Source organism: Gavia stellata, chromosome 19, assembly GCF_030936135.1.
Source record: "Gavia stellata isolate bGavSte3 chromosome 19, bGavSte3.hap2, whole genome shotgun sequence".
Classification (NCBI taxonomy): domain Eukaryota; kingdom Metazoa; phylum Chordata; class Aves; order Gaviiformes; family Gaviidae; genus Gavia; species Gavia stellata.
The window spans coordinates 1,130,475-1,201,687 of NC_082612.1; the positions used below are offsets into that span (position 1 = coordinate 1,130,475).

General features: G+C 47.9%; 2 protein-coding genes across 2 annotated transcripts; both read right to left on the reverse strand.

The window, feature by feature from the left end:
- Positions 1-24,827: 24,827 nt before the first annotated feature.
- AREG (amphiregulin) lies at positions 24,828-30,487 on the reverse strand. The gene is made up of 5 exons (XM_059826987.1): positions 30,445-30,487; positions 30,093-30,275; positions 27,269-27,452; positions 26,659-26,817; positions 24,828-24,915 (listed from the first exon to the last, which is right to left on the reverse strand). Exons 1-5 carry the CDS (start codon positions 30,485-30,487, stop codon positions 24,828-24,830), a joined length of 657 nt encoding a protein of 218 aa, XP_059682970.1.
- An 18,003-nt stretch (positions 30,488-48,490) lies between these two features.
- Positions 48,491-57,401, reverse strand: EREG (epiregulin). The gene is made up of 5 exons (XM_059826974.1): positions 57,356-57,401; positions 50,728-50,811; positions 50,281-50,404; positions 49,552-49,698; positions 48,491-48,566 (listed from the first exon to the last, which is right to left on the reverse strand). The coding sequence occupies exons 1-5, from the start codon at positions 57,399-57,401 to the stop codon at positions 48,506-48,508; spliced, it is 462 nt and encodes a 153-aa protein (XP_059682957.1). The 3' UTR covers positions 48,491-48,505.
- Positions 57,402-71,213: the final 13,812 nt, after the last annotated feature.

Sequence of the window (71,213 nt, forward strand, 5' to 3'; positions counted from 1 at the left end):
TTACTGTTTTCCCCTCTTTTGCTTTCCCCCCTTATGTAATTTGGCCTTGTTTTTAATCTTTTCTGGTCTACTATTTCCATCTAGGAACACTTCTGGTTATACTGGAAATGCAGACAAAGACATTCAGCAATCCAGAAAAAGCGTCAAGGGAGTTTATGTTTTGAATCTGGAAGAACAAAAGCAACTTTGAACTATTCAGTGGAACTACAATGAGTCTTCTAACAAACTCATTCAGCCCTATGTCAGGTGAATGTGTAGAAGTTTTCTTGAAAAAAGTATTTTTTTGTTACAGGTGTTACCTTTTTTACTGAAGTTATTGTGGACAAAACTGTATCTCATTTATCTGACTTATCCACAGACACAGAGAGATAAAGAAAGGATCCTACAGCAGAATGACAGTTTCCACAACTAATGGAGGAAAAGAGACTACAGTGACTTACCGGAGAAATTAAAGGCTACAAGCTTGCAAGCAATGACCACCTAGATCCCTCCTAATCCATGCTGGGATCACAAGTAAAGTCTTACTTCACTCTGGCCTTGGGACAGGGCAGAGGAGTGGTTGTGCACAAGCAGCATCTGAGTATAAATAAGTCTGTTCTTACAGAAGGATGCGGCAAACTTTCACTTTGCGAGCAGCGCTCTTTCCAGAGTGGACTGCTCCTGCCATTTGAAGTTAAATCTTTGCTTTATTCCCTGCAGATAGAGACCTGATGTTTGTGCAATGACAATGAGTAATTGGGCTTCACATAAAAACTTCATGAAATTACTCCAAACATGTGACGCTGGCATTCAAAAGCAACTACTTCACATTACTTCTCTTTAGTTTCTACTTCGTGACTGTAACTGTGTTGCATATTTACTTGGGAACCTGTAGTGTTGCAGAAAGGGAAAAAGCGTAAAGACCTGATTGCCTGCTGCCATGGTAACAGTCCTGAACGACTTCACGGTCTTGAGATGAGAAACTGGTCTGCAATGTGATCTGAACCTCCTTGGAGGAGCTGCAAACTATTTGCAAGCCTTACCCGATGAAAATAGTCTCTTATTCTACATGAAATGCCATATTCTGGCTATTCTACTCACATTCAAAGGCATCTCACTTCAGCTGATCTGTCCATGAAGTGGTCAGAGCTACTCAGCGCAGGCGTGGACCTTACTAAAGGCACGGTTACACACAGTCTCCTCAGCTGGGAAGGCAGATTGCAGATGTTACCATCCCGTAACTCAACCACTCCATCCCCTCTTTCTCAGTCGTGACAGCCATTTCAGGAAACAGGTTTGCAGCATGGCTTTGTGAATACTTGCATCTTCCAAACTGAAAAAGAGGAATATCTGATTTAATCTTGAGGGGCAGGGCCTATACAAGTTCTGTCTAACTACTAACAGCACTTAGGATTAGCAGCTTCTAAAGACAAAATTCTGTTTATGTACAGCTGCACTATTCTAAAGAACAGACTAGTAGTTCTTCCTGATCTCCCCCCTCTAATCCCTCTGAGCGTGACACTTGTAAGAAAGTGCCTCCTTTCCGAAACAGCTCAGGAAGTTTGATCTGATTTGTTTTTTCAAAACTTAGCAAACATGTAAGCGAAAACCTGTTTTGGAAGGTAAATGCAAACATCCCTGTCCAGCAAGCTGAAATAGAATGATTCTCATGATTTAAGTAAAACATGGTCACAATCACCATATAATTGCAGGAAGGTTTGGGCCCAGTGAAAGAGCATTTCCTGACGTTAATTCCAAACAAGCTGTTCTTTGAGTAGTGGAAGTAATGAGTCCTAGTTCACTGGGTACCTCTGTCCTTTGTCCCTTAACCTCCCCACCACAGAAACCTCTACCCCTGTGTCAAATGTAGATGAAATTAGTCAATGCCTTCAAAAGTTATTAAGAGGAGACTGACAAATGATGAGACAGATAATGTACTCGTGCAGGCTCACCTCCTCCAGAATCCAAGCTGAGAATGACCCATACAGCTTCTGCCCAGCCCAGCAATTATCATTGCTCACAGTAAATAGCAACACAATATAAACAACGTAAATTCATTTGTATGCAAATATTACATTGGTGTTCCATGCACAAGTATAATTCATGTTGTTGGGGCTATAATAATTCCATGATTGATTTTAATAACTGTTCCTCTCAGTGATACAGGATCTATTAATACCTGCATTGTTAAGCTTAATAAAGGAGATTATGGGCAAAGAGGAAACAGTGACAGAAGTTTTAGAATTAAAAAAACAGAAGAGTTCCTGTGTCTGGCCATCTGTAATAACACAATGAAACTCTTGTCACAAGCAGCAAGTGGGTCTTCCCTTGTCTCATACCTAGGCGTTGTACGAACAGCTAAGTGAAAACGAGTCCCATGGCAGTCTCACCCAGAAATTGTTCCCTCAGTGAAACTCTAACTCAAAAAAACCCACCTAAAATGAGATTTTTCCCGAAGAATTTGCCCAAATCATGTGCAGGAAATATCTAGATCATAAGCACTGCAATACAAGTACGTTGGTAGGGAGTAACTTTAATGATCTGGCTTGGCAGACCCACAAAAGCCTGAATATATCTGAAAAAGTTTGCTCCTAAGCTACGATTCCACCTCCTGAATGGGAAACCACCCTTCTGCGTTTCTTTTCTACTGGTGTTTGCTCAGAGGGCTTGTTTCACAGGATTTGTTTTTAAAAAACCGTGTGTTCATACTCTTTCCTTTTAACATGATTCTGTTAACTCTCATTTATGCATTGCTATGGAAATGGTTGTGACAAACAGAGAATCGTGACTTCAAGGAGAGAATAGGTATGAACAGATGGCCATCAGTCTGTCAATTCCTGCAATCATTACACAAGCAAATTTCTAAGATTTTTGCCACTGTTTCAGAGTTCTGGACCAAGTTTATACAGCTGAAGTTGCTGAATGGTCCTTTTATCAAGAGGTTGATTTAAAAGTGCATTCCTAGCGCTGAGCTCCTGAGCTAAGGAAAATGTCTCCTTCTGGGTATATTCCATATGAAGACCCTGGGTTTTCGTTCTACTTGACTCTATCCACAAAACCTGGTATTGCTAATCACCTCACTGCTGCTCGCGTTAGCAGAAACTTCTGCCCAGGTACAAGTACAGGCAAATCTTGGGGCCGTGCACGGTGCAGTTGGCCGTGGCCTTTCCTGCTCTAAGCCCCTGCCACATGCTGCAATCAGGCCTGAGCCAAAGTCGTTTGATTAAAATAGGGCTTTCCGAGGCTTGGCTTAGGTGTGTGTCCCCTCCACCTGCCAAAGAAAATGCAAACGGAATTCAATTCCCAGCACCAGGTAACGCTGCCCTAAGACAGATCAGCCTGTATGCATTCAGAATTAAAGCAAGTTGGGCCATTTGTCCTCTTCCAAGCCTCCTTTGTTGGCTTAGGTGTTTTATTTCCCTTTTCATGTCACCCATACAAGTTTTCATTCCAATGGCTTAAGTAAAAGCATGCCAGAATAAAGGGACTGTTTACATGAACAGCTCACAGTGTCCAGATGGGAAGAGCCCTGAATGCTCGAGAGGATGAAGGTAAAGAAATATTAAGGTTTATCAAAAGAAAGAGCACAAAGTGAGGAATGCTGTTGTGGACCATCTTCCCCTGTGCAAGCACTTAACATGTGTTTACAGAGGGGGAGACAGTCTTTCCAGTGCAAGTGAGCAAAAAGGGCAGCTCTAAGGGTAGGAAATTCAGCTACGGATCAGAAACGAACACTTGGAAGCACAGGTAATCTGCTCCTGTTTCTCAGTACAGCCTCTGTGAGTAACAGCCTCCTTGGCACAAAGGCATTAGGAATGCCAGGTGTGTTGCTCTGGCACCTACGCCTCTCTCCACTCTCATCCTTTTCCTCTTCCAGGAAAGAGCTTACAGGACAAAGATTATTCATCTTATTTTACAGACGGGGAAACTGACGCAGCAGACAAGGAAGCTGAAAGGAAACCTGCTGCCCTGAGTAGCAATCCCTATGCCAGACACTGAGCCTGGCAGTCTCATTTCCTCTCCTCCAGAAGGGTTTTGTGCATGGAAAACTACGAGCACGAACAAGAAGCACTCCTTGCGAGTCCCAGGAGAAAGGATGCTTGGATTTTTCACTCCCAGACGATGGTGCAGCCCAAAAGCACACAGCCAAAGAGACCCAGCAGTCTTTGGAAGAAGCCTAACGAAGTTAATGAGGCCAGCTACATCTGTGATCTTTATCTGAGTCCCTCTGATCTCGCCACACAGCTCCCCACACAGACAGCACTGTCTGCAGGGATGCTGTGCGCCTCTGCCATGTCCTCTGCGGGTGAGCCCCTGCCTGCCAGCCAGCGGAGGGCAAGGAGCAGGAAAGCGGGCAGGTGTGTATCGTGCCCTGCCACGGCAGCCTTGGTGCAGCTGGCCTCGCTCCCCACTTCTGAATCGAGAGAGCCCAAATCAAAAACCAAAGCACGCTGGACTTGTGGTCATTACAGATGGAAACATTAGCATCGCTAGGTCAGACTGCAGACTGACACCAAGGCAAGAGGTCTGTAAATTTCGGCTTCTCTCCATTTCCCTTATTACCCTCTGTTCAAAAATTCTTAGCAGGTATACATTTAAAATCCCAAACTTCTTGCAGTCGCTACTGCAAATGCAGTTTCTGCAGATTCACAAGTTTCCATTTGTCCAAGGAAAACAGGAGCCATTTAGTTCAGGAAAAGCAAACAGATTTTTTTCCCTTCTGAACTTTTACCCAACAGAGCAAAATACGCCACTGGATTTCCCTGCTAGACTTTTTTTTAACTGAGTAACAGATCAGGTTCTCCTCCTCTTCGAACTCCATCAGCCGTAATACACCCTTGAGGGCAACGTCCCCCACCGACGTGCACTGCCGACTGCCTCTGCAAGGTACAGCACGGAACACATGGCTCTGGGTACCTTATGACTAACGTGGTCAGGTGGCTCGGTTCAGAGAGGATAACAAGGAGGGCAGCAACGCTCATAAAGCAATGTACTGCTGTGGGAAAATCTGGCTTAATATCAACCTGACTTGCACTGAAGTATTTCAGGTTGGTGTAAGCAAGATGGAGTAGTCTGAGTCGCATCCCCGCATCCTTCTCATGCTATAGTTTGTTGGAAATTTACGTTAAATAAATAAATAGCAGCTGTCGGACTTGATTTCGGAGAAGAAAAGTGCAAACATTTTTGGAGGGAGAAAGACTTGCTTATCAAAGTGCCCTCCCCAAGTCACATGTCCACACAGGCCCAAGCAGACCAGGACAACTGCACCAGTTTGCTTCAACTCCGGATGGTGTGTTAAGTCTCCGGAAGCCTGAACAGGGCTGGACTGATATAGGTGTTGACAAAAATTGCTGCACCAATTTTTCCCTTAAGGAGTCGGATACCCTTGTTTATCCTGACCTCTGATGTTAAGGCAGCTGGCCTGCAGAGTCCTTTGAGGGTACAGATGCAGATTGTATCTTTCTAGCATCGTTTTGATCGTCTCTCTGATTTCTGAGTCTCCAGCTCAGGTTACACCCACAGGTATGACATCTGACCCTACAATAATGTCCCTGCGGACAGACACTCTGAGCTTTCACAGTATCACAGGGCTCCAATTTGCCAGAGACCCCAGAGCAGGACTGTGAATACGTGCCAGACAGGCCATGCAGCCGAGAAGGAACAACCTGCCTCCAAAAGCTGCATCTGAAGGAAACAAGTGGGTTCGTACAACAGGCTCCCTGATCCCAAATGGGGCTGCAAGAGATGATCATAATAAAAATGTAAGATAGCAGCTAATAGCTAGAAATACAAACATGCATGCAAGCACTTATGAAGGGATGCAAGAACTGATGGAAAAAATAAAAATGGAAAAATGCGGTTTCTTCAGGCTGAAGTGAGAGAGAAGCAGCTCTTGTCTTTCCTGTGCTAACAGTGCTGAGCTGTGCCTTACAGCATGTCCCAGCTGAGAATCCACAGAGCAGCTCAGCCAGCATGCTTAACCAGATTTTCCACCACACCTTTGGGCTGCAGCACACTGTCATTATATCATGCATGCCTGAAATATCTCACTAAAGCCGGGATAAAGGAACCAAGGGACCCGTTTCTGACTTTGCTTGCTCTAGCTAGCAACAGCTCTGTGTGGCTTCTGGGGGGGCTGTTCTGGAGGGGTGAGGCCAGCCAGTCCCAAGCACGCAGGAAGACTGGCATCCTAGCGGGAGTAGCACCTTCCTGCTGTCTCTCTCTGGAAGCAAGCCCGAGCACCTCTGCAGAAGAACTGAACCACTACAGGGCAAGAAAGTGTCCAGGTCATTATGGTGCACACAGGGCCTTTCCTTAACTGGGTTCAGCCTGCAACACAGATGAGTCATGTCTGCATACATGTGTGGGAGAGTGCATGCATGCATACTGAGATACACATGTACTGCTGCCTAATTCCCTTGCAGACAGATTTCAGGTTCAGAAGAAAAAAACCCAAAACCTGGACAAATGCAGAGTCCTTGGCCAGTGCAGAATCTCCTGGGCCTGGGGCAGTAAAACCGCAACAAAAAATACACGGTGACTTGCGTGCAACTTGAGAGTTAGCCTTCAGAAGCGATGGGTACTGTGCACACCTTGGATAAGTTCCAGTGAGGCCAAGCCCACCTCCTGTACACATGTCTGCATTAAAACAAGAATACATGGCCTGCCCACTCCATCACCCATGTTCTGACTGGCCCCTCACTCCACGACACTTTTCAATCATTTCTGAAAAATTTCAGCTTCTTCCCATTCATGGAGAAGGGGGCTGGGGATTTCAGAGCTCATTCTTTGCCCAGCCAAAGCCATGATTATTAACATGCCTTATTCTCCCAAGACCCACACAACCACCTTGACGGAAGAGCATGAGTCTTTCTATAGGATGGGCCCTGTCATTTATATCAGGAGATAATGTCTTGCGCTTTCCTCATTCCTTTCTCCTGAGTAATACCTTCTCCTGTAAATAGACAAGGGAGGGAGGGAAAAAAGGAAGCCAAGCAATTTCTTCACTGCCTTACAACATGTTAATATTCCCAGAATATTTGTTTGGGGCTAGTTTGAGCCAAATCAAATGGTTCGCTCCACCATGACCAAAGCCTTATTACAACCTGCAGCTGGGCTGTCACAGTGCCTTTTGATCTCCTTTTTGCAAGACATTCAGACCACTTGTAGCTGCCTGGCTGCAGCACTGGAAGAAACATGGCCTGGCTGCATAGCTCACCCCTTAGAGCAGAGGAAGATCAGGCAGCACTGCAGCAACACTGCCACATCCAAATTAGTCCAGCAGTAACTGCACGTTTTGGTATATCCAAGTGGATCTTGCTGGTGCACAAAGCACCATTCTCCTCCCGTTTCCCCAAGTTTAAGCCAGCACAAAAGCACAACTTATGGGAGTGCAATCATCTGCCCTCAACACTAAAGCAGCCTTGTGCTGACATGCAGAGGCATCATTCCCGACTCTGCCCACCTCTTTAGTCTCTACCTCTCCACTATCATATTCCTTTTCTGTGGGCTGGCTGTACAGAGCTTGTTATAGCTCCACCTCAAATATACTTGTCAGGTGGCTTCACCAAGACCCTACCAACTCTATTCCTGCTTTCCCTGCTTTTCAGTGCCATCCAGCCCCAGCTCTGAGTCTTGACATATTTCCTCCACACCCAGACTCACAGCTGTTCTTCACTGTCTCCTACTGAAATCAAGAGACCATTTGTATCCTGCTTCTGTCCTCCCAGCAGGGCTTGCACCTCTCACTCACCTCATTCCTGGAGTACACCTTAGGAAAACCCTAGGGATTTGCACACAGACACAATCATCGGGGAAACAAATGTACGTCAGGACTCGGTACACTGCAAACTGCCCAGCTAAACCCAAACTGCTCCAACATGAGTGCAGTTATCTACCTGTACTTTCCTGCCCCAACATAGAAAAAGAACTGCAAAAATCTTCGACAGTACTTGTCATTAAGAGCTTTGGCCTTTGCAGCAATTATACTGTGTATTTAGTTACTAAGCAGTACCTGTTAAGCACTTACGCTGGAGACGAGTAGAGCTGCCAGGCCTTGCTGTCTCTTACAGTGGTGAAATGCTACTGAGTTCGCAAGAGGTGACGGGACCAGATCCACAGTCGCAGAGCAGCATTTTCAAAACTCTTCAGCATGGGCCCAACTCTGCCCTGTTGAGATCAGTGGGAAAACACCACGGTTAGTGACTTCAGGGTGTGCTCCAGGCTTTTGAAAATTAACCACAGATTTCAGTAGGACTTCTTCTGTCATCTGTGAAACTTGGACCAAATGATGTGGTTACACTGCACCTGTATTTTGTCTTAAAGGATCCCAAACTATTTATAGTCACTTGCGTTTTACTTTTAGGCGTGTTTGGGTGGATAAGCAGCGAGGACAAAGCCATACAGCTAGGTCACCTTACTGTAAACAAAGATATCTCCAAATCATATGCAGCACCGAGTGAATTAGCAGCTAGGTACCTGCGCATACGTATTTTGTGTTCTGTCCCCACTGGGCAGCCTGGAGAATACCACAGTGGATGTTCCCCTGCGTTCTCATGCAAATGAAAACACACCCCAAGACAAAACTCCAGGTCAAACAAAATGTCTTCTTCTACTCAGAACAAAACATTCTGTTTCTTTGAGTGATTTCTTCATTTTACAAGAAATGGAAAAAAAAAAATTTTGGTGAAAAGTAAATGATAATTTTTAGAATAAATAAGAGATTTTTGGATTGAAATGGGTGAAATTAGACCTTTCTGCAACATTTCTTTCTTCCTGGACTAATTTCACGGATCTGCTAGACAGCCATTCTGATCAGAAGAAAGCAAAGCAGTGCGCTCCCTGAAACACCTTCTACCTGTAATCATGGTCAGTGATTAGCAGCTAGGCACTTTACCAATAACCCTGTTTGTTTGTTGATCCTAGGGCAGAATTTCCCCTGCAGAGCCTCCCCATGTGAGATTATATGTTAATCAAAGGAGAGCACTTGAAGTATTAAACTGCGTTTCTTTACCTCTAAAACAAACACACAAGCTTTCAGATCACACCCATTGTTTCGCATACCTGAACCTTCTCACGTGAACTTTAGTATCTCCTGCAAGCTGCATGTGTTAGCAGCACGGAGGTCACTCAGGGTCCTCGCTGCTAACCCGTGTGCTCCACACCACATTGGGTGTACATGGCTCACGGCAGGCAGGTAAGGAAGACCAGCAAAGACCAGAGCAAAGCATCCCTTTGTCACAGTGACAGTTGCCGTTTTGCAAACTCCTAAAGAGAGCCCTCACTCTGCGAATTTACCTCCATCTAAGAGCAGAGGTCAATGAAAAAGCAATGGCAATAACCACATACAGTTTATGCATGTAAGAACAAGTTCCTGATCACATGGTTTCAGTCAGGCTACAGTTTCTCACTTGCCCAGGCAGAAGTTGGTAAGTGCCACATCAGACTAAACTTCCTAATTTTTCTCCATGTCCCACCAATCAGAAAAGGAGAGAAATCCCAAATGATACCTCTAATATTGTTCAACAAAGGAAAAAACCAAACAAGAAGCCCCCAAGCCATTCCTTCTCCACCACAGGCTTTCCAAAGCAGTTCTCAACCACCTCTTAGATCCCTCTACTTTCAACATCCAAACAGCTGCTCTTAAAGCAAAATCCATTCCAAAAGGTGCCCTGGATCTTAGGCATGAGACTGTCTCATGACAGTGCAGAGAGAGTGTTTGTTTTGTTATTTACAATAAAAGACTATGAAGAACCAGAAGAGCAAAGTCACCTCTATGTCTGTTAACTGCATCAACGTGACAGCCAGAGCAGGGGGCAGGTCAGATCTGCATGCAGGACACAGTAGGTCCCACAAATTACCAGCATTTCCCTAGTTTGTTCCTCCTTTTCTGCTGGGAAATGGCGTTCAGGTAAAATGTGAGGCCTCTGGACATATGCCCAGGATTTCTAGATGTCCTACAGATGACTCAGGGCATTAGATCTCCAGAAATCACAGCCATGTCTGCAACACATGTACAGACCGCCAGCCAGACTATCCATTTCTGAGTCACGGTGAGAGACAGTGTCTGTTTTATTTATTTGGCTCTCATCTGGGTGCTATGCTCTTTAAAAAAGGCAGACTGCTCAGAGGACTGGCCCCACAGCTAGACCCCAAAGATAATAAAGAGAGGTTTTGCTTTTCCTGTGGGGCAGAAGGGGCTGTGCAGTCACTGCAATCCAGAGCCACTGTGTTGGCAGAAAGCGAGCCCCTGCACGGACAGGTGTCTGCGCGTAGGGGGGAGGCGTTACTGCCAATAACAACTCTTATTTTCAACCTGCCCTTTGTACTTTTTGTTCTACTCAAGAAGTTAATTATTCTAGCTTATGTTCTAATATAACCAGCTTTGGAGTTTTAAAGCCTTGTTGGTCTTCTTTGGAGAGCTGGTGATACAGAGAAGGCCTAGGCAGAGCCATCTCAAAGCTCTGGTTAACCTGGGATCCTGCCATAGCTGTAGAAGGTCTACGTACGCGTACACAGAGCATTTGGGGATGTCTCGCTTTTGCTGCACTGCGGAGATCTGGGGTATCCCAGAGGAACATGCAGAGGCCGTCATTCCCCGTGCCTGTACGGTATGCTACAAACATGGGAGGTGGTCTTAAACCAGCAGCAACTTTTGAGTATTTTGAAATCTCTGTTCCTCCTCTGAAGACACGTTTCAGGCAAATATGGGCTCCCAGGCTTTGGACCATCTGCTCCAGCGCTGGGGAGATGATGGAGGCAGCAGGAAGATGGGCTCCAGAGTGCAAGGCACAGAGGGGCAGCAGGGGGAAGTGGAGCTTGCTGGAGTTGGCTTTTAACAGCTGTGTTGAGAACAGCTTGGGATGGGAGCAGCTGTTTGACCCAACTACCTCCGGCACAGCCCTGACTAACGGCATAGCACTTCAGCAACGCGTGTGGTGGCATTCTGTTCCACACGGACAGTATTTGCATAGTAATAACAATTCAACAGCCCCAGCTGTGACTGTTGCTAGATCAATACAGGTAGCTGACCTCTTCCAGCCATCACCCAGAGGAAACAGGAAATGTCACAGCCTTTCCAAGGCAAACCTCTTCTCCCAGAGAAAGAAAGAAACTTCTACAGCACTCCCCTCAGTTTCTTTCCTGCCTTGAGTAAGCTGGGCCTTATAAAGACTGCAGCTATTATAACACAACACATATTGGCAAACATCCTGTCGCCCCCACCAGAATTAGCCAACCTATGAAACATGCTTGATGCCCAAAGGAAAATAATTAGCTTACAATGATCCATGGATTGCAAATCATTTGATAGCAGCACTGGCCACTGTTCCTGCATGACTGGGATGCAAAATCAGTTAAGCACTATCTTCCCTTCAGTGCCAGCAACTCAGTAGGTATCAGGCAACTGAACCCTTCGGAGTATCCAGCGTTGGGTGCATTGGAAAATTTTACCGCAGTGCTTCCTCCCCATATTTAATTCACTGATGAAAACAAAAAATGGGATTTTTGTCCTTCTTTCTTTGGAGGCAAGCTAGATACAACACAAGGACACCAATTCACCTTTTGCATAGGTCTGCCGCCTGACATCTTGTCATGCCTCTTCCTCCCCGGTTGGATGACGAGGAGTCCCTGGCTGCACAGCACATTACTGGCTGCCTGCAGAGCGCAGGGACCAAAAGAAAAGTCCAGGATCTTGCCTCTAACAGTGCCTGAAAGAAAGGGGAGTGGGACAGCGCAAGTACAGAGCACTGGGCCAAGAGCCTACACCGTTCAGTTTCTGCTGCTGTGTGTCTCGGGGTCATCTTCAGAGGGAGGCTGTGCTTCTACCTTTGCAGTCAGCACCTTTCACTGGAGTTCTCCTTTCACTGGCTCTTTGATTTTAAAGCCATTTGTATTCCAAGCCAATCCGTACTAAAAATAGGATTCCTTACTAAGAATGGCACTGGCATTACTCACTTTCTGCTACGTTCTCATCTCACGCTACGTTGCCACACCTCTGGCTGCAGTAATCATCCACAACTATGTGCTTCTGTGAGCAGGTTTTGAACCTCTGCCATCCTTTGGAAGCTCCCACTGTTTTTTCTTTCATGTGCTAATACAGTTCAGTGGCTTATCTCCTTTCACATCCTTGGGGCACACCTCTTCGCAGACTGTATACTGACAACCCAACCAAGTGGGAAAAACACACAGGAGATGCAGCCGTCCCCCTTCTTCCCCCTTGCAATTCAGGCCAATCAGCAGTTCTCTGCTGAAGGGGATGCTGTCCTTACTTGCATTCAGGAAGAAACACTTTGCTCTCCCTGGAAGCTACTGCATCCTTTGGCTTTGACCGTCAGCTGCTCCGCTCAAACTGCTCATCAATTACTAGCAAGGAGGCTTTTGGGCTTTCCTGGTGGGAGGTACAATCTTCCAGCTCAGTTTTGCCAGATGCTAAGCATTTCTGCAGGGTACCGCTGCTCCTCAATGAGTCTGGAAACCGAAGGATGTGGAAGGTGGGACATAGCTCTGGCCAGGTCTAGCTGTGTAGTTAAATGAATCCTATATGGGGGTTGGTTTTCTTTTTCAGCACTCTTTTGAGTTTTGCACATCACTTTCAAGTGCAGGAACGTGTTTCCTCCTGCCATCCATGTCAGAGGTGCAGCCAGTGCCAGAGCTGACTGTCATTTACTTGCTCTGATAAGGGGTTAAATATGCAGAGGTAAACCTGGGCGTATGTTCATAATGCAGGTGGCAGTGATACTTTAAAGGAGGCACCTTTCTTTGTTCCCTTAATGATTCATTCATTGGGAGTGTGGGAATTAACCTATATAAAATTTTGCTACTAAGTAGATACACCTAGATCCTGAAATAGTGGATGGGTGAGAACCAGTTATAGAGACTCTACGCATTGTCCTGGTAGCACAGAAAGAAACAAACCCACAACGGTAGGCTGGGAATAAATGACTGCATGGCATTTCTCACGGCAAATTCTCTTTACCGCCTGTTTTCCGGTGACTCACCAAAAACCCTACAAGGCTGCAGTAGACACCTCTGAGAAAGGCCTGACTTAACTAAGACCTTCAACCGGGCCCTCTCTTCAGGGGTCTCAACTCTGACAGCTGGAACTGCGCATGGGTGTAACTGATATGGCTTAGACTCAGCAGTGAGCACAGGCAGTCACACTTTGGTTGCACCAGCACTGGGAGGCAGATGTGTGATTGCATCAGGAAGCCAATATGAAAAGGGAGGCTGGCTTGCCAAGCCTGGCTCAGTGCCCCCTTCATAAGCTGTAGCTTACATCTCATCAGCTGGGAGGTGGAGAAGAAACAGATTTGTATTTAGGGCACCTCACTAACAGAGAATTTGTCTCCCTCCCACCTAGCCAGAGGAGGAAAGAAACCTTTCTGGGAGGCTGCACAGAGTGGGCTGAAATCTCCAGACTAACTCTTGTGCTCTGAGTATTTTCTGATTTTCATGGAAGAACCTTTAAGGTTGAGTGAGTAAGAGTTGATCAATCTAAGATTCTTTACGGAGGAAAAATCAATCCTGGTTTATCCACTGGAAGTTATAAATTACATTAGCATCTGAGGAGCTGTTCGGGCTGATGGAAGCATGAGGCAATGGTCACTGCCCTGTTGCTGGTTTCCTACAGCTTTGGAAGGAGGTCACATAGTGCTATTGTTGCCAGTGTGATGAGGTCTTGGTTGCTTAATCTCTTCAAAGTAGGCTCCACAGGGTAAGCTAACACCCCAGACACTGCAAAACCTGCCTGCATCTTGCAGGCACCTCCAGCCAACCTTCCCCTCACAGCAATAGCCAAGAGCACACCGCTTCAGACAAAATGCGGAAAGAGTTTAGAGAGCGCAAGCGTGAAGGAGACAGCAAAGAGGTCCAGGAGAGGCATCACCATCACACTGAAGTTGGGCCAGGGCATCAGAGCGGCGCTAATATACTAATGGGCCCTTAATGGTCACAAGTGAATCATGAAGTTAGAAATGCGCACACAGAGCTGAGTCTCCTGGGAGATCCAGCAACTGTCAGGGACGAATTCCCCACTTAGCTGTGCTGATTCTCTGAGAAGACATAGTACATTTCACAGATCTGACAAAGGGTGGTGAGAAAAGGATGCTTAAAGGTGTGAAGCACCACCAATCTCAGCTGCCTAAGGAAGGGAAAGCAGAGGGTTGGGGTTCCTGGGGAAACACACTGCAACTCACAGCTCAGAAGGGCATGTGTATTGGGGGGACCAGCTATTCACACACACAGTGGTCCCACATGGCCTACAGGACAGAGACTACAGCAAGGAGGAACAAGAGGCACGAGGACGCTATACTCCAGGCAGGATGAACCCTCCCTGGCAGGGCAGCGCAAAGAGAAAAACACCTCTGGTAGCTCTCTCCTGCCCAGTGCCCTGTCATTGTGCTCGGTGGCCCCAATCACACCAGCCAGGTCTCTGAACTGCAATTAGCCACGTGAGCCACAGCAGCGTATCTGTGGGCAGCAAGTGAGTGTCCTCTGGGAGGCCAGGCAGACACGCCACACCAGGTCACGGTGGAAGGCGTGTGGGCACAGCAACCCAATGCAAAGCACTGTCTTGTGTGGCATATCCTGTTTCTCCCCACGACACATACGAGGTCGCTGGCTTAGCCACGCTCGTGGGTGATACCATCTGTTTAATCAATGTTCTTTGTGCCACGAAGTCATCCCAGACGCTTTGCATTGGAGACAGCTTTTCCAGTAGTAATTAGTAAGGTAGGGGGGGTGAAGAACCAACTGTCAGGCTCCTTTTTGCATAGGTCGTGGCATTAGTAGCAAGCTGCCTCCCCCCAACCCCTGTTTCCTCCTCCCCTGGTAACTGTGGGCCTCCCTACACTCCACTTCGGGAGCTACTGCAGAGGAATATTTCATAAACAGGCCTGAGGGTTTGTCTGCTGCCTCTCCTACTTCCTTCAGAGCACCTGAGATCAGCTGGGCTGGAATGTCTGCCCATAACACGCGCCCGTGCTGCCCGGATGGGACATGGAAACTTACATACTGAGGTCGAAGACGGCTTCTCACTCATGGTCTTGGGCTGCCAGCTTAAGCCATGTTACAGTTGGCAGATGGGCCTCCCAAATCATGACGTTGACTCTAAAAATCAAGAGATGAAATAAAGTAAGTCTTGCTATTTTCAAACGTCTTTAGGGTAACATTTACTTCATGTACCGAACTTCATCCCTTCTAGCTCCACAGGCCACAAACGTCCTTGCTCAAAATAGCTATGTGAAACTTTAGGTTCTCAGGCCATGCCTCCATGGCAGGAGCCAGTCCTTTGTGGAATACGCCATTAAGCACCTCCAGGGACTGGGCCCCTGAAGGGACTGCCTCGTCTAGTCCTCCACAGTACCAGGCAATTGTAGATATTTAGATTTGATGTGCATGTGTACAAGTATGTGTACAAAATACTTTAAGCTCCTCCAAAGCTTCATACTGAAACATTGTTAATGTAAAAGACCAAAAACTACAACTGTTTCCTCCCTGAAGCACCATCGCTGATGGAAAGGTTCACAGTGAAGTCACGAGCGCTGATAACCCTGCACAAAGCAGTCGGTCTGAGACATCCTTTCTGAAAGGCTAGAGTGCTTTCCATAACGTTATCTGTATCATCAGCTGTTAATCAGCACAGGCCAATTGATTTCATCTTCCACTAAACAAGGGCCTGGCTCATCCTTGTTTTGGTAGATGTTTGTCTGTGATAGTTCTGTAGCCGTGACAGTGAAAGATAGTATGGCTTTGTAGCATTTTTGGTGCTGTTTCACTTATCATTTCACTCTGTCATCAGGCTTGGAGCCCAGGGAAGGGTTAATCCCTTCCCTGCTTTTATCAGGTAACAGCTGTTCTACTTTCAGGATCCCTGGATCACCCAGGTTTTGGGAGGTAAGTGGATGTCCTTGCAGGAGCTCCTATGGGAGGAGCTTTGGGAAAACCAGTCAGGACTGGTCGCGCCAGCCCCGGGAGCATTCCTGTTCCCATGCTGATGCAACTGGATCCAATCTCCTGGCAGACCAGCTGGCTGCTTTCCAAAGAGCTCCCTCCAGACTGGCTCGCAGCTGAGCCCAGACCGGGGATGGCTGTAACGAAATTTGAGCAAGGGGACAAAAGGCCTTTGGCCTTCATTAAAGCTGGGAACATTTGATGAAGATAATGCTTGTTATTAATTGGCTCCTCCCCAAAAAACATGAGCTGCCTTGTTTTGCTGCGAGTTTACCATTCTGTGGAGTATCTCCCCAGCACCAGCGAGACCGTGGAAGTTGAATCACATTGTTGAACCGTAGCGCAATTGCTTGGGATGTATGAGTGGGATTCATTTAGAGACTGTTGTGCAACATCGGTGTGAGACGGTAAAGCACAGAGTTATTTCAGTGGCAACACTCATCCTACTCCCACTCGGGATTCAGTGTGTAACAGCTTTATGTGACACGCTCTGCAGCAGAGTGTGGACTTAAACGCATCCTGGAGATGAAATAGCTGAGCAGTGGGCATGGCTTAAGGACACTCTAGAACCAGGTAAAACCAGAAACAGGGTTTTAACAGAGAGAAAGATGCAAATTCAAACCATGTGTTTAAACTATATTCCAGAGGCACCAGGAAGGCCTCGGTTACCTATGTATATCTTCTGAACGAAAGCAGCTATTAGCACAAGCCAAGATAATCTCGACAAAGCGAATTATGAAATGCTTTAATCATGTCGTAAAGCAGAATTTTTCAGCCGCAACAAAAGGATGGGATCTTCCAAACGCTGCTGTTTTCCTAGAGCTCCTAAATCAATGACAAAAGTCAAGCTGATGCTACTGGGACTGAGATTAGACAGCGCTGATGGCTAACAAGCTCTCCGCCATCACCGTTCACCACCCCTTCCCAACTTTTCTTGCGATATTTTTGCTAACAGACACACGTTGTTGAGTCTTGCACTGCTTGCTCATTAGCGCTGCAGTAAGTGATTTCTTATGTAAATCGTGCCAGCCCACAGAAAAAACAGTTCAATTCCAGTCTGCACTGCTGGGATGGACACAGAACAGAGGAGAAGTGCTAATGATCCTGGGTTTTTTTTAAAAAAAAAAATAGAAAACCAAGGACCAGGCATAAAAGCAGTCATTGCATATCTTCCACTGCAAGCAGAATTACCCTCACATCTGCAGAGAGACTACTCCAGATACAAAATTCCCCTAGCTACCTATTTGCAAGTGCCGTCACCAAGCTTGTATGTACAACAGCAGTTTCTGTGCACCTAATTAGAAGATTGAAACTGATGAGCATTGTTGTCTGTGGACCTCATGTCTTCTTTCAAATCTTAACTTTATCCTTTAAAGGCATGGCTATGTAGCTAATGGCAACATATCTTTTCTACATGGTGTATCAGAAACTTAAAGACTGTAAATGTGACCGAGAAAAGTAAGTGTGCAAGCCATGCTAAGGGGATCCTTTCCTTCTTATTGCTGCTGCTAATACAAGCTTCTCAAAGGCCTGGAAACGGTTTCTGTTTCTATCCGCGTCACTGTGTGCATCGCTGTGTCAGTATCCCATCAAGCCTCCAGACAGGTAAGAGGTGCTTACTGCTGAGCCTACAAAAGGCACTGAAATGCTGACACTACGTATGCACTTACATAGCACAGGGGCCATTCCTTAATATGCCTTGCTATGCCTTAGCACTTCTTACTATGCCTTTCCTTAACATTTGTAGCGGTATGAGAGAGATATTTGTTGAATTTAGCACTTCAAGAGCTCCTTCACAGGTGACAACAGAGCTCACGGGAATTATCCTAGTTAAGTCTTTACAACTGAAAGGGAAGTTACTATTTTTCCATGGCAGGGGTATTTGTTGGGGAGTCACAATGTAAAATCCTGTACTTATTCTGGCCCATTTTGCTCTACTCTGCTACTCTATCCTTCCACCTCATTCCCCCTTCCAGCTGAAATCCCAGCTGCTACTGCCTTTTTCAGGCTATACACTAGCGCTTGCGTAGAACATCTAAACAGGATTAAGACACATAGCTACTGTTCATGTTATTGAAAAGCTTTCGTCAGAAATGAGAGGGACTAAGACCTGACAGGACATTTGTTGCCCTAAGCCCTGGTTTGGTTTTGTTTCGTTCTGCTTCACCCAAGAGGTGTCTGCCTTTCATTCCTGACAGTAATCATCTCTGGGCATAAGACAGGAAAGCACCTTTTAACTGGAAGGAGCCAGATACGGTATGAAAGCAATGCAGACAGATATCAACGGGAGCCACATTAACTCTGTGCCTATGGAAACTACATTTGCAAGTTTCATTTGCAACTCTTTCTACCTGCATTTTCTGTGTGCACCTTTAATCATTTCTGAACATAAATCACACTGCTTAGAAATGTGAGGGCAAAGAATGCAAGAGGAAGGGAGGTCTTGTGGCTAAAATTTGGGACAGCTACCAAGTTCAGCTCTTGTTCGACAACCAACAATTCACCTTATCATCCCAGCAGTGAAATAAGGGGTGAAATGCAGATCTGACAGCACATCATACGATCTGGATTGTTTCTGAGGTGCTCAGACCCTACACTGACAGGAGCTGTGGACGCTCTGATAGAGACATTCATTAAAATACATTGATCGCTTTAGACACCTAAAAGTCCTTTCTGCTTCCACCATTTTTAAACTAGTTACCTGCAGTGCTGAAGCGACTTCCTTTCCTATGCAAAAAGACCAGAATTGATGCTAAAACATGCGCTTCCTTATCTTCCGGAAAACTAGCAGGTTTCAAGCACCACCCATGAACTAATTCAGTCTGTAAGTGACTGCTGTCTGATACCCAAATACAAATTCGTTGCCAGCTGCGTAAGGAAAATCACACTCAAAGAAGGAAGCTATTTTCCAAGGTCTGGACCAAAGCATCAGTAGGCAAGAATCCAAAGGCAGTCAGAAGTAATGAAGGTGTTATCCAACTTAGCGTGCATGGCGTTGGAATGCGGGTATGACATCTAGGTTAACGCATATTGGAAATGCTGGATTAGACCAGACTTTCAGACTATTTAGCTTTGCTTTTTGTCCCAAAATTCAAAGAGAACAGGCTGCATTATTTCAGTCAAAAAACACTGAGCTGAAAAGCGGCTTTTTTCTGCATTATATGCAGTAAGATACGTCTTTCTGACACAAAAAGTGTATGAATGAAAATTTTGTTTTTCTCAAGAAAAACTGCTACTCTCCTTACTAGGAAAATGTATTTTGAAAGCATTTCTTTACCTTGGACTTAAGATGTCCCACCTCAGAGGTCTCCTTTGGTCGAAAAAGGCACAAATCCTGCTTCCTTGGCTTTGGGCCCAGATCCACAGTAAGCAAACAATAGCTGTTTCCCCCTCTCACATTCACAGGCGTAGCTGTCTCAACTGAGAAAACTCACAAGTCATAGGCAAAGCCAGACCTGCAGTAAATGAGGATTACTCGCTCAAGAAAGGTGTAACCAGCAGAGGAACGATAGGTATGTACAGCTTTGTTCACAAAATGAGAAGGAATCAAGGTTTGCTTATTAAAGACTGTCTGACCCTTCTGTCCACTGATCTATCTCATGTGAAGAGACTCCAACACTGACACCAACAAGTGGCCCTTTCTCCTCGAGCACACTCACTCACTGCATCCAGCTGTCACCAAGAACGCAAAGCCATCGCTTTCTATCAAAGATAATGCCTCAAGAACCAAGTGATTGCAGGATTGTTCACTGAAGGGAGAAGCACCATTAGCGCATCAAGAAAACCTCTTCAAAAAGAGGCAAGCGTTTGTCCCAGTTAACAACCTTCCTTTCAGATATGTTTGCTCAGGTAGTTTACTGAAGCATTTGTAGCGCTAACAGGCTCGGTAAGTATATGGATATAAAAAACACCCAAAGTTATTTTAAGAACTCGAAAATTTATACCCGTTACTGGAAATGGCATGGAACAACTCAAAGGTGGATTTAGGCAAACGACTGCACAACATCTACTGGCAGCCACTGCCAGTACAAACACCTTCACAGACGCCGTGCATATCCGGATTTACCGAGGAAAAGAAAACATCTTAAACTCGTACCTTTTCAGAGCCACAGAGTAGAACTGAACTTCCTATAATATCCAGCAGGCCAAGATTCAAAGTAACATCTGCTACTGCTCTGAAGGAAAAGGGGCACACTGGGAGGAGGGCAGGAGGAGGGAAGCGAAGTCCAGAAGTAGACAGGAAGCTACCCTGGTCATAGACAACTGCAAAACACTCAAAAGCTCCATAAATACACAACAGAGAAAAAGACCGTGAGGAGCTATTGTTTTTTCTACAAAATGCAATAATCATGGAGAACAAAACATTCAGGAAAGAGGAAGGAATTGTGCAAGCAGACATGCCCCTCACATTACCAGAATTCCAGGATACTGATCTGGGTATCAAAAATACCTTGCAAAATCAGATCTGCGTGCAGATAATTGTGCAAGAACATCAGGCTACCCTTCCAGGTCTCAGCTGAGGCAGCTACAAGTGACAAGGACACAGAAGCTCTCCTGTCAAGGTAACATTGCCACTGGAAGGTCACGAAAAATCTGGAGGCATAACTTACTAGTAAGATGTGGGACCAGAAACCCAGGTATGCTTAGTGGAACTAAGGTAACTCCATGGTGAGGGGAGCAGCTTAAAAGCCAGATGATGTAAAAATCCTGAAGAGCAGACCTGGATGTGCAGGATCAGCACTAAAAATTATCTTTGGCCTTGCCCTGGAGCAGATCAGGTTGGCTTGTCACACAAGTGTAGCATCCTTGGACAGCAAAAGACTTCCAGACATATAGTTCCACCCATCAATCGTGTTTTTTCGTTTTTTAAGCAACTAGCCCACTGGACACTTGATGGTGCTTCTGTATCGAATTTACATTGGGAAGCTGGAACCAAGCTGTTATTAGTCAGGGCCATAGCTCAAGTAGAACAAAACATTACTGCTTGCTAACAAGCACTATAGGTATGCTGGATGTCACTGACCCATAGCAAAAGGCTTCTCTATGAGGGAGCTGCTGGCTGCCCTATGTCTCAGAAAATCTGGCTGTAACCTAAATCCTTGGAGAAGAGCAAGTCTTCTATGAAGCCTGCCCTCCACTGTTTCCAAACTTTCAGCTAAGGAGACTCAGCAAAGATTTTCCTTCCTGATTATTGATACGAGTTCAAGTCCAAGCCAGGACAATGCCAGCTGACACTCAAATTTTGTGGAGTCCAGCCTCCCAGAAATAGCTCAGCTGGGCTTCTCCAGTTCCTAACTGCCCATTTTTGGAAAATATCCTCCAGTCCACTCAGTAATCGAAGTATGAAAAATACAGAACAGATGGAATAACACAAGTTAACACTAGTAGCCTCACTCCTGTTAGTCTTTCAAGCTGGGGAAGGAAAACAGCTCAGTTTTCTCCACCAGCATTGGTTTAGCTGATCAATTCAAAAACCTGATATTTTCTCCAGAAAGAAAACTAGAGATAGAAGAGTTTCTGGAAGAGTCTCACGGCTTTCAAATGGGAGTTGTAATCCATCCCCAGTCTCGCTAGGCTATGGCTCAGTTACCACTGAGATGGAGCTTGTTTACTCCAAAGCACAAAGCTTGGCATGAATTACAGAAACAGCTTTTCTTGCCAGAGCTCTAATAGCAAATGTCTGAGGAAAAGCCGCTTGGAGAAGTGCTGTTTACTTTGGTAATGAAGCAAGTTCCCTGGAATGAAGTCTTGCAATCTTCCCAAGAGATGTTGCAATACATTTACCTGTACCTCAGCTACATACCATACAGGCTACTCTCAGAGTCTAAGTCTGAGAACTACTTGGCTAAGTCAGGAGGCCAAGGCAAATGTCCATCTACTTTGGACAGGACTAAGCTCTACTCCTACACTGGGTATGCAACTCAGGTCCTAACTGAAACTCCTTGTTCTCTTTGCCTTTCTTATCTGCTTCAAGCAAAACCACAGCCAGCAACACCTCCTGAAGATGCTTTTGAGAAAGAGTCTCAAAATAATGTTCTCAATCATCTGCTTTCAAGCCAAACTCACCCCCTCAACAATCATTTTTAGGCAACTCTGAACTTAGACCCCAGCTGACTGCTGTAAGTGCTTAAAGGTGCATACAGGTGGACTAATAACTACCTGTGGAGGAAAAGAAATTCAAGGGAGACTGTGGAGGCCAAGGCTCCCTTTCTGTTTAGGGATTCACTGGCTGGAGGCTATTCTGCCTCTCCTCGTTTATTTAAGCCCGAGTTTTAAGCCACTGTCCATATTCTCTCTGATGACACAGAGATGAAAGGCTCTCCCCTCTTCAATATTCCCAGCTCTTGAGTCCAGTGCAAAGGGCTACTCATTTGCTCAAACTTCACTTCGCGATTTTGCGTCCAATGAGGTGTCTCACTTAGCCCCTCCCTAATCCAGTAACTAAAAGATTCCTTTGCAGTCGAATTAAATGGACTTCCTTTCATTTGCACATTTTGTTTACCAACAACTTGCACTCCTGTGAGAGCACAGAGCTCATACTTCACACATTGCTGTAGCTGTTCACAGCCCTGCTTTCTGCTCTTACGTGTTGAATTACCTGCTTTGAGGAGAAACCAAGCTCTAATTTCAAGTGTTTACATGTACTCCCAAGAGCAAGAAAAAATCTTACTGTGATTAGGTTATGTAAAAAGTTTAATTATAAAATAAATAAGTTTGTTATGGAAACATTAAATATTAAATACAGTAATGAATATTTACACATTTACAGATATAACTTGACAATTAATGGTGTTTCTCTGCTACCAGAGGAATTCTGCTCTGTTTATACAGAACACATTCACTCTTCCAAGAAGGAACTGAACTCAAATAATACTCTGTGCTCAAGACTGCATGGACAGTTCAAGAAACCAAGGACACTGGGGTCAGAAAAGTTTGAGGTAAGTTGAGTTCTTCGCACCAGAAGGTAGAGCACAAGAGACCACTGCTTGGAGAGTGTCAGTGCGCGAATTTCATTCTTGAAAGGAACAGATTCCTGGTGAAGTTCAACTGACTGTATCTTATGTGAAGCATTTTATACTTTAAGTGCTGCTTAAAGCAGCATCAAGTATCTGGGTAACAGAAGTAGCTTTGTGTTTATAATAGATGGGTCCAAGCTTATTAGCTTGTTTGAGCACGGATCTTATCCTTCAGATATAGAGCTTCAGATCTTGCAGTCTCGGCATCCTGAGGAGACTAATTTTAACTCAGGCTAGCACACACGCAAATGGATAGCTCCACTCACACAACGAGTCCTACTGAATTCAGAGGGATTACTTTCCACGCATACTGTAACAGAACCCAGGTGTGGCTGACAAAGATCTGTCACCAACGCCCTGCAAGTCAGAACTAGAGATGAAGTTCTTTGAAGCTGATATCAACAGGGAGCACAGTGACAGCAGAATTAGGTTTTTCATCCACTGAGGTCTAGGGAGACAAGCCATCCAGCAGTCTTCCCTTTTTAACTCTGGGAGAGGGAAGGGAATTTTCTCCCCTCCATCCATTCCTGAAAGCCGCAACAAGCTCTCTCCCTTAAGGTTAGAGCTGCCAAAGGAGACTTGCTAAGAGAACAAAGTCCATCCGCACAACAGCAGAGACTGGAGCTCCAGCACTGATAGAGAGGGCTCAGTAGCAGCAGTCTCTAGCAGGTCTTGATAGCAGGTCCTCTACCCCATAGCGGCAGCTCCTTCCACCTTGGTGTGCCAAGATGTAGCGCTAATTGTCCTCCCCAGCAAGCAATTCAGCATCAAGTGGCACGTTGACATCTCCTTGCAGCAGCCTCTGTCTTGATGAATCAGGGCTTAGTGGCAACAGCTCCAACCCACAGTGTCCAGGTGGATGTGTCAGGTAGCCAGAGGTACCCTGCAGCTTGGCAGTGGCCACATCAGAATTGTTCTGTAAGGGGCAGACCAGGCATGTTAATCACCACCCAAGACATGAGCACTCTGTGCTAGAACTGCATCAAACCTACATCTGAGACAGGTAGGTTACATATGTGCACGCACCTGAGGACACTCTGCTAGATACTCTCCAGCTTCAAGTAAGCTTTGAGCAAAACATTCCAATTGTCACTGGACAAAGCTTGGACAAGGTCTGTAGCTGACACGTGGCAAAGCAAAATTGCAAGTTCTGCCAGAACATTTGAGGACTATCCTTTATAGTTTCTTCCTTCGGCTTGTAGTGTAACTCCTGTTCAATAAAGGTCCTTGAGTCTGCTGTTAGGTACACTTTTGCTCAGAAGAGACCAACTTGCTTGCTCATTAAAATCCACTAGAGTTCTCCCAGGAGCGATCCACCTAGGCCAAAGAGCTTTAGCTCTCAATTGCTATGACAGTATGAAACTTGACTGAGAGGCTATCTATGCAGCTCACAGAATTGGCAGCTTTGTCTTGGTCTGCAGCCTCTGAGCACCAGAAACTTCCTGATGCCTTGCAGAGAAGACATGAAAATGCTCAGTACTTCTCTTACGAGGTATGATGATCCACTGGGCTGCTGCACCATCTTCTATGATGGAAGTCTACCATGGTTTCTTGCACTAAACCTGCCTCTGCCCAGATATTAGGGGTTTTTTTGCTTCGTAAGTCCACTTACCAGAGTACAGCTTCCTATCCTCACTTTTCCTTTAAGAGAGCAGTCAGAAACCTAACAGTACTGTTGAAGAACTCGCACAACTCAGGTGGTTTTCAGAAACCAGAAAACCCAGCCAGTTCTTCACATGTAACCTATGTGTTCAAGGCACTTCAAGTGTTAGAAGCAAACACTAGCTTGGCAAAACATGCACACCATTCTCATACGGTAGCTCCAGCCTGAAAGGACTGAAAGGCATTTCAAGTCAGTTTTCATACCTGCTTTCTCCTCATTTACACACCAATATGGCCATTTCTGTTGTCTTGTCGAAGTTTTTTCCTCTCTTCTTTCTCTTCATACTGGGGACACTTTTTCCTGACCCTGTGGAATGACAGCATGTTAGAGGTCATTTTTAACGTACATACAACATACCAGCCCCCACATCCTGCACAGCATTTAAGCTCATACCCTTTGAATCCTCAAGCAATCCCTCAGCACCAGGTAGTTTCAAGCAAGAGAGTTTTCAAACATTCAGCATCAAGCAGTATCTGACAATAACATCAAGAAGCTCCCGAGTTAGGCAACGGCAGTTTTGCCTCACAGCACCAGGACTTCCTGGCTTAAGCCCGAATAGGTAGCAACATTGCTGGAACTGAGCAAAGCACCAGGAGCCTTTCTGGGGGACAGATTTTCTGGTGGCTTTAGCAAACAGCTGCAGAGACCAGGCTGCCTTCCATCTCCCACAGCAGAGGCCCGTGGACTTCAAGTACATGAGGTCCCTGTCCCCTTCAGATGTCCCTTGAACACATCACAAGCAAGCAGCTTATTGCTTTTCTCCCAATTTCTCCAGTCTTTCCCAGTAACTGTTCCAAACAGACCGTCCAGCTTCTCTGGATGAAGGTACAGATTAGTGAACATCACACTTCACGCCTGTGAGGATTCAGAGCATGTAACAAATGCCACCCTATTCCATGGCTCGCTCTGGAAACTAACAATGGTCATTTGCTCTTACAGCACTACACAACTGGTTATCTCTCCTAGCAGCAAGGAATGAGGCAGTGTTCAGAGAACAAGTGTTCATCCCAGCATTCCTCAAGTTCAGATGTAAATATGAAGCAACAGTCAAATGACAAATGCACACCTTGTTTCCTGAACTGCAGAAAGGGTACAGCACATACCCAATTCAGTTGGTGTACTCCAAGATCTAAAATTAGACTGAGCTTTTGAGTTTCACCTACAATATCCCAAGCCCTGCTGCGGTGGAGCTGCAGTGTCAGAACTGGACAACTGCTCCAATACTCAGGAAACAGTCAAGTCAAGCTCCCCGTGCTGACTATCCAACCTCAGCACAAACTCCTGGCAAACACACTGGCACAGCACAAACAGGCGTAAGCTGCTGCATACTGCTTGTTAGCAGGTGCAAAGAAGAGTTGGATATAAGGCCTGAAACATGTACCTAGAAAAACTCTTTTCATTTATTCACAGCAGGACCCCAGGTTCTGATTACCCACCACACTGAACTGTCAGCAGTTGGTTTGGCTGGAACGGTTGTTCCCTCCACCTTAACAGCAAGCAATACAGTATTTGGGACTGACAGCACTTCTTCCCCTACTTGCTTCCCCCTGCCAGTGTAGGTATTTAAGCCCAGCAACCTCCACTAGTAAATGAACAGTTGGAGCACTGTCTCCTTCCCTCCAGCTGTGTACCCAGTTGGATAACGACCATGCATGAGGCTGTTACATTACTGCTTGCAGGCTTCTCCACAAGGATTAGGGAAGGCACTGCTGTGTCAGCATTAATGCTCCTCCTCCAATACCTGCTGATATTCTGCAGCACTGTAACCATCCTAGTTGCAGCAAGAGCAGAAAGGCTCTTGTTTTATATTTTAAGGGCCACAGGCTGCCCACAGCCAATAGAGAGAGAGGTTAAGTGAATACTTAGTCACTTATGAATTTCTCAGACCTTGCTTCTACCCTCAAGACATATCCAAGCTGGGCTAAGAACACAGCCCTTTTGGATGTCTTCACACAGGCAACTCAGATGACCCATGCACATTTTGGGGCTACTGGACTCAAGCCCCACTCACGCTTAAGCTAGACAGACACCAAAGAGCATAATACTTACTGCACTATCACAATGATAAGTACAGTAATGAAGCTGATGCTTGAGAGCAGGACAGCTACCACTACCAACACAGTCTTCGAGTAGTCTGCCACATCATTCTTCCTTTGAGTCTTCATGAACTGTTCACCACAGCGCTCACCAAAAAAATCCTGATGACACCTGCAAGTAAACATTAACACAAGTTCTTATCGGCTCCCGTCCTGTCTGGAGCCAAGGACACCCACACACATTCAAACCTGACTTAGACATCTTCAGAGTTTCCCATGAATGTCAAGATGCTCCCTTTAGAGCGTGTTCATGAAATGCAGTCACTGCTCTAGCACAAGGTTTGTCAGCATTTCAACAAGTCGAGATTAGTTTGGGCGTGGTGTTCCAGGAAGACACGCCTTTTCATTCTTTTGGTTTGAGTTTATGACCAACTGATGAGTTCAGTGGCTTGTTATGCATCTCAGATTCCATCATCACTTAATTTACATGGCAGAAAGATTCTCAGTCAAAATACGGCAGGAGATGGATCTAAGCCAAGTTGACACTGATTTTTTCCTCTGCGCCCTCATACGCCACTGGCTCATGCCTATCACACCTAACTCACAAGGTACAAGTGACTTACTTGCAGGTCACCATCTGGAGATGTTCTAGGTATATGCATTCACCATGGATGCAAAAGTTTTTGTATTCCATTTCACAGGGAGTCCCTTTCTTTTTGTTTTTCCCTTTGTTTTTCTTCCTTCTCGATTTGCCGGCATTCTTGTCACCCCCCCTCTTCGTTGGCTTGGGTTTAACCACAGGTTCAACTGAAAAAAGGACAAGATGACTCAGTCTAGCAATGCTAGCAATCTAGATTCTGTTAAAATTGAATTACAGAATTTGGTGAGGGGTAGGGGGATGGTCACTGCAGGAGAACCTGTAACCAGGAAGCATAGGATGCGAGCGAGCATGCAGCTGGGCATTTCACACCCAGGACAAAGGCAGCAAGCTTAGAAGCTCATTAAGCACAACTCCACCACCAGTAAGTCCTGTGCAATGCAGACCACAAACAGTACGAGCAGATGAGCTGAGAAGGCCACCAGAGATGAAGAGCAGAGTTGAAGGACTGCAGCATTTCACAGCTTAAGATACTTGAGTGAAACCGTACAGGTTCAAGCAAAGGCCTGTAAAGAAGATGGAGTTCACACCAAGCCAAGCCATTCACTAGTTTGTTACCAACTCAGATACAAGGCTAACAGCCTCCATCGCTCTAAACTCTCCATCTGCCTTATAACCCACTGGACAGTCCTGGGCACTTGCAGGGGCAAGACAGCTTGCTATCCCAGTTAGCATACTTGTTTCTCCCAAATAATGTGCAGTGCTGTCTTCAGCAGAAGATAGTTCGTTTCCAGTTTTCCTACTCTGAGAGAAATGCCAAGTGCACCAAAGGAGTGAAAGCAGGATAGTCCGCAAGAGTCAGGTTATTTGTTCTGCCGCTTACTGTTGCCCCTCATTATCTCAATTAAGACAAACCTCTGTAAGAGTGTGGTTTAAAATGCTGGTGACTTAGTAGCCTTTGGATTTAAGCAAGGGCAATCATCTTCCTTTCGCTGGGGAGAACAAGCTAAAGCCAGTCACTGACTAAGGGTGGTAAGCTCTGTAGCTGCTCCATGCAACAGTCAAAGCTCGATAGCATTGTTTTAGAGCAAGTTGGTAAAACACTGGTTCTCCGAAGAAACCATCCCTTTACTGCTAGCCATAAAGCACGTTGTCTCAGTGCAACACTGTGCTATTCAGGAGTAACAGTTAACCAGGTGAGTTTGAACAGGTCTTAAGAACAGTAGAGCTATTTACAATGCTCTTCAATTTCTCTATTGTGCTCTGCAGACCTCATGAAAATAATTTCTGGAGCGTTAAAATTTTACCCAGAGCACTATGCATATAGGTAATCGCCACAAAAGGACACGACTTGTTCCAACTACTTCATAACCCTGTATTTCTAGTGACAAGAGGAGAGCCTGCACAAAGAAACAAGGTGTAGTTCACTGTTGTCTAGACAGCTGATCATTTTAACTTCTAGAGCAACAGGCCTGGCTTGAAGTTACTTAAAAGCAAAAATGCCTTCAGCAACCAGAAGTCTGATTCAAATGGTATAAGCTATATTAATATGTAAACGAGCAACACTATTCCTGCAGCAAGGTTTCCTGTCCCTAGAAGTGTGAGCATACTACTGACAGCTGAAGTCCCTGTTCTGTCCAGTTCAGCTTGATATTTAGGTTCACGCTTTCATAATTGAGGCTGTTTCCATTCTTCCCACTTCAAGGCTCAGCTTGTCGGTTTGATCTCCATGTCCCTGTCTGCAAGCTGCATAGCCGGGAAAGCCATCCGCAGTTGAATCATAACAGCTTGAAGGCTCCACAGATAAACCTCATGCCAAGTAGAAGAGCTGGTCTGCAAACCAACCACCTTTGGTAACAATTCTGGTTTCTGTGCAGTTATAGAACACTTAATTCACCAAGGCAGTAGTCTTACAGGCTGAACTGCTCAATAACTCTGACGTTCCTGTTTGCCCTGGAGGTCTTCAACTCATGGAAAACTTCAGCAAGGGTCCACAAATTCCCCAGACTTAGCATCTGGAGCATGGTCCCCCTTCACCTAAGAGATCCTTTAGTCTCATTCAAGTCTCAGGGTGTTTCTGGAAGAAGCATAGTAGCCAGATCCACCCTAGAGGGCAAAAGCACCTGCCTACTAACATCTACTGAAGTAAAAATCACTTCTAGGTACCTAGCTTGTATTACAATCGCACTTAGGCCAGAACCAACAAAACCCTCTCATCTGCGTAGTCAGGAAGCTATTCAGATCTCCTCACAGCTTACAAGTGGACAAATTACAATAAATTCACACAATAGCTACTGACATTTAAGTACTGCCTGAAAGATGCTTAACAAACTTTCCTGCAGCCACTTAAACCCCTGAAGTGTTTGCTTTCCCAGGAAATTTTAATCAACTCCAACCCAAATAAGCCATCACAAGAAAACACCCAGGAAATCCTTGGGGCAAGACAGACAACCTGATGTAAAACCCACCTTTAGGGCCAAACAGCACCCCGAAACCCCAGAAGCTTCTGTGGAAGTAGACGGTAGCTGCCTCATCACAGCCCTCCTGTCAGGTTTATCAGAGGAGGGCAGTGCAGCAGGCAATCAGTTAACCTGCAGCTTCCATGCACCCTAGTCACACTCACACTGATTTTTCACCCCTGACAACCTATTTTTAACGCACCAGTTTCAAGCAGAAGCACATTTTCGCTCTGTACTCCACCAGCTAAGGGCAGCTGCCTCAGGAGCCAGCGAAGTCAGAGGGAAGCCGGTGCTCACACCTGGAGAGCCCTCAGGCCCAGCACTGCCGAGCTGAGGAGCCCTTCTCACACCCGGCCCCGGTCCCCAGCGCCGGGAGGGCTGCCGACTCACCTCGGATCAAGTCGTCCACGATGTACTGGTGGACGGGCAGCGCCTCCTCGTACTCCTCATCCCCCTCGTAGTCGGGACTCGACACGGCCTCGCCCTCGCGGGCCTCGGGCTCCCGCCGGCCAGGGCCCCCACGCCGCTCCGGCTCCGTGGCGTTGGGCGAGGACCCGACGACAGGCCGGCAAGCTGTGAGGGGAAATGGCGCCGTGGGCAGGGGGCAAGCCAACGGCCGGCGCGCGACGCCCGCCTCACCGCCGCGCGACGCCCGCCTCGCCGCCCCCAACCGCCGCCCCGCGCGGACCCCTCAGCCGCGCGCCCGGCCGCCCCGCGCCCCTCCCGCCGGCCCCGCACGCACCTGCCAGCGCGGCCAGCGCGGCGATCAACGCCACAGCGCGCATTGGCGGTCCCGGGGCGGGCGGCGACAGCGAAGCGGGTGTCGCGGCGGGCGGCAGCGGCGCGCGGCGCTCCATGAGGAGCCGCCCGCCGCCGCCGCCCGCTTTATAGGCGACCGCCGCTCGCGCGCACGGACGTGGAGCGGCGTCAGCGGGGCGGGGCGGAGGTGAGGGCGGGGGGGCGGCGCAGGCGCACCTGCGGCGCTCGCGGCGCGGCGCGGGGAGGGCGGCGGCGGCGGCGGCGGCGGCTGCGGCTGCGGGGGTTGCCATGGAGAGCCCCGTACACAGAGACGCGGGCGTTCGTGGCGCGGGCACCTGCCCGGCCGCCCGCTCCCGCTCCTCGCCCCGCTCCTCAGAGAGCAGCCGGGCGGGGCGCGGCGAGAGTATTTTTCAGCAATAAATGCGGTGGCCGCCCTTAGCCTCAGCCCCCGCGCGCCTGCCTGCGCGGCCTCGGTCACGGCGCAGCGCCTCGCGGGCGGGAGGGCGGGAGAGTGCGCTGCTGCGGGGCGCCGCGGCTCCCAGTGGCCACGGCAGCCCCCGGCGGAGGGCGCCTGGCCGCCGCCGCCCCTCCTCAGCCGTTGTGTGGGAAAGCCTGAGGCAAACCTGCTCCCAGGGGAGAAGATGGAGGGCGGCGGGCCGGGCCGTGGGGCCGTGGGGCCGTGGGGCCGTGGGGCCGGGCCGTGGTGCTGAGGGGCCGGGCCGTGGTGTTGAGGGACGGGGGCCCAGAAGAGCCCTGCGGGGGGTGAGAGGAAGGGGTCGGCGCCCCTCTGCTTCGGCCCCGGCAAAGGCCCTGCCTGGCATGGCGGGGTGGGCGCCACGCTTGCGTTGGGCCGGGAGGATCTGAGCGACCTCCTCTTCTAACAGGGGGGCCGGAACGCTGCTGGCAGCTCAGGGAGCTGACGGAACCGTTGCTCAAGGTGGCTGGGATCCAAGCTGCTCAGTCACCAAACCTTCTCCCCTCTTCCGCACGCGCCAAAGGAGGATACGTGGCTCCCGGTGCCGTCTTTGCCGGGTGGTGCCAATCCCAAGAAGCGATGCCCAAGAGCTCTGAACGAGAAGTTGCCGAATCAGTTGCTCGGACGTTAGCCAGCGACAGACAGCCCTGGCAAACCTCCATCAGCCCCTTTGTGCATAGTGCAGTTGAAATGGATTGTCATTAGCTGGCGGCTTTACTGTTGGGGTTTTTTTATCGCCGTGTTTCCCCTCGTTGCCCGTGCCTTTCCTCATAGCCGCAGCCCCAGGACAGAGTGCTGGGTCCGGCTGTAGCACCGGCAGGCAGTCGCTGAGCAGCTCCTGGGCTACAGCTCGGTCATCATTTGGGGGGCAGCCGGGGGCTTGATCGGGCCCCTCCTTTCCCCCTCAGACCAGAGTTCCCTTCCCACAAGACCTCCGTAAGTCCCAGGGTCTGGTGTTAGTAGCAACGGAGTGTGTGTGAGTGGAGTTCCTCCAAAGGCAGAGGTTTGGGGTCTCTTCTGCTGAAACGTGGGGTTGGTTGTGTGAGAATGGCTGAAGGAAGGTTTGTAAACTGGGATTTTTCCTTCCCACCCACCTGCCGCGCTCAAGGCCTGCTTCCTCAGCAAGGCACCTTCCCTCCTGGATTTTTTTTCTTTGCAGGTGTTAAAATGAAGCATTTCTCCCAGTTTTGTATCAGAGATTCAGTGGAAACATTTTCAATTAATTTTTTTAAGTTCAGTCGGAGGAATATAGAATCATAGAATCATTTAGGTTGGAAAAGACCTTTGAGATCATCAAGTCTGAGCACTGAAAATTTCAGCCCCTTGCACTACGCTTGGCAAACTGCTAAGCAACTGAAAGAAGCAGCTTAGCGGGGGAAAGGTTGAATGACCTGAGTGCAATTGCCTGTGTTACCTGCACTGTTTAGAGACCAAACACGGCATATCCAGTGTCTGACTCACTATGTTCCCTCTCTCCTCCAATCTCCAGCTGATGGATCCGTCTCGCTGACCGGTAGCAGCGAGGAATTTGGCTCGGCGTGCTTTGAATTTGTCAGACATTTCGCCGACTTCCTCCTGCCACTCCTGCTTCCTTGAAGAAGGGGCAGCCTGGCATCAACCAGCAGCGCTCCTCGGCGTGCAGAAAACGCAGCAGGGTGGTGATGGCCACAGAGGGGTTCACGTGGGACATCAGGGGAGCTCTTCCCAAATGGCGGCGTCCTGGCAAAGCCCTCCAGAGGCCACGTATTTCAGGACATTCAGGGTGGGATCCTGACACAAGCCCCAGCTCTGCTGTGTGCTGTCGGGGAGGAGGCACTAAGCTTAGCCGTGGCCTTCTTCCAGGGCTGGAAGGGCACTTGGACTCTGCCCCCAGGCTGAGCTCCCAGAGGATGTCCCCAGGAGCAGTGAAAGGAGGAGAAGCCTTGAGGGGGCTGCAAGACTCACCCCCGTGGGCTGCCCCACTGCGGCTGGGCCGGTGGGGCAGGTTGCTGGGCCGGCAAGGGCAGGGCTCGCCTTTGGGAAGGTGCTGGTTCCCCGTGGATGCAGAGTGCCACCTACTGAGCCACCGCTCCCAGCAGCACCCGGGGTTTTCCAGCAGGACACCCAGGCTGGGGCTGCTGCTCAAAGTGCCCTTGCCTGCTCTGGCTGGTCCATCCTGCTGGTCCCAGAGGACAGGGAGATTCCCCAAAGGCTGGCGAGCCCAATAGGGTGCACCTTAGAGATCAGCAGGGAGCCTGCGCAGGGAGCTGCACGCACGGGCACAGCCACAGTCTTTTCCTTGGCATCTGCCCTGAGCCAGACCTTGTTTTCCACAGGCCGGCAGCACAGTGGGAGGAGATGGGCAGGTGGTACGCTGCCCGGTTCTTGCCGGTGGAAATGAACACCTCGGGAGCTGGGCTGGTCCCTCCTGTGCCTCGACCGCCTTTTTGCTAGCCCTGAAAACCTTCAGTACAGCCTGGACTCAGAGAGCACCCGACAGCACCTGGTGCAGGTGGCCTTGGTGCCAACTTTTTTCCCCTCAGGTCTCCGGCTGCGTCTGTGGAAGACGGCACCACAGCCATGTCAGAGGGGAGGTTCCTCTCCATCGGGCTGCCTCTCTTCTCCCAGGCTCATCTCCAGAAAACGTCCCAGCCATGAAGACTGGCTGTGTTTCCTGCTGTGGAGCCACGCATCATCTGGCTACCTGCAGCCCCGGGGCCACAAGGCCACCCTGGCAACAACCTGATGTCCTGAGGCAGCAGTTTGGCATCTCCTGCTCTGTGGTGAATCCCAGCAAACGTTGCTGACTTGACATTAATGCGCTCTCTTCTTTTGCTTGGCAGCTCCTGGGACCTGCTGTCCTCCTCACTGACCATGGCCTGTCACCTTGAGATGACTAAAAAGGAAGGATGTGCCCAGGATGTGAAATTGCACATTATCAGCTGTGGTTTGTGATGGGAGCCCCCAGATTGACAGGGTATTTGGATTATATTTCCCTCTGCTCTGACCCCAGGGACCAGGGTGAAAAGCCACTCTGCTCTCACCCCGGACGGGGTGGCCAGCACACAGCCTGTCCCTTCCCCAGCCGTGCCGTGGCAATCAGGGGCGTAGGCAGGGACTCGCAGAGGCGAAGTGACATCGATGCTGACAAATGCCTGGCCTTGGCGGAGCGCGCTTGGGCATCGTGTCTTCCAGAAGAGTCCGAGTGCCAACTGTGATCTCGTTATTCACTCTCTTTACTTTTGATAAAACCCCCGAGAACTGTGCGAAGGGAAGGGAAGTATCTGAAATATGTGCCCATTAATCTTCTTCACTGACATCAAATGTTTATTTTGCAAGGGCGGGCACAGCTGACCCGGGTGTTTGAACATGAGTTATCCTTTCTCATCCATCCAGCTGAGAACAGGTGGAAAAGGGTAATGACTCAAACCGGAGTGGTGTCTGTCTGGGCAGCTCACCAGACTTTCACTTGACTTGTGATCTGCAGACGCCAGTATCTTCTGCTATCAGCAGCTCCCTCATAGGCAGGGAGGGAGCTTTGAAGTGAGGCATGTGTGACTCCAGTTCCTGCTGATGTAAATCAAGATTGCTGTAATAAAGAGGATTTAGATGCGTAGCCAGGGTGTTGGGAAGGAGGGAAGAGGAAAGGCCTGGATACTGCCTTTCTGGAGACTGGTACAGATTTTGCTAGCCTCGGAGATATGCAGGCGTTCAGATGGCTGCGTGTCCCTGCCGTGAAAGCCCTCAGCAGATAATTTTTTTCTCAGATGGTGTCGTTCTCCCCGTGCTCCTCTCCCTTCCCCGAGACTTAGGCTGAAGCAGGGATTGCATGAGCAAAACCTGTCCAGAAAGGGAATAATTTATGTGCCTGTACTGCATCAGCTGTTCGCCCTGGGGAAGTCCACCTGGTGGCATGTGTTTGCAGTCACTCCGCATTTGACTGCAAAATCTTTCGCATTCGACTGCAAAATCTTTCGGAGCATGTTTAAAGAGAAAAACAAAAAGGACAGAATCTGCTGGCCCCCACGATGACAAGATCTGGATTTTTCTCTCATTTAAATCAATACAAATGAAAAAGAGTCCCCCTGAAAATCTAAGGGGTACCTTCTCAGCCAACGGAAACTCCAGCAACCCCGAGTATCCCTGCTTAATCTGATGAAACATGCAGCAGTGCTAAGGAGTTAATGCTACCAAATCGCAGCGGTGGGATTTTATACTTGCTTTCCACACGCTTTCACAAATGGCAGGCAAAGGGGAACAAGGTCTGATAATTTGCAGAATATCGTGGGCCATGTTGTGGCTTCTGTTGTTGCCTGCTCACTGGCACTAGACACAGCTGAGCAGGACAGGCTGGGCTCAGTTTTGCATCAGTGGTGGGGAGCATGTTGCAAGCCTGTCTGGGACAGCAGTCCTGCCACGTGCTAGGAGGTTTTTTGGGAAGCTGCGTGCTGTTAGCATGCTGCCCTGGGCTTCGACTGCTCTATTTTCCACACAACATGCACTGAGCAGCTCTCATTTGTCCAAACACATCCTCCAGCACTCACCCACTCGTTTTTGTGCAATAGCTCAATTTGCAAATGCTCAGGGGCAGATCCTGGCCCCAGCGGTAATTCTAAGGGCCTGAAGCCACAAGCTGGGTGAAGCAATACTGGATTTACACGAGAATGGGGAGCTGTCCCTCAGCTAACCACCTCCTTCCCTAATACCACATCCTGCCATGCCAGAGAGCACTGAAAATTGCTGCCCTTTCTTCCATTTCCTCGGGCGATTCGCAGACACTTCCCCCAGGACGCCCCAAAGAGGGCCGGCTCATGGCCCTACCCATGTCCCCCCCCAAGGCAGGCTCCCCCACGGTACCCCAATGCAAAACCACCCTCCTGACGATGCTTGCCTGGCCCATGGGACAGGAAGGGGTAGGTGCTTTAGATAGGAACCCCTAAAGGAACTGAGCCCAGAGCTCAGCTGTTGTAGTCAGTGCCATTACACTGATTTACCCAAGCAAAGTTACTGTGGCCCTTTACCTTCAATATGATGGCGTTTCCCCTGCACTGCACATTATTGTATATATTCAGAGTATCACATCATTGTTAGATGAGCAAAATCACTGGATCATCCCTCTTCTCCGTAACGTTTCCAGGATTGCAGGCCAGCACGGTCCCTAAGGAGGAGAACACCCAGCTCATCGCTTTCCAAAGGCATATGCAGCTACTGGATCATTCTGCAAGTGCTCCCGAAGTACTCATTCTAAAAAGAAGAGAAAAAAAGACATTTAAATGTGGATCTGTGCTCAAGGTAGCAAAAGCTGCATGACTGCTGTTCATTAAGTTTTGGTGGTCTCCCAGCTCAATCACAGAATGCACTCGACTTTGAGATTGTGTGTCATTACGTGCACAGTGTGGCTGTTGGAAAAATTATGTCTATACTTGGGAAAATATAGGCTTTTTTCCCCTAGTGTCTTAGAGATTGAGCTGAAAAAGAGCCAGAGCAGAAATCTTCATGTTAAAAAAAGTCTCCACAAAACAAAATGCCACTACATGGTTGTTTTAAAAGCTAAAACATGGTTACCTCTGATAACTGGAATGTTAGCTACAGATCTTCCGTTTTCTTCATTCCATGCAACTTCTGGACAACCCCTTTTTTGCTTACTGTCGTAAAGTGACTTTCTGTAGGCACAGGTGGTTTTTAACTATCACATGCTGACTGCAGCCTTCTTTTTAAGGAGCACCGCGTACTACGATCAGGGCAAATACAACAGCGAGTTTTAACGGTGGAGGAACAATCTTTTATAGTCGCAAGGCAAACTTCCTTGAGATGGGTCCTGTACAGATGGAGCGGCAACCATTTGGGGTTGCCTTTAAGGCGTCCCTAAGAGGATCTTGGCCATGAAAGTCCAGCTGACCTAAAGCGTGTTGGCGCCAATGAAAGTTGCAGTGGGTAGTTTGACTAACTGAGTTTGTTAAGTGGGGTGAATAATATAGCCCTTTCCTCACCTTAGTGGCCTGGGTATGAAGTCACCTTGGAGATGCATATCACAACTCATTTGAAAGCACACAGCATGTGAGTAAATTATATAGTACTGCACATTTTGAGGGATTGCAGTCTCACATGAGGACTGGGAACATGTGACAGAAATAGCATGATGTTTTTCTTCTGTGTTGCCTGTTATTTCCAATAGTGTCCAGAGTAACAGAGAAATAAAGGACATGTGAAGATTGTTTGGGATTTTTCTCCTGAAAGTACAGCTAAAGTCTGAGTTTTTTACTTTATAATCTTCCTTGCACAACGTTTTTTTCCTGGTTCCCAAGTTGAGCAGCTGGTGAGGCAGGTAAACACACACAGGTAAACAGAGCATGGATGTCCATCTGTCTGAAAAGATTTCATCTCAGCAGGAAAATGCTGTGAGCTGCCTGGATCCGTCCCCTTCAGCAACCCGAGCAAATCCCCTCCACCAAGAAGGGTCCTCTCCCATCCAAACTGAACACTTCTTGTCTCGGCATCTTTACAAAAACAACATATAACCCATGGCGTGAGAGAGGGGCTGCTGTTTCGTCGCTGCATGCCCTTTTCTCCTCTCCGCCGTGTTCATTGGTTTCTTGGTGCTCAAGCTCTCTCATCTGGCTTGAGAATGAAACACATGCCCCTGCTCTCATGTCCACCATCGTCATTGGGGGTCACACACCCTGTCGGTCTCCTGCCTGATAGAAGGTGGATCCAGAGCCCCCGACTCTCTCTGATCTTAGACTGAAAGGGGCAGGATGAGGCAAAGGTCAAATTCAGGCCCAGTGGGGGCAAACTGAGCAGAAATGGTGCACAGAGAAGTTCTTGATTCTTCTCTGAGCCAATACGGCTTTTGTCTGGGGCGGATCACCCGCTCCCCACAATAAGCCCTTTGCCCGGCTGTTGGAGGGACCCTTTACTGTCAGTCCAAGTCGTGCGCAGGTTTGCGTTGCTGAGCTCCCTGCAGCTGGAGCAGAGCAAAGGGTCTTTGGCGTAAGCGAGACTCGCAGTATTTCCCCTGGTGAGAATGGTTTTCCTTCTGATTCACCCCACCATCAGGAAGAGGAGGGTCTCTGGTACCGCCTTACCACAGCTGAGTTTTTGCCTAGTGCCTTCCCATCCGTGCATCAGGAGGTGAATTTTCTTTACCTAAAGTCGTTTCGTATGTGAAGAAACAATGAATCACAAAGAGAAGCCTACAGTGATTAGAAACTCCTTTCCTCTCACCTTTGCCAAAGCTAGATTTTTTTCCCTAGAACAAAGCCCAGGCAAGCCTTCCTACGCACAACAATGATTACGTAGATCATTCTGGATCTTGTTTTTTTCACAGGTCATGAGCAAGCAAAGAAGCTCAGGAGAACACTCCATTTCACAGGCATGTTTTTTACGCTTCCTTGGAAATCCCATTGTTTGCTGGTAGTGCCTGCTTTTGGCTACAAGTGCTGTGCCCTCTTGACGTCGGCTGCCTTTAATTGTGCCAGGGCGCTAGCAAATAAGCATGAAATTTGGCGAACTAAAAAGGTGCCACTGGAATAAGTCAGTCCTGGCAGTCCGGGCATTCATTTCAATGCGCTGAAGTGGGATAGGTGAGCGAGTGCTTTGTGAGGCTGTTTCCAGTCACACATGTCCATCCATCAGCGAAACCGGTGCAGGCAGTGCACCTCGTGTCCCCTCCTCCTTGTGTCTTGCGTGTGTCCCTGGCAGGCTGGAGCGTGGGGCCAGCGCTTTCCCAGGAGAGGGCTGCTGAGGCACACCGTGTGAGTAAGGTCTTGTTTGCATAAAGACTGCACACTCATGCTGTGAAGGAGGTTTCCTAGGCACAGTCTCATTTCCTTCTGTAGGAAGGTTTGCCTTCATGTAGGAAAAACCCTATTCTTGAAGTCCTTGGACGGAAACCAGTGTACATTGGCACACCACAGCGCCGTCCTCCTGGCATGTTTGGGTCCGCCCACGTCTGACTGCATGGAGGCACACTCTGCCCCTCTGAAGCAAACCTGAGTCTCCGCTTTGAGTTGGGTTCAGGTATCCCACTCGCATGGGCCGTGCTTTGCTGACAAGGGGTCTCATTCCACTCCTAAAAGGCTTTTCAACGTCACCGATGCACCAGCATCTGCATGGCTCCTCCTCTCCTTGTGGGCTTCACTCAGGAGGTTTCAGTGGGAGCAGAGGTCTGCTTCGAGTGGGGAGGGAGGAACCCGGAGGCAGCAAATGCAGGGCTGAGTGCTTCGGTCTCCACCACTCAAGGCCTTCCTTGAATGTAGAGCTCTGTTCCCTTGCCACGGTGAGAGGTAACTCAGCTGCAGCAGGTGAAGTAAACTGGTTTCGGACTAGCACAGGAGCCAGCGCTGGAGAGCAGATGCTGAGAGGAGATCTGGTAGCGAGAGGGATTTGTATCAAAATCAGCTGCCTGGCAGAGAAAGAGATCGTTGTCTCTATTCCCTCTCACCTGGGTGATGCTCTTCTGAGTGACAGAAGGGCAGGATGGATTTATCTGCCCCAGGGACCCCTTTAATGTACAAGCTTTTGGTAACAGGATTTGTGCCTCTAAACCCCCACCCCGTGTCTTCTGAAATCTTTATTCAAGATTTAACTGCCTCACTGATAATGAATGATCTCATTCATTCTTAACTCCAGAAAGTTATTCCCAAGCTTGCTCAAGTTGTGTGGAAATAACATGTTTCTGTGCAAAAAGAGAGAGATAATTCAATGGCATTTGACTACACTTAAATTATTTTAGGATTTAAAGACATATTGTCTTAACATGCACGAAATAGGTCACTAAGCATTGCAGCCAGAAAGCCATTTTTCCCCCACATTAGGAGGGTGGTGGTGGCAAATAAAATAAAAAACATTTAAAAGAAGGAGCTGAGCTGAAAAAAATGCTCAAGACTTTGCAGAAAAATTCAGAAATGGCTGTACAGTGTCAATTCAAGAGTCATGTTTCAAGTATCCTGACCCCTATGAATGCCAAATTCTTCATTTCGCAGGTGTTACGCGCTACACATTAAGCGACACAGTAAGTAAACACATTAGACGTTTTGGAATAAACTGAAAGGAGGAGAGCCGAGGCTGCTCGGGGCCCGACTGACCTGCAACAACAAGTGACCTCGCACTCAACTTAGAAATGCCTCCACAAAAGTGATTTTCACACAGGCTCTGCCCCATCCCCATTGCTAAAGACAGTATTGTGTTTGTATTGACAGTATTTTCCCGGCTTGCACACACAGAGGCAGAGCTGTCATGCCTGTGCCCTTAGCCCTGCTGGAGTGGTTGCTCTCATTCCCGCAGCCCTTCCCCAAAGTCCAACCCTGGGTCTCTGCAAGGTTTTTCAGACTGATCGGGCTTTGCCTGTCGGTCTGCTGCCTGCTCCTGCCAGGCACCACGTACCCACCTCGCCGTCCCTGTGCTCTGTGGCGCTGCCGAACCAGCTGTCCCTCACCCGGCGACCCCAGGAGCCAGACCTTCGGTGCAGAGGGAGGGGCGTAAAGGCAGCCTCTCCACGACCCCTGAGCTCTCATGCTGGGAATGGTGACTCGCTGCTGCACCCCAGGCGAAAATCTGCAAGGGAGACAGACAGGTAGAGCATCACTTCATCAGTAAAGAGAGGGGAGTCCAAGGGACAGCTCCGCACCCCACACGAGGAGAGACACAAACTGCACGCGTGCCATTTCCCTGCCACCCATACTGCCAAATTACCACCGCAGCAATCAGAGATCTTGCTATCCTGGGTGTCCGTCGGTGGGCTAAATGCGTCAGGTCTTTGCCAAATCCCTGGGAGGACACGGTGACTCTTGCATTCTCAGACCATGAGCTCGTGCAGCTCTTTTTGAAGTTGATGAATTTGCAGGAAGGGCGGCTGTGGGGTGAATAAAATCCGTCATATCACTTGGCATCACTTCCAGCCTCCGCCGAAGGCAGGCTGAGATTCAGGGTACCCGCGGCTGCGAGGGACAAGGCTGACAAAATACTCTCGGGGGCCACATAGCTCTTCAGCAGCTGATGCTAGCCTTTGGTTTGGAAAGAAGGGCAGACTTTGCTGGTAAATATCAGGAAACTGAGCCTTGCAGTAATGATTAACTGCTCCGAGGACAGCACGCACAAGGAACGGTGACAGCTTTCGAGAGACGCCGTGCGTTTTGGATCAGGACTGACAAAGCCACGTCTCTGTCCCTTTGGGGAAGTCTGGCTTTCCAGCTTCTATTTCTATTCCAAAACAGGGCATTACACCAAAAATGTCATAATTATTTTTAACACGTTCGGGCTGCCAATGCTCCAAAATTTGCATTAAGAAAATGTTGAAAGCCTTAATTTCCACTTTTTTTGATGCATACAAAACCAGCAGTTTTTGTAAGCTCAAAATGTTCTCTGCTGTTTTGAGGATGAGCACAAAACGCTGCTTTTCCACAGGAAATTTCTGAGCTAACTCCCCACAGCAGGACGAGGCAGGGAAGCTGTGCTCCCACCCACCTCCGTCCCTGCTGCATCGAGTCCGATATCCGAGCCCCACGCACGCCAGAGTGGAATGACACTCACGATGCCCCACGCAAAGAAATCGGGATCTGGAAGTGGAGGATGTAGTCTTCGAGGTGACCACTAGGTGGGAATGAAACCAGTGCTAGAAATGTCATGGGGCACTGAACCGTTCAGGAATACTGACTACCGAATGGATTTTTTTCCCCTCTGCTTGATTCGAGCTCATCGGAACAAAACAGCCTGGGTGAGTTGAAAAAACCAACAAGTTTTGACTAGTGATGAACTGGCTGAAATGAAATATCCCAGTTCCGTTATCCCAGTGGAATAAAAAGGCGAGTATTCTGGGAGAATAGGCAATTCCAAGTCAGATTACTTGCCTGGTTCAGAACGTGTATTTTCCACCAAAAAAATCCTTTGGGCAGAAAAATTCCTAGCGTGACTTCACTGCAGAAAGAGAGCCCTGCATCTCCACGAGCGGAGCAGCTGACTTGCCTGGCTGCGTCAGGCTATCTGCTCAGGGATGTCGTTGTGGAGGCAATGGCTGAGGAGGAATTACATGACTCAGGACAAAGGAGCGGTAACCACAGCATGGCCTGGGACAGGGCACTGCTCAGAGCGGCGGGAGGCTGGCCGGGGAAGCCAGCAGCTGCTGAGGGTGGGGTTGGGAATACCCTTTTCTGGGGGTTCTTCCCATTTTAAAGACAAACACGTTACTAGTGAGAAGGAGAGGAGATGGTTAGAAACCAGGCTGCGTGAAAATGACGGCTTGGACTCACCCTGCTGGGTTTTCCATCCGTTGTAAATCCAGTCTGATTTCGGATATTTGACCTTCCCCATTTAAATGCTCCTGTCCTCCTGGTGAGCTTTCTACAGGGGCTGAAACTTGCTGTGCCTTGCTCCGTTGTGTCAATGCTGCTTGTTCTTGGCGGGGGTGGGCTGAGCGGGTGGACCTCCTGAACGAGCTCCAAATGTTTGGGAGGCCACAGGTGCACTGATTTTGCAAAGTACTGAGTTCTCCTGTTTCCTCCTGACTTCAATACTGTGTCCTTTTCACATTCAAAAGTCTCACCGTCTTTTCTTGCCCTCATCTAAACCCTATTCTTCCCTGATTTTCTGCCCCCTTATTACAACCCTTCAGTCCGGTTTCCACCGCCCCCCTCTCAGCAGTGACCTGAAGGCTTACTCCCCTGTCCTTGTGTATATCCAGATGGATATTCACCACCCATCAGCTAGCCTTCTCTCCTGAAATTAACCCCTGTTTCCACTCCTCTACCCCCTAAATGACAGCAGTTCTGGGAGAGGCAGCTAAACTGGCTTCTCTTCCTCATTTGTGTGGCTTGTACAACTGCCTCGGCTTCCCGTTATAATGAAGGGCATCAATAATGAGCCTGACAAACTGGAATGGAAAGAGCCACCATCACAGGGCCACTGGGGACCACTGACAAATGTCCACGGAGAAACGGTGGTTGCCAGTTGGGGCTGGTGCCTGTTCACTATTGCATCTCATCTTCTGAATTCCTACTGGGTTTTCCTATCAAGAGGCTGATGCCCTCTGGTGACTGGGTCAGAAGGATCAGACTGGCATACATCAGGGAAGGGCAGAGAGATTTCTCAATATTTTTTGATCAGTTGTTTTAATCTCCCAGTTTGCTGGGAAAGCTTTTAATCATACAGGATGGAATTATATAATGGGAGTGTTGGAGGCATTTAGGTTTGGCACCGGCTTTATTAAAATAATGATGACTATTTGTGCAAGACCAAACTTCTACATTTACTAATAGAATACCTTCCATCCATCCTTCCTTCCATCCATCCTTTCTTCCCTCCTTCCACCTGTTCATTGGTCCATCTGTTCATCCAGCCAGCCAGCCATCCAACCATCTTTTCTTCATCATAAACACAAAGGATGACTGCTGCTGACCCAGCCCAGATTTGCAATGAGTGTGTGATTTGTAAGTCTTTCCAGCCCATTTAACCTCCTCTCTCTCCTCCCTGTGCTCCTCACCTGCCCTTCTCACGAGCAGCCCCGATACGAGGTGCCAGATGCACTGTGCAATCCGAGGCTTGCCTCAGTGGGGACTAGGACCAGTTGTCCAAACGTCCGCCGCCTCGGTGACGTAACCCAAGACCGTCATGGAGGCTTCCTCCAGCTCTCAGCAAACTTGTGACATGACCGAGTGACGCACTCTGAGGAAACCCGCTGAGGGGGACACATGACTCACAAAGGCTTGAGATTGCCAAAGCACCTCGAGTGACATTACCATGAAGCACGCAACAGCCAAGACAGCATCTGGAGAGAGAAAGGTCAGCCTCCCAAGTTAAATGCATTACCATGTCATCTGTTGTGTGGGCCACAGATGAAGAGTGTACTAAAGGGGGTTTGGTTTGAACCCCTGCAGTAGCCACGGACATTGTGGTAATGGTAATTCCAGGTTTGGTAACAGTGGGCACGCGACAGACGCTGAAAAAGTCTCTCTCTCAAGAAGTGATAAGGTGATGATGGATGGCCTAAGTAGCTGTGACTACTCCCATTCTGTATCTTTACAGTTTTGTGGCTAGCTGCTGCTTTTGGAAGATTTTTCTAATGCCTTCTTCAGAAAAATCAGGTATGTTGTGACCAGGGGAAATATTAACGCCAGTAATATCTGCACAAAAGCATAGCATTTCAGAGAGCTTACAGTAAGCCTTACTTCAAAAAAGCACCGTCCTTCCACAGAGCACCAAGAGAGGAGTTGCTGCCACTGCTTTCTAGGTCAGACAGCCCCAGGCTTGAAAGCAAGCATCAGTTGTCCTTTGCCTGAATCCCAAGGGGCTGGAATGGGTTTTGGATAAAATATACAGACTTGTGGGCAAGAACCCCACAGCAGGGCTGCTGACAAGGCAGGTCTGGGAAGGGCTAAGTTTTAAAATGATAGGGAGATGTCAAATAGAGCACCACTACAGCTGATGGGAGCTGTGGTTGCTCAATCCTCCAGAGAGCTGCCAGCAAAGGTGTCCCAGGCAGAAAAACTGCACAGCGCTACATTGGTGGCCCTGAGGACGTGTAGATGGCTGCAGTATCAGGTGGGTCTCTTCAGTACCAGTCTCTAGTCCTTGTCCCCGCCTGCTTCACGCACCTACTCTGCTGTGATGCAGTTTGACACGGGCATGGAAGAACTTCCCTGACAGGGGCCTGGAACACTTGTGCAGGAGGCAAAGGCGATTGGTAAGGAAGGCTTAGGCAGGGCAACCTCGGAGGCACACCGCAGGCGCTCCCACCAGCAGAGAGTTGCAGCCAAAGGTGACTCTGACAGTGGGCGGTGCGGGCGAGGAAGAGCTGCACCAGAGGGATGGAGGTGGTGCCAGCAGAAACCGTGGAAAGAATGAGGGAGGTTCACTCTCTGAGACAAATTATTTGGGGTGTGTCATCAGGACCCAGCTGCGTGGTTGCTGGACTGGCAATCTACGTCCAGCCGGCCCAAGCTGTTGAGGTGGCAGGCTGGTATGTGGCCCCAAGCTTTTCAGTTGCTCAATCATGTGCAGGAGTGAGAAAAACATAGGGTCTGGAAGGGCTGTTATGGGCCGGGAGTAAGATGAGCAACAGGATAGGTGGGGAAAGCCCAAGCCAAATCAAGACAGTCAGCTAAAACTTAAGACAGACAGAAAAAAATGAACAAATCCTGCTCAGGTCTGACGGTGGACTATTCCTCTTAGATTCAGCTGACCCAAATAGCTAAAGGCATGATAAACCCCAGGCTGTTGCTGCTACTGCAATTTAAAACTTCTGCAAGTGCAGCAATGGGCACGTGGACCCAAGCGCTGCGTTGGAAAAATGCATCTTCAGCTACTGTGGCTGCTCAGGTGCAAAGGGGCTGGCAGCGAGCAAGGCAGGGGTAGAGTTTGAAGCCCTTCGGCCACTGGAGCTCTGGTAATGGGACCTCAAATACACGGGGTCATCGTTTACAAAAGGTGGGGTGAGAGGATGGAGTCCTCTTTTGTGATGCTCCTGCCAAGTGGAGCAGAGGAGCGGAAAGGGCAGCACGTGGGAGTCGGAGCAAAAGCACGGCCGGGCTGCGCGTGCCTCTGGGGTGAATCTCTCCAGGGAGTCCAGGAAAAGCTTCTGGAGGATGAACAGGGACCAGCCAGAGCAGTTCATGGACAGGCAGGGAAGCCTGAGGGGGAAACAAGGATGTGTCACCACATATCCTAACTGGGTCACAGCAGGAATGGAAGGAGGCTCCAAGAATCGATTTTTGCCCCATCTTCCCACTGGGAAAGGCTGCACTAACAACGAGGCTGTGGCTGGGGTTGCCATTAGCTGTCACCAGTTACCCGGCAGAACAGGTTCCTGTTATTATAGGAGAAGGAGAGAGGAAGTGAAAATCTGAAGAGCAGCTAATAAGGGCCCTGTAACACAGAGTTAACCCAGTTAATCGGGAATGGATCCCCTTCTAACTCTGTGCTGAAGGGAGACACAAAGGATCAGGCAGACCAGGGAAAAATTTGTACCATCCAGACCCATCTTAAACATTGACTGACCTGCACCGACAGCTGAATAAGGACTGGTCTGTAGCACTGCCAAAAATGAGCGCTTAAATTATCTCAGAATATGGCAGAAGGTAGCCACAGGCTACCTCCACAGACCCAGCATGTCGAGCATAAACCCTGCAGGATAGCCCAGTATTTGAAAAAGATGGGCAAGATACCCCACGGTCAGATCAACACAGGCTGTTCTGTGATACACCTCACGTCAAACAGCGAGAGGCAGCTTGCCCGCAGCCATCAGGACATGCAAAGGGAGTCTTCTATCCCTACATCACCATACTTGATCTGGAAGATTTTCTTGTCTTTGGTCAATGTCGCTTGGTCAAGCTTTTCGTCCTGAGAAGTGGCATGAGCAAAGCATCACTCACTTTGGTTGAGCAGGCCTGGGTCTTGATTGCACTTGGTTTACCTACAGGCCTGTGGCAGGCAGAAATGACCTTGCGGCTGCAATGTTCAGAAGCTGGTGGTTCATCTGCTGAAGAAAGACCACGACAGCAGCGTGTGCTAGAGGGTCTGTAGCGAATGCAGCAGAATGAGCAGCACAAAAAGTAACTCAATCCCAGGCCGTAGCCTTGCAACCACAGCTCACGTGCACCAGCCTGGAGCATCTGGGCTCTCCTGCTGTGCGCTGCTGGAGCGATCCATCGTGTGTAATGTTGGTCTGCTCAGATCACACCTTTGTTTTGCTAAGTAGACATCCCTCATCACCTCATGCACTCCCCATGGGGAACAGAAGTGCAATGAAAACTGGCAGATTCTGGGCAGAGCTATTTCATCACACCCCAGGTCTGCCTGACCACACCTTTGCCGTAGTTGGTGCTTGTCAGAGGAAAGATAGCGGGGAAAGTAAGTCCAACTCAGGAAGCGACTATCAAGCTAGGGAAGAAGCAGAGCTATCATTTCACATGACTCATCTTTCCCAAAGAAAGGAGCATAGGGCACATGGCCAGGGCAGAGCACTTCGGCAAGCCTTTCCCACCTTGCCTCCCAGTCCCAAATGCAGGAACCCTCCTCGGTTCCCCTTCACAGCTCCCCTGTTCTCTGGACAGGAGACTGACAGCTACATTCCCAAAGACCGCTGCTGGCCGAGTGACTTGTCACGACCGGCTGCCTTCTGCCGGATCGCTGCGCACGTGCGTTGACAGGCTTGTGGGTTCTCTTTCATGGCAGGTCACAGGCAGGCTTTACTCCACAGGATGACACAAGGCAGATTTAAGCCCTGTTACCTACAAGTGCAGCTGAAAATTGTTACTGGACAACACATAGCAGAAAAGCAAGGAAAGTCACTTTTGAGAATAAGATCCTCCCTTTCATTCACTTGATCTCAAGAGCATCTAAGACAGGAGGGCAGTTTAAGGAGAGAGGAAAAGAGCCAGTTTATTCCTCCAGGAGGGCCTCTGGCTAACTGAGAGCTTCTGAAATAGCACTCTCGGTTTGTGATGTCTCACGTCCCACCACTCTTCCTTACGAAGATCCTGTTGCACAGGTCAAGAGATGACAGGTCTCATGCCCATAAACACCAAGCAACGCAGGCCGACACAGCTCGCACGGACCTTTGGCAAAGACCGGGAATGATGTAAAGGTTGTGCTTTTTCTCACATCTTCTGAAAGTCTGAGAAGTGATGGGATTAACAGGGATAACTCAGGTGTTGCAAGAACCCTTCCTGTTCACAGGGTGCCACACTCAGGGTGTAGCTATACCCAGCGGGGTATTCTATCACTATTTTAGGCCAACAAGATATCTACATTAAGCCCAAACTCAAAAGCTTTCCTTTCCCCTGCTCTCAGCTGTAGCATAGACACTATAGCAGGAACACTACAGGCAGGACTCAAGTGCTGGTGCTGGTTCTGCGGGAGTTTTCTTCCTGTAGCTACACTCACACACTGAGCTGCCATGTGTTACTACGTTCAGCTGCAGGGACCGATCAACCTGTGCAGCCGCCTCCCTGCTGTAGTCCAAAATATATCCAGCACAACTTGCCCGAACGTACGGATGAGCTGAGACCCATGCTGCTGTCATGCAGTACATGTTGGTTGGATAGGCTGCGCTAGGAGCTGCTCTCTTTCTTCCTTTAAGTCTTCCTCCACTTATGCCAGCTAATAGCCATGCTCACTGGAACTAAGGTGCATTGATACATATTATCAGCAATACTGCGCTTTCTCTCTCCAAAAGTAACTGCTGGGCCTTCAAACGTCCTCCTCAGCTAAGCCACACCAAGTTTCACTTCAATCAAACCACACAGACGTTTTGACTTTGTCTAGAACTTTTATTTCAAGGAGTAGAATTGTTTTGAGCATATTCACAAGAATAAATATAAAATTACTCTTCAGAGTAAGAAGATGAGTTTTTATAAAAATATATCTCTATCCCACAGAACCACTTTGGTGGGGTTCTCATTAGGAAATATTATTTAATAAAAAAATAAAACACTGAAAATAAAATGCTTGACCTATACTGATTGGATCACCAAACAATTGAAATTTTTAAAAGGATATAAATATTGTAAATATTGTTAATAAAAATAACATTTAAATAGATGGGAAGCCACTGAGTCCATCCAGATGAACACAACAATGTAGGAAGCCACCGTTTCTTCTACAGGGCACCAACTTCCTTGTATTCGTTGGCATTTGTTTGTCTCTTCCTGCTTCGGTACCTGGAAGAAGAGAAGAGAAGTATGAGTTCTGGAAAGGCAGTTGTTCCAAATGGCCTTCTGGGGAGTCAAGGGAGGCGGGGGTGAAGGAAGAAGAATGCTGTATGACTGCCTCACATTTGTTTTAAACTTCTAGCAGCTAGGCTTTGTCCGTGCTCATTTCCAGCTCTAAGATAACTTGCATGCAGAGTCTCATTTCTCAACTCTTCACTGAAGATTTCACATCTGCATTGAAGTCTTGCTGCTAGTACTAGGTTTGTCTTTGAGAAGTCCTGCTGGATCCTTCCCCGCAATAGGGCTGAGTACCCTAACCAACTAGGCCATCTTCTGTTTGAGATGATGCATCGAGTCTTCAGGCAGGGAAGAGGAATCACAGTGGCTACCATCTAGCTATCAGATCTGTGAAGCTGAGCTCTCCCTCTGGGGGTTGTTCCACCTTCTCGGCTCTCTGACAGCTGCTTATGATTAGTTATCAGCCTGAAGAATGATTCCTGCTGCTTCTGGGTTTGTTAATGGAGAAGACTACTGTCCTCTATGGTAAAGCTGATAAGGCAATGCTCGTGATATCACAGTCACCACAATAACACGGCAGATAAACAAATTAGCTAGGATTAATCCAGTTGCTCTCCAGTTCCTGATGACTGGGGAAATGGCATTACCGAGAAAAGGAACTACAGTTTTCTTATTCCCTGTCTGCTCTCCTTTACCTGAACACACCCTCTAAGACAGACGTGAACTAACCTATACCATTCTCTGCCAGGGTTCAAAGGCATCTGAGGGTACTGTTGCCTAGCCTGCAATGCGGGGTATGCATACTTCCTTTTTTGAACACTTCACTAAGTGCAGGCTAGCAGGTCTGTATATCAAACTATCTCCATGCAGTCAAGTGAGTGTAGGTATCCCAAGTCCATCTGGAGGTACTCAGCAGACATCTTACTACACATACAGCTGACTTGTCTTCCTGAGCCACAAAGAAAATCTTTCTTACCTTCTGCAGATGTAGTAGCTTGCAATAGAGATGGCGGTGAGGAAAAGCAGAACTACGATAACTGTCAGTGCCACATATTCCTTACTGAGGGGTTGTCTGACAAGTTCTGAATGCACACATCGGACACCAGAAAAGCCTACGTCACACCTGAAGATGAGAGATGCAGAATTAGAGACATCGCTGTGGGGTTACACTTCAGCAGTCCACAAAGCATGCTATACTGCTGGCCTGCTGATTCCTCAGGGACAAGCAATTTGAACTGATGTAACTCAAGGCTATGTGCTCCTAGAAACGGTTGCAAATTTTTCAAGTAAATGAGGAATACCGTTAAAAATGCCTAGAGGGTCTTTATTATGTAGCCTGAATCAAAGGAGAGACCTTGCTGCTTTGCCTGAGGTCTGGATCTCTCACTACTGTAAATACAGATGAACAGAGAAGCAAATGAGAATGAGTGTCCCAGGTTTAAATTGGGTTGGTGACTAATTTCAGGTGTCTAAGACTCTCACCCAGGTTTCACTAGAGCCAGCACATGTGCTTAACACTTGCTTAAGTGCAGCTGAGGTGTATCATAGATACATTGCTCCTTTTAAACTTCTGTGAGCATTTAAATGCTTTGCTGGACTGGTGCTCCAGCTAAGTGTCAACAGCAGTGAGATCAAAGGCCACGTGCGGTTCATCTCAAAGCCCACCGCAGAGAGGTCTGCAGGATGCATTGCGCCCTGTGCTTACCTGCAGTAGTGCTCATCCAGGTCCACTATGTACACGCACTGTCCATGGAAGCAGTAGTCCTTCATTTCAGGCTTGCATCTAGTTATCCCAACTTGAGCCACACGTGGACTGTTCTCTGTCTGGACTGTAAGGAGATTCTGTTAGCATCTCATCAGCCTTATTTTCCCTTTGTATTTCCCAAACAACATACAAGCTTTACAAGTACGACTAATAGTCTCGCTACCAAGAGACCTTCAATGCAGTAGGCACTAAAGCAGAAGAGCCTTCTCAACAGGGAAAGGATTTTCCCAGGTGAAAGTTCTACTGACTTTTCCTTCAGGAGTTCCACATAAGCTATTTCTGCTTTTGCAGCAGAGTTCTCACCTCAGACAGAGCTCTTCTCCCAACGAAGCAATATTAAAGGAAATGCAGGCTAAAAAAGGGTTCTCATTCAACAAGTACACTTACTTAGTGCTGTTGTGCAGTTCTCCATTTCACCAGGCTCACATAATGGGATCACTGTTGTGCCCAGGACTGCTTGCAGTAAGTAACCTACAAGAGAATACAAAGAAGAGTTAAGCACAGTTCAGTATTTCAGCTGATGTACTCATTAAGTTAATACAAGAAGAACAGAAGCTTTTTATCTTAGTAGGAAAAACCTAGTGTTGTCAGCTGAAAAAATACAGGTCTGAGACATCTGCTGCCTATATTATATAAGGCAGCCCAAAGAAACATCTCTGAAATATAAACTTTTAACGTAGAACAGAGTTCAAACAGAACTTCGGTGTGTGTGACCACCTCTCGCCCGCACTCTGAGTGAAACTGGGCAGGAACAGGCTTGGAGAGATGACACAGGAGAGGCAGAAATTAGTCCAACTCAATTATGTGACGTTTCTGACTAGCCTGGCATGGCACCTGTGCAAGAGAAACAGCCAGGGTTCCACAATTAGGCACGACAATCCAGCATTCATCACAGGAGGAGTTCTTTTGGTGATCAAAATCACAATGTCCTTGAGTCACAACAGTCCACAACAGGATCTCCTAGGACTCAGCAAGTCAGTGCAGTTGGTGACTCAATATGCCAGGTCAGTGCTCAGCCAGGCTCAGAGACCCACCACTGGCTTCAGAAACCACATACTGCTCGGGGTAGGCTTAACACAAAAGCTGCTCTTGAGCAGCAAAGAGCTTCCTCAGCCACCTATGTGCTGTAACCAGCCTGAAAGGCTGGACAGTTCCTGCACTGGAGCTTTTCAGTTAAAAGCCCGCTTGCAAAGACTGCTAACACGAGGTATCAAACCCTCTTCATCTGGTCACTGGGTTGGAGACGTTACTGACGACTTGATGGCTCCTGGGCCAGTGTTACTTATCTCAGCAGAACCCTGGAAGAAAACAGGTACATTTCTGTCCTTCCTTCACCATCCACACTAAAGAAATCTGCAGCTCAGCAGCTTTGATGTGGGGACCAGACATAATAGGAGACTGCACCATGCAGGGTGAGGCGTTCAGCTACCACAGTGGCGGCTGCATCTCCTTGGGGAGCAAGGGCCCTCCTTCCTTTCTCTCAGAGATTCAGCTTATAAAGCATTTTGACATCTTTCGGGCTGTATAGTGCTGCAGAGGCACAGCTTTCAGGTATTCTACTAGTTAAGTGAACATTTCCAAACAGGATTTGAAAGCCAAGTACTTGTAGCTTCGTGGCTAGCCCATGAGGAATAGTCAACGTTTGCCCCAGCTGGCCATGAAATCCCCTTGGCTAACGCTCTTGCTGTGGTCACAAACTAACCTGCTCACGAACTGCTTAGTCATCAGCCTCATTCCACAGAAGTCTGTAATTTGTGTCTTTGGGCTGTTTGCCTCTATTAACTTGTCGGGTCATGCATGTCTAATGGAGGGAGTGTGCCTTCATAATTTCTTGATCACTCTAATTCAACTCTGGTTATTAGAAAGTTTCATTACATCTCAGTGTTGAATCTAGTAGTGATTTATGGATTTCCTGCAGCTCATCTACTTCCTGGTGATTAGTAGGCTTCCTTTAAGTTTTATTCCAGCTAGATACAAGAACAGAAGGAATATCCACCTCAGAGGGACAGGTTTTTTTTGTGTGTTTGTGTTTCTTTAAAAACACCGTTCCTTCTCCTTACCTCTCTCTCCACTGCATCCCTTGCAAAGCTAATAAGCCAGGTTTCCACCGAGCTTTAGAAAGAATGATAAAGACTAGGTCTGCCGGAGTGAGAGCCATGGTAACAGACCAACGATGCCGGCATCTTGACTTGTACAGGAGACTAAGCTGGAGACATCTGCACCTGCTAGCATGAGTCAGCAGGACCTGCCTTTCACTCCAATGGGGCAGGACCAGCAAGTTTACTTTCAGGGTGGGTTTTTTTTGTTTTTTTAAACAGCACTGGGCTCACTATAGATTTCATCAGAAGAAGCAGTTTAACACTTCTGTAAGGCCAACTTGAGTCGCCACGACAGAAAGTTAAAGTGTGTGAAGGATGAGGCCATCAGCTGACTGACAGTGGCAGGTCAGTTATGGCTAGAACAGCAGGCTTCGGACCTGGTGTCCCAAATGATCTGGGAAAAGAAGATTTACCGAGTCAGTCCTCCTTTCCAGGAACTAGAGGGACATTTCAGGAGTGCTCCGTGGACTAAGCTGCTCCCTCGGCAAGGAGCAGCCATGGCACAGAACAGCTCTGTCCCACTACGTGTGCACCATATCATTGCAAGAAGGGATGCTGAAATCCTGAAACTAGCGGGAGTTAGTGACCTGAGGCTCCCTCCTGTTTCCCACGTACTGCTGCTATCATCTCTGTGTGACGTGCTAGGGCAAGATTTGGTCTGGGGGCCCCAGGACAGTAATGAATGTAAGTCAAAATATGCTAGAGGTACCCGAGACATCCACTTCTCTTGTACTTACTAAGTAGATGGATTAAGCCAGCTGACGATCTCTTTTAGCTTACACATTTCTATTTCAACTTGCATACTTCCTTGATCTGACCATAATCTGAGCAGTTGCTTTTTAATCTGAAGTTCCCAGCTCGAGAGTTACCAGAGCCCAGCTTTTGCATTTGAGCAACTCAAACCTAGGTACACGCAAGAGACAGGTCAGTTCTTCTCTTGGCTCCAGAAAGAGGCACTGCTTTCCAGCTAGAGGAAAGGCCAAAACTCAGACACCTGTGAGAGACAAATTAAAATACACGTCCTCCTCCTACAACACCGAACAAAGGCTTGCCCCATGCCAGCCGTGTGCAACAACCAATAGTCTCCTCTGCCTGACTGCAGACACACAAGCCGGAAAGGCTGGAGTGCAGGCGTGGATGTTTGCTGACACCCAGCAGTATTTTCTGCATTCGGGCAAAGTCCTTTCCGTTCTGCACTGTTATATTTTGCCCTTTTCCCCCATGCACATATTTCTCCTCTGACATCAATGGGAGCAGGATCCTGCGGGAGGATAAGGGATCCACACACTGCAACGGCAAAGGAGAGCCTTTCCCAGAATAATTATCTGATGATGTATTCCAAACATAGGACCTGGGAGAGGTAGTTATATTTTTATTCCTTCACTGTTCACTAAGCAAATACTCTACAGGGTACAAGATAACAGTAATGAGATGGTGAATATTCATGTGTGCCTCGCAGGAATGCGAATGCTACACCATTTATTGCTGCACCACTAGCGTGCATGCAGAGTACCGTCTGGTATTGTAGGTATTCCTGTAAGGTTAATACTGACAGCAGTGGCTATTACTGGAACAGGGGTAATGCTGCTGTTTCATCGTCCTTCCATGAAGGATGAAAGGAAAATGAGGGACAGAGACTGGCTGCTTTTGCTCCCTGCAGCCTTCATCAGAGATGACATGCAAGGACTAATTATCAGTTCATCCACTGAAAGCCACCTATAGTTTCCAGTTACAGGATGACTGTTAAGGATGAAGGATGCACGTACAGGATACACATAACTGAAAACTAGTCTCTTTGCAAGATTTACACTCATTTTAAAGGGGAATTGTCAGGTTTCTAGGAGGTCAATCATCATCTGAGTTAGCTTTGCCTGTCACCGAGATCACTAGTCTTGTACTAATTCATCTGAAGAAGACCCCATGATGCTACTTCACATTTGGCCTCTCTGTGGTCTCTCTGCCACAGAGGTAGCGCCGACACTACTCACAAGGGTTGCACTTCCAAAGCAATACCAAGCACAGAGGTGTCCAGGTGACATGCACCTGGAGTACCTCAGCCCATTTTAACTCTAGAGACAGATCAAGGTGGATCCCCGACACCTGATTTTGGACACCCAGAGCATGTCTGACTGTCGAAGGCCTTCGTGTAGACTAAGCAGGAAACATGGAAGTTAAGCCAGTCTGTCCCATTGGCTTTGTAAGCATCACTACTACCAAAATTTATCTCTAGTGCATCACCTTCCGTATCTCGCTGCTGCTAACCTCCGTGGCTAGCCACTGAAGTTTGCAGGCCGTTTCAGACAAAGCTAGCACTTCTGACAATAAAGGCTAGGTGGGTGGTTGTGTTATAGATGAGGATCACAGAAATGTAGAGTTCACCAGGAAAGCCTTGCAAACAGCTTACTCTTATTCAAGATTTGGCTGTGCAACTATACCCCTTGCTCACATCAACCACAGCATCTCTAGAGTTCAGGTTATCCACGTAGGCTGAGCATGTTTCCTGGGAAAGGGGAAGCAGTCATTTGAAATAATTTTAACCACCTCAGACAGAACACACCTCCCCATCCTTGCACTCAGGATACATCATCTGGTTTCTTCTTGCTGTTTTGGGTAGGATGTACCTGGTGCCTAGTTACTTGACCATGGCCATCAAGGCAGGTGCCCAACACTCCTCTTCCTGAGATGAGACATACAAGATGTACAGGTTGCTCTTCTCACCCATGTGAAGGAAGATGCTATCAGCCCTTTCCACCTCATCCCCGTGCGGTCTCTATGTATGTTTGGCCTAGTGTCTAAATGGAGGCACCAGATGTGATGGTACTGAGAGACAGGCGCAAATAAATTACGCTTAGGGCAACTGGACATAAGTGCCTATACATGTTTCTGGGAAGTAGCGTCCAGGTTTCCCCATCTCACTTTTTGTACCCATGACTTCAGAACCGCTGACTCAAAGGCATGGATGCCCAGGGCCAGGCCAGAGCAGCTCTAAGGCAGCCGTGGAAACACCAGCCTGTATGGCAAGACTATCGCTCCAAAATTGCTGCAGGCCCACACGATTATCTTCAACACTGTGCCAGGACTTGCCCTTAAGCAGAGATAATGCAGATAATTACCTACTATGTGCACCCAGTCATCTCAGTACTGCTTCCACCCCTGTGGAGACCTACACATCAGTGACCTTATTCACATGCTACCCCTGTGCCCAGGCCACTCTGCTTTCCACCACATGGACGGGGGGCAGAGGTGCTACACCACAGAAGAAGCAGAAATCCATTACTGCTTCCAACCAGACACATCAGCAGCTGACATTTTCTGCACTCCAGACTCAGCGACCTTTATGTTCATCCCACATGCTGATGGCCAGACAAATGTGGCGCAGGAAAACATAAGGTCCGCAGATCCTGAAACTGTCCGGTGAGTCTGGAGATCCGAGGCCTGCCCTCCCCACTGAGTGGGCATTACAGTGACTGCAAGGAGACCAGTGCCAAGGCTCCTGCAGTAACTCACGGAAAAGGCAGGGCCTGGGCTTCCCTGGGAGGGAAAGGCAGTAAAGTGCTCGTAACACTCGTTATGATGCCATCTAGCTATGACTAATCTATCCCTTACTATTAGATTTTGTGCCTGCCCCGGAAATAAATAAATCCATATACAAATCCATGAAGACACACCAGTTCCTTCCAGTGCCAGCCTTCTGCAAAGCATGTCTGACTCACAGACTACAAGATGTTTAGCCTGCTGTCCTAGCAAGTAAGATGCTGTGCAGCAGCTGATCCATAAGATATTATGGAAATACCTGGCCAAGATAACAGACAGAAACTTATGCTGCAGTGGGATTAGCAGATGAGGGAACATCTGCCCCAAGAGAGAAATCTTGGGACCTGAGCTTCCCCATCAACTGCGACCCTGAGCCCAACAGCATGAGTGTGAGATTATGCTTTGTCATTAAAGCAGCATGCGAGTGTGCCGGGTCTCGGTCCTGCCTCAAACATTTGCTGCCCACACAGTTCGAGTCACCTCAGAGGGTCAGCTCTCGGCAGTCACTGCTTGTCACTGCCAGCACCCAGCGGAGGTGTGTGGCAAGGATCAGTTGTTACTTCGCAGCACACCCAGGCTCCAGGACTCTCGATGCTCTAAGGATACACGTGTTCACTTTGGACTTTCAGGTAGCTTGTGTGATGCAACAGAGCAACACGCTCCCAGTGAGGAGGGAGAAGTGTCAAGCAGAGGGAGGCCACGACCTGTTTAGTTACCATAAGGAAGTCTCTGCTGCCACAGGGATCCACCTGCTGAGCTCACCCAGAGCATGGCCCGGGTGAAGGCAGCAGGACCCGACTCCAAACAAGACAGGACAAAGTAAAAGAGAACAGATAGCATTGCCTTTTTTTAGGGACGTGGTTTAGCGGTGGACTTGGCAGCGTTAGGTTTACGGTCAGACTCGATGATCTTAAAGGTCCCTTCCAACCTAAATGATTCTGGCATTCTGTGATTCTATGACTTGAGCAGACTGAGCTGCGAGCAGAGCTAGGGAGAAGGGGAATGAACGTTTACCTTCACTCAGTCACAGGGCACGCCTGGGCGTCGCACGAGCAACAAAACGTCCCATAACAGCACAGCACAGACTAAGATCTGTGTGCTCCACTCCTCAACTCATACAGCCACCCAGGTATCCCTGCCCGTCACTTCACCTCGGAGAAGCAGCACGCCGGCTTCACCTGAAGGCAAGCTGAGCTTCATGTTTTGCCGGACATCTTCCAGCAGCGAGAGAACGCCCCGGCCCCGCGACTCAGCGCCCGATCCCTCCCGGCCCCGCCAGCCCCCGCCGCGGGCGGGGCAGAGGAGCTGCCTGCCCGCCGGAGCCGGGGGCAGCGGCTTGCCACGGCGCCCCGACCCGCGGGGGGCACGGCGGCGGCACTCACCGAGGAAGAGCAGCAGGCTGCGGGCCCGCAGACAGCCGGCGTCCATCGCCCTCGCGTCCCCGGGGAGAAGAGGAGGAAAGGGAGGAAGCGGAGGCAGCCGGCTGCGGCGGAGCGGCGGCGGCGCGGCGGGAGCGGTGTGGGTGCCGGCCGCGCCGCCCCGCACCTTTATGGGCTGCGGGAGAGGCGGGGCGCCGCTGGCCGGTGATGAAACCCCGGCTGGGCCCGGGGCAGGTGCCCGGCGCCGGCCTCCTCGCTTCCTGCCCCCCGACCGGCCGCGCCGCCCCCGGCAGCGGGCACCCTCCGAGGCCGCGGGCGATCCCCCGACGGCGGGCAGGAGGGCGCACCGCGGCCCGGCTGCCCCAGCGCTTCGGCGGGGAGGCGCGGCCGGACGCACTCCTGCCTGACCCCTCCGGCCGGTACATTTGGTTTTCCTTATTTTAGCAAGCATTACTGCAAATAGCACGTGGGGTCGTAAAACTACCCGTCTCCTCTGAGCAGTCTGGCCAAGGCACTGATGCCTGGGCCCTCCCCGGGCAATGGATGCCCACGGCTGACGGCACAGCCTCGGCACCGCTGCCTTCTGCTTGCCCCCATTTCATCAGTGAGAGGCCTGGGACCGCTGGTGCAGCACAGACCCAGAGCCGACCGCTGCCCAGGTGGGCTCTGCCTCGAGACAATGTACCGGTGGGCCATCACACTGCCACGAACGCTGCCTGCGTGTAAACCAAGGTTTGGAAAACACCTCAGGGCGGGCAGCCAGAAACCTGCTGCCTTCCCTAATCTCCCATCTCCTGGCATTTCTGAAGTGACCCTCAGCACACATGTCCTGCTGCCAGGGAGCCTCGGCGCTAGGGGCAGAAATGGTCTTTTAAGTTACAGCACAGGCCACAGGAATGCCGGCACCTCACCCAGCACCTGGACGGGCCGCGACGGTCTCAAGGTGAGCGGGTGCTTACGCCACATTGCCCCTCCAGCCCTTGGCCTCGTCACAGCCCAGTAGCACGGGCAGTTCCTGGTAGCAACAGATCTTTCATTACTTAGGCAGCAGTCAACTAGTTGCAGCTACTTTTTTAAAAAGTTACTTTCAAGCATCTTGTTAAAGCCCACGCACTCTGTCGCTATGTTAGGCAAGGCCTCGTTTGGCGGTTACATCCCATCATCGGGTAGCTGAGGGATACCCAACCCCAAATTCCTACTGTATGCATACGCCTGAAACAAAGTGTGTTTTATCTAAACAAGCTGCTCAGCAACGGTGGGTATTTCTTTTCCTTTTAAAGCAAAAAACTTCTTCCTCTGCTTTACCGCTTCCCATCATCAAAAAAGGCAAGCTCATACCCAATTTATTGCAGAACTGATAAGCCTATCTCAGAGTGTAAGGAATTTGAGTATTGATAGTGAGGTGCAGTTTAATAGCTGATGACTCAAGTATCCATAGTTTCTCCATTTTATAAGTGATTATTGATACAAGAGAGTTAATTGTAGAAGATACTGCAGAATACAATATACTACATCTCCATGTTCAGATTGCAATTGTAAGCAATAGACACATTAATTCAGTGAGCTGGAATAGATCTGGTACTTACCAATCATACTCTTCCTTATTTTGGGAGCGTTTTCTCACGTTTACAGAAGTGCGGAGATGCTGAAATGAAAAAAGGCAATGTGTTACTACAGAATTGTATGTCAGCACCATTTATTAATTATCCAAATGGTATGAGAGTTGGCAAGATAAATGTAATAAAGATCAGTGTGAAAGTAGCATTCAGAAGTTGGTCCTCCACAAGTTAAGTGGGACGTGATATAGCCAGAATCTTTTTTTAAGTCCCTTTTCCCCCCCCTCTAGCATTAGGGTCATAGCTTACCCCTATACAATCAGTATACCACTTTAAGATTAGCAGATGGTAGCTTTTTTTGATGCCACATGACTGTTTTTGTTGCTTCTTTAATTTGGGCTGATCCCCCTTATTAAGGTTTTTATTGTCTGCTCAGGGATCATAATGAGTAAAGAAAGGAATTGCAATGATTACTAAAGCATTTCTGTGCGTGGGCATACAGATGCCTTAAAAAACAGCATCACTGTAGAACTTCCACTTTATAATTAATTTCACCCTTAAATTCCTGCATGATTTATCCTCTGAAAGACAGCATTTAATTATAGTCTTGTACCGGTATCCAGATACCAGGTAACGCTGACACAATTGGAGCAATTCATTGGAATTTCCTCTTTCAAATTTGAATATACGGAAAACAAGTATCATAGGCACATCTTTGTTTCATCTTTCTGTAATGTTCTTGGTCTCATGGTATGTGATTCCCCATCTGGCATCCCCGCTTGCAGCTTTCATCAACCGCTCCTCCACGTGGAGGCCGCGTCTTGGAATAAGGTTGATACGTACCTTGAGAGCCAATTTTCCAAGAGGCTGTACACATTGACTACTGCCTTCCAGCACCAATAGGTTCATTGTAAGGCAGACTCATTGCATCCACAGATCTGAGTACGGAGTGACATGTCTGTACAATGCTGAGAGGCAGCACTGACTGGGCAATGGGTGCATTTCAGCTGGTGGCCTCAATTTCAGCTGGGGTAAACTGGCATGCCCAAGTCAGGTCAATGATGGATTTACACCACTTGGCATCAGGCCAGCAAGCAGCCCCTAGAACGCTTTGACATTTCAGGATTTTCTTCTTTACGAAGTGTAACAAGTACTTTAAGAACTTGTGCAAAAGACTTACTTGCTTTTATTACCTTGCAATGGCTTAATAACCATCTTCGAAGAAAACCTCTATTTACAAAGTACACAGGTTCAACTCAAGTCCACGTTGTGCTTAACCCTCTTTCAATGTCACAAGTATTCATCTCTCTTCTTTTCGGACAGAGCAGAGGATTCATAGCAGTGATTATTTCAAGGGTATGGATTGAGCTTTGTCTATTAGTTTATCTATCACTGATGACAAGAGAGGATTTTCTATGAACAGCATACCCCTTTCAACTTAGAGAGGAAAAAATACAGGTTAAATGTACATTTTTCTGTGCTTGAAAATACTTTTCCTCACGGCGATTTGCTGTAGAAGAACACACGTCTTCATAGCAATGAACTACGACTTTATATATGTGTTTTTGCATAACTAAAACCATACATGACAAGTGACTATACTACTTACTTTAGCTGCTTTCTGTAGGACTTCCATCCAGTTTTATGCATTGCCATTGTAGGGATGGATCTGCATTGTTTTTTCTGTCGAGAATAAGACCTATTTGCAAAATCAACATTTTCTTGTTAGAAAGCGTTTTTGGAACTGGAAGAAAATAATTCCTAGTCTTGCACTGAAGCACTTGGCACTGTTACACACATACACAAAGTTAAAAAAAGCAGCATTTTCATAAATTCTTGGGAAAATCGGCCAGCATTTTCGAAAACAGCACGAGTGCATATGTCAGTATGTGTGTAAGACAAATTTTTATATATGGCAAGCTTTCACTGCACAGCATGAGGAATCCTCAAGAAATACTCTCAGAAGATCAGATGGCTAATTGGAGTGCAGCTTACTTGACAGCATTTTCATTTGAACTACAGAAGATTAATATTAAGTATGAAAATCATAAGTGGTAAAAAGCACGGGGCTCACATGTGAGCACAAATGCCCTAAGAAGGGAATATATTTAATGGGGATATATAGATGAGATAGTCTGGAGGAAATGGAGTGAGGAAAAACCTTGAGCCAAACTTACTCTGTATAAAGGTCAGTTTCAAATCTGCCATATATGTGAGGGATGAATTAGGTCAAATGTTCTTAAACAACTAGGCTTTCCTATAAACTATGAGGGTTCAAAATGCTGCCCTCAAGGCTGAAAGTGGCTGATGCCTCTTCCTGTAAATGCAGGGTGAAGTCAAAGATTCTGGACAACACAGATGTTTTGCTGTTTTAAAAAAAACAATCCCCCAAATTCACTGATTCCTTAGCCAACTTCTTGGGTCAGCATTAACTAGCAATTTAAAACAGAAAGAAAAAAAAACCCAAACAGCCCGTTCCTATCCATCTCAACGTGTCTCAGAAGATGGAGATGAAAAGGCAGACAGATCTGCCCTGGATTGCTCCCTACAGGGCAGTTTTTAAAACTTCATTCTTCTGGCTTGTATGACATTTCCATTACTCTCCCCTGGGCAACTCCTGAATGGCTCAACACATCTCACTGGCAGGAAGAGCTTCATAATGCTCAGCTGGTGTTTTCCCTTTCCTAATTACAGCTCAGTGCTCCGTGCTAAGTGATTTCTTAGCCTCCGAGGGGTCTGTAGCTTTTTTCATTTGCGGAGTCTTTTCATGGCTTCTGCTTTTACTTGCTGTTAAACAAACCTGTGCAAGCACTTGATCTGTACCCTTGTAAAGGGTGTTATCAAACCGAGTTCCTCCCATATCACTGTCCATGTATCTAGTAATTGTTTCTCCTTGCTCCAAGTGATTTGTTAAGAATATGAGAAGGACCAAGGTGGAAGAAAAGCGGTTTTCCCTACAGCATGTAGCAGGTTGCAAGCAAGCTGGGAAAAGAACACCAGCCCCTTACCCATAAGTCCTGTGTGCTGTTCTGTCCATTGGCACCTCTTTCGGGTTCATAAAGTCATCTCTTCAACAGTATTTTTCATTCTCCAGGAAGATGAGAGTTCATCACTGAGAGACAGAACACATGCAAATATGAAGACTGCCCTCTCTGATGGCTGGTTCACCATGCGTACACACGGGTGCAGCATTTAGACCCCTGACCAATATAACTGAAATTGTTACCTGAAAGCGTGTTCCTGGCAGCTGACCGTGTGGCACATCCACTCGATAGCTCTGCCCTGAGAGCGACATCCATCTTGGGACAGCGAAAGGACAGCAAGAACCACCACTGTGGGGATTGGTGTGACTCAGCAGGCACTCACTGGCTCCGATCGGGCTTTCACCACAGCAGTGAGTCCCAGCTATGGGCTCTCCACCGCTACCTTCCATCCCTCTCCTGTATCTTCCATCTGGACAGCTGGTGCTAGTGTGGGGAAGACAAGAGGATGACACTCTGTGTACCAGTGCCACTGTCAGAGGGAGGGAAAGACCTGCCTTGGGCGGGAGCAGGGCCAGCCTCTAAGGCCTGCGCTAAAGCCTAAACAATACAAGATGCATGCACATGATCAGCAGAGCCCTCTGTCTCTCACCTGCTCCATTTGGGAACCTTGGAAATCACCTGAGCTGTTACGCAGGCCTCAGCTACAGCGGCTTCAATCCCATTGGCAAGTGTATTTTGCCCCTTTCACTGCTGCAGGGGGTCAGGGAATAAAAGCAGGGCAAGAGCAGAGAGGAAAGGCTGACTTGGGGGCTCCTTCCCAGCCTCAGAGTTCCTGTGCTTGGCCTACTGAATTGGAAGAAGCAGCACCGAGCTGTGACTCGCCCTGTGCTCCAGACCTTGCACTGCCACCGGGATTTCAGCCATCTGCAGACTCCGCATTTTGGCTGCGGCTCAGTGGTGACTGTCACCTGCACGCCAGCCATGCGCACGGGGAGCTGGGGCACCCCCGACACGAGGAATGTGTCATTAGGGATGATGGAGTAAACAGCAATTCACCTGAAACCAGCTTAGCGAGCACACGTTCCAGAAACCAAATCTAGGAAAGAGGCATGGGTCCACAGTGTATTTGTTTGGCCTGGTAACTAGTGCTAGGCATGGGAGCAGATGCACTTAGTGGAATTCCCCCATCCACTAGCATTATGGGACACTCCCATTACTGTTCTGATAATTACTGTTAATCATTACTATTACAAAAGTGACCAAAAAAAAGGCTGTCAGGATCAGGCCTTTATTGTGCTGGCTGTTGTCATGCAGAGGTGATGAGACAGCCTGCCCCAGGGAACCTATAAACACGGGTGCCCAGTTCATCACTACAGTCATATTTCAAACTAGGACACCGTGGTCCACAATGAAGCTCCCCTACAACTTGAACAAAAATAAGCCACGGCACTCCCTCCGGCTAGCATCAGCTTGGAGCCAGGCTGTTATATCATGCTTTCCATCTGCTGAGATGCAGCTAGAAGGGAAAGGAGCAGATCCCTGTCTGGGCCCAACCTGCTATAAAACTCCATATTCTTTGATCTCCAGTGAATTTAGTACCACCAACTCCTGAGAGCCAACCATGAGTCACATGGTATGTGGAAGCCTCTGGAGTTTGGTTTGGAAATGACCAAGACTATGTGAAATCACCTTCTAGTCACCTTCTCCTCCCATCCATGGTCTGAGCATCACCTCAGGTATCCAAGCCTCCCCAGACACCATTCCCAGCTCACAGACTGAAGAAATGGATTAGCCAGCTTAGCCAAAGTCTGGGTACCAACAGGGAGCCCCACAGATTGTAGGCCTCTGTGGGGCTGAGAAAGGCAGACAGGGCTCCAGTACAGGTGGAAACCATCTGCCTGTAACATCGATTTTTCCCCCCACATAGGAAGGTCTGGCTGCTATCAGCCACTGGGAAAGGAGACAGACTCCAGTTTTCTGGTCAGAGCTGGTTGTTCCCCAACCCGTCTCGGGAGCACAGCCTAGATTCCTCCCTGACTAAAAAGCAAAACAAAATGTGTTCAGTGTCCGGGGGAGAGGTGCTAGCAGCCGGTCGTCTGACTGCGACACTTCCATGGATAACACCTCTGCGTGGTATCTACATATCCACCCCCTTGTCCTCGTTCCTGCAGCTTGATGTTATTTAAGAGATGCAGGAGACTTCCTTTATGACACTCGGAGCGCAAGCGTGTAAATCAAGTGGGACGGCACAAAGGCCAGGGCTGGGTTTAATTTGATTGCTGCCGGTTATTAAATTAAGAATAGCACTAAGGTAGGGCTGGCAGTTCTTGATCAGTGCTCCTGCAGCCGGGGTCTTTGTCCTTCACACATGAAAAAAAAGGGTTATGGGTAAGGGTCAATTAGCCAAAACAGCCAAACACAAGTTAGGTCTCTGAATCTAGTTAAACTCCTCAATAACAACAGTCCCTCTACAGGACTTTCAAAGAAAATAGGCATCCCTGAAACCCACTTTTTTATAAGAGTCCGAATAGATGCTGCACATTAGATGTTCAGGATGAGACACTTTCGGCCACTGACTTGCAGCATGCCTACAGCAGAGGTCACCCCTTCATACCTAACTCGCTCACGTTGCAGCTCCACACCCAGATTAATCTACCCTGCCCAAACCAAGCACACAAGCAGCCTGACATCAAACAAAACAAAGACCATTAAGTTAGCATAGGACATGGCCCGTCTTAGGTGAAACATGCCAGATGCAAGAGCCTGTGCAGAACACGGCTCCTCTCTTTTGTCTCCATCCCGGCTTATCAACCCTTCCCCCTGTTTTGTTCTTGTAACATTGCCCTTTGTGAACGAGGAGAGAGATTTCCAGGAAGGGCTGCTGTATGCAAAGCTAATTACCCATCTTTCCAAATCAACCACTCTGAAGGGCACATAGGTTAACTAAACTAAAAAAAGAGGGCTCTATGCAAGTCTCTTTCCTCCCTCTCCTACAGCTTTCTTATGCAACACGCTGTGCGTGTTTGATTACATTGGGGCAACTTTGATTACCGTGTCACATAGCATCACAGTTGTCGACTGCATTGCAAACGTTGGAATTGTCTTTTACGTAGATCTAAATAACATGGGAGCCTTTGGGCAATAGCCTTCAATTGTTTACACCATTTTCATAAACAGGATACTAACAATTTGTAAATATCCTGTTGGAAATCCCTCAGCTGTGCTTGCAAGCTCCCAATAGACCAGTCTGATTTATGCCCATCTGCAGTAAATCTCTCTCTCTACTAAAACTTCACTGGTAACATTGCACAACTGTTACTGACCACAGCAATTGCCTCTAATTGAATGTACCAGTGCTTCTACTTCATGGCTTCTACAAATTGTTTGTGGAGTTGGTACATCTTTAGTGCATTTGCTGGGGAACCATAAATCAAAGAAATAATACATTATTGTTGTCATAATTTTCCATAATTTATGCTGTGTAGTTCTCGTTCAGGTAGAGAAAGCAAGGGAATTACACTGCTTTGAATTCTTGTTGCTACATCTTACCTAGCGGTAAGGGGTTTTTTTCCTCTTCATATAAACTTCCACTCCAGCTGAATGAAGACGGTGACACACACAAACGTACACACAGACACACACACACAGAAAAACCTAAAATTTTCTTGGGAATTCCTTTGGTGTTGCAAAACAGGGTGTTTCGATGGTCATTAGTTAGATACCTGTCAATAATCCTGCAAATTTTCTGCTGTAAATCTAAAAATACCTTTCAAAAAGAAGTCGTAACACTAACCTCTCATGTTTTAGCAGTCCACCTCAGGACATATCCTCTCAGCAGAGTTAGAGAGAGGCCGAAAGTTACTTCTAAGCTATATACTGTATTAAAAGCAATGCACACCTACCCCACTTGGCCCATATTTAACTGACTAGGTGGCTAGGTCTGGGGGACAGAGGAGTTGCCTTCATGCAGAGGGAAGCTCCAGCTTGGAAGCTAACAGAAGAACAACAGTAAGAACCCTTGGTGTAGAAGAATTAGAAGCACCCAATTGTGTCACTCATAATCCACATGTGAATAACCCACTACTGGGAGTGCACTGATGCAAAGTAGTCTGACAGTACATCCTTAGCTCCAAAATGAGTGCCTTAAAGAACTATAACTCCAGGCTACAACTGTGCTAGCATAAGGTCAGATGCCAGTAAAGCATTCAAGAAATAATAGTCGACCCAACCTTAAATACTATTTGGGCAGGTGAGGGAATCCTCCTAAGAATGTATACTGTTGCTGTCTCCAAAAGATGTTGCATCTAAAAGAGATCTTGTCTCAGCTACCTGCTGCCCTTTTAAGTTAAAAGCTACTTCTTACCAGACCCCGGGGGTCTGCACATTACACAGATCATAACACCGTCCCCATGGACTTTAATGCCTCTTTGAGTCGAGCTGGTTTCCCCATCTCCCACATCCCTATCTCTGTCATACCCTTGACCAGAAAACATATATGGCCTCCCATCCAAGATGATACCTCCCACACAAGAGATACTCAGTCAAGCTGCGCACTGCAGCAAAAGCTGTCTGTCCGAGCCAGTCCAGCTTACTGTCCTCGCTGAAGATAGTAAGCTGCACCTTATTTGACTTCAGAACTATCCTGGCCTCTTTACAAGGGCCGTAACAGCCCCTTAACTATGTCTCTGTCCCTGAATTGTGGCTGTATCGTATTCCCCAGCCTTCTGGGCTCTTCTTTCGCAAAGCAGTCCCACTCCTCTAGTGGCATGTGCAGCATGTAGCAATCCTCATTGGCTACTAGCTGGGCCCAGTCTAAAACCCAGCCTTTCTCTTCCCCTTGCTCCCAGCAGGATGCTGCATAGCTCATCTCCCAGTCAGGTCTGCCCTGTCACCAGCACGTTTCCATCCTCTCCCATCTCCCAGTTCCAATACCCTACAGCCATGACCCTCATTTGCTGCTTTCTGTGATCCCAATCCTGAACAGCAACTGGACAGAACAGCAGTGCATAAAGCCAAGATTGCCTGGCACAAAATACACACTGGCACCTGGTGGTCTTGCAATGATTTTTCTTCCCAACAGTCTTCAGTATATACCAGAAAAAGGCACTGGACTTGCAAGTCTTGTTCATCCTGCACAAAACTCCAGGGAGACCAAGATAAGCTTTCCTACATTTCACGACCTTGCCATTCTGCATCTCGTCCCCACTGCACACACACTTCCCCCAGACTTTGGTAAAAAGGACATGAGTCATATGCTGTGTCACAAGCAAGAAAAAACTAGAACATGCCTCATGTCAGTCTGATTCTCTGAATAACCTCAGTGGGGCCACTGTCATGAAAACCTTAGACAGGACCCCATTTTCATCTACTCTCGTCCTATGCCAGTCACTTGGGTGAAAGGCACAAGAGGGCAGGAGAGACTGCTCCTGACATACTTGAGCCACTGAGAGCATGCTTTGCTCTGGCTTTAAGAGCTGCCTTGGCTGTACCAATGTGGGGGCACAGACTGCTCTGGTGTCTGCTGCCACCACAGGTGGCAAGTGTTGGGCCTGTTTTTCACACCTCTAATCCATCATTAGTACCACCCTAACACAGACAACCGCATCCGAAAAAGGTGTTCACTGTAAACAAAATGATCATAGACTTTTTCTTTAATTTAAAACAATGAGGAAAAGGTAGTGGTGTGAAGTCCTGACGCTACTTGTTCTAAGGTAAATCACTGCATATTGCACTATGAACTCAGCTGGGCTTCAGATTACTTTGCAGATAAAGCAAGAGGAAACTGTAACTTACACCCACTACAAGTGTATCTACAGCTAAGGAATGAGATAACTAAACGGCCTTGGGGAGATATGAGAGGCATTTAAAGCACAAAAATTGCTTACCTTTCCCTTACCAGGTAGGCAGATAAACACAAATGTCTCTGTTCAATAGTGCCTGAAAGTCTGATGCAAGGCCTCAAAAGCAAAGGAAATTAAGGCTTAGAGACAGCCATGGTGCAAGGATGTACAACCCCAATGACAGAACATTCCCCATCAGCTCAAAAATAAGCGGTTCCAGAGAAATGCACGAGTTGGCAGAGATCACGGGCAAAGTGAGGGTGGGAGGGCAGAGGCTGGCACTTCTGTGCTGGACACAGAGGCCCGGGTGTTTCACAAGGGCATTCCCAGCTTACCAGGTGCTGCGCTGCATTCAGACTTTCAGTCACGTGGCTGCTGGGATAGACACTGCTTACCGCATGCTAAGAGAGGGTGGGAGCAATTTGCTTTACTGCTCTTGCCAAAAGCCTCTATTAGTATATGTTATGAAAGCTCCAGAGAGGCAAAACATTCCTAAAACCACTTTATTAAAATTAGTAACACCCGAAACTCCCCGCAGTTGTTTATGGATGGCAGGGCTGAAGGAGGCAAGCAGATAAAGCAAAGGAAGAGAGAGAGAAGCCTTCACTTTCTCTGCAGTGCTATGGGCCAGGGCAGTCTCCATATAATTTCAGCTGGCTGCTGAAATGCTGCCTGCTTCCCTCACGGTGCATGCTAAGGGCGAGACAGGTTTGCGATCTACAGATGCAAAGTGTTACTTCAGGACTAAGTATTGGTTTACCATCCCCCAGCACCTATGAACTACCTTCACAGTCTGTAATACTTTCATGCCCATGGCATCCCTGTAGCTATTTTGATACTTCTCCGATGGTCGCACTAAGGAACACACGGCATCTGCAACTTCCCGAATGCACATGCGGAGGCGTGTACCTGCGTCTCCCGTGATCCAGACTCCCGCCCTTCTCACAAATCGCTTCCTCCGTGGATGGTGAGGCGAAGTAGCACTGGCTGCCTCCCAGACTCCTTTTCCTGATGCTACAGCCCTGATCCATGCTGCGGGAGAATGAAAATTTAAAGCTGATCAAGGAGAGAGATTTAAGACTGGCAAAACCGTCTGGTCATTTTATTAAAATGTGATGACCACTTTGTCCCTTGGGCCTATTTACTTTAGAAGTCGGGACATGTCAGATCCTGTGCATGGTGGTCTCAGCAAATCAGCCCATGCTTTTTTCCCTCAGCTGCTTCCTCGCCCTCAGCACAGGCCAAATAAACTTTTAGCTCATGTCTCATACACCAGGTAGCTTGTTGCTTTACAAAAGACACAGGGGATTTAGAAGGTCTACAGCTTGAGACAGACCCATGTTTGAGCTCAAGCTTCTGAAGTAACAGGCCTCCTGAACCAGATGCAAGCTTAATTCCTCGTGATATGTGTAAACCTTTCCTTGGATTTCTTTGGCAGTGACTTGCATTAAATCATATGAAATTGTAATTTTCTATTATTTCTGTTAAGTTATCATTTTTGGATTCTGCATAGGACCATAAACCTTGGGGGAATTTAACGTTTGGAAAGGACTGGACTAAGATTTTGTGCAGAATACGATGAAAAAACCTGTCAGTATCACTAACTTCCACGCTATCTGAAAACAGAAAAGGTTTTACCTTAGCAGTCAGCAGTTATTAGTTATTAATCATAAACACTCTGAAAGCTTTTCCATGTAAACTCCAGAACTTCTTCACACACTCTAGGATGTACAGTTCTCTGTGCCCCTCTGTTCAGCATCACCAAGTCTCTGTGCTTTTTCACCCTTCATCCCTTCCTCCTATCTTTACACCTACGAGTGCAAAGCTCCTGCACACTGACCGGGCCAAGCCACCCCACAGCCACCAAACTGTAACCAGCCTAACGCACGTACAAAACACTTGGGGCCATGGTCTGCCAGGAGATGTTTCATATGGAGGCCCTGGTCTGCATCTTTTTGCATACAGATCTGCCACCGCACCACGGCAGAGCCCCACACTCCACTCATACGGGACTGAGGAAGAACATGGCAGTGGGCACGTGGGATCCAACTCTCCCCCACATTGCTGGGTTTTGGGTTTGGTTTTTTATTTTCTAACCGAGTTCTTCCAAGGATAATGGCATGTTTTCTACAAGGCATTATTCAAATGTTTTGAAGACAAAGGGAATTTGGCTCATATCTGCGCCATGTTTTCTTTCAATACAAATAGATGCAACTATTTGTACTGAAGGAGAAAAGCGCTCACACTTTAATTCACTCAAATTATGGATAATGCACACAGTCTCCTGTGTGTGGACATGAAGAACTGATGGACGGCTGGTATAAAAATCTTATGAAACTACACAACGTCTAATACCCACGGCTGCCAGGTGTTACTTCACAAGTCACTGCTCAAAATCAACAATGTTAATTCTGTTACAATTTCATCTGTGTGAACAGGACAGGCAGAATCGGCCCAAACGCAACAGACGCCCTCAGATTCTCCTGTGTGACAGGAACCATGAGCCACTTGCGGTCTGCTCCAAAGCCAGGGTTTTTTAACCTTCTAGTAATATTCAAAGCACACTTACATTTATGAATTGCTGTTACTGAATAGCACGTTGGTTTGTATCTCTTAGGCTGCTCTTCTTACAGATCATGGTACTTCTTACTAAAGAAAACACCACAAATAAATGGGAACTTTTAAAAACCCCGTGGCACTCAAAAGACATTAATGCCTAAATACCCAAAGACTCAGACGGTGAAAGCAGCCTAAGTCTGCATCTACTGAAGTCAACAGATGTTTTACGATAGCCTGCAGCAGGGCCTGGCGCTAGGCCAGAGCTAATTGGGAAAAATCACAGATCCCTACTTTATGATTAATTCTCTCGAAAACCCTTCAGAGGAGGCACTCAGTTGCTACGTTTCACAAATACTTAATGGTTTAAAAAGCAATCAAACTAACCCTACTTGGAATCATCTTCAATACCCCTTTAAAGACTTTCCAGGCTGCAGTTTGAACATGGCACCTGAATTACGAGAGGGCACTGGACAAGTTTATAGTGGTACCCCACAGAGGGGTATCTTCCCTCTGCCTAAATGAATTGAGGAGGTCAAATCAGTGCGAACGTGCCCCGAGTAACAGGAGAGGAAAGCAAGGACAGGACAGCAGGCTTCATCTTTCCTCCCAACCCCATGAGACCACTTGCACTTTCTTCTCATTGGGGCGCAGCTCAGCCCTTGGCAGAGCTCAGTACCAGGGTTAAAAAGCTCCTTTGCAGCTCTCCCCTGTGCCCCGTTCAAGGGAATAGTCTCCACACAGAGTCAACCTAGGTGTTATCCTTCTGCACTGAGGCACTTGCTTTTGGTGGGAAGAGGGGACAGCTGCTTTGGGTAAGCCAGGAAGAATGACCTTGAAAGGAACCACGCTGGACCGAAAGGAAAGGGTCAGGGAGGAATGTGAGGGGCCACACAACTCGGTCCGACCACCCCCAAACTGCTTA

Excerpts from the sequence above, each read along its gene's own strand:
- AREG (XM_059826987.1), bottom strand. The coding sequence starts at position 30,487 with ATGCGCGCTGTGGCGTTGATCGCCGCGCTGGCCGCGCTGGCAG. Across the intron at positions 27,453-30,092 it reads CGTGGACGACTTGATCCGAG|TTGAACCTGTGGTTAAACCC; the intron begins GTGAGTCGGCAG and ends TCCTTTTTTCAG. Across the intron at positions 24,916-26,658 it reads CTTATCATTGTGATAGTGCA|GGTCAGGAAAAAGTGTCCCC; the intron begins GTAAGTATTATG and ends GTCATTCCACAG.
- EREG (XM_059826974.1), bottom strand. The coding sequence starts at position 57,401 with ATGGACGCCGGCTGTCTGCGGGCCCGCAGCCTGCTGCTCTTCCTCG. Across the intron at positions 49,699-50,280 it reads CTGGATGAGCACTACTGCAG|GTGTGACGTAGGCTTTTCTG; the intron begins GTAAGCACAGGG and ends TCTCATCTTCAG. Across the intron at positions 48,567-49,551 it reads AGCTACTACATCTGCAGAAG|GTACCGAAGCAGGAAGAGAC; the intron begins GTAAGAAAGATT and ends CTCTTCTTCCAG.